We start from the raw sequence: 60948 nt of genomic DNA on the forward strand, positions 1-60948 counted from the left end.
CCACCACCAGAGCAACTGTATTGCATACTCCTAGGAATTGGACTTTATGTAGCAGCTTTGGCGCCATTTGATATGTAATATCTATATCTTCAAAGGGGTCTTCCCTGGTGGGTCAGGCAGTAAAAAATCTGCCTATGATGTTGAAAACCTGGGTTTGATCCCCGGGTCAGGAAGATCCCCTGGAGAAGGGAATAGTTATCCACTTCAGTATTTTGCCTGGAAAATTCCATGGACAGAGGGTCCTGGCAGGTTACAGTCTATGAAGTCGCAAAGAGCTGGACACTACTGACCGACTAACTACTGCTCCCCTACTGGCAGCCTGACTCTATAATTTCCATCTCAACATCTCTCCTTCTGTCCTATCTTGCCACTCCTATGTCTTCAAATATGTATTCAACCTCTTAAATATATAATATTGTTTTGTTATGGTTTTTAAAATTGTTTCCCAGATTCCTACTTTATCATAAAAGGATGTAACTCAGGAACAGTCAGATGGAAGGGATGCACGGGGCACAGTTCAGGGCAGGGCGCTACGAATTCCATGCCTTCTGCAGGCATCCCACCCTCACAGCACCGTCCTGTGTCCTGCAGCCTAGAAGCTTCTGTTACGACTTTAAACGTACGTACATGGAGAGTGAGTGTTACTCGCTCAGTCGTGTCCAACACATTGCAACCCCATGGACTGTAGCCAGCCAGGCTCTCCTGTCCATGGGATTTTCCCAGGCAAGAATATTGGAGTGGGTTGCCATTTTCTTCTCCAGGGAATCTTCCCAACCCAGGTATCGAACCCAGGTCTCCTGCATTTCAAGCAGATTCTTTACCTCCTGAGCTACCAGAGAAGCCCTACATATACGGTGGAATGCTTTAAATCTAATGCTTTTTCCTGCTTTTTTCCCTCTCAGCAGTGTTCTTGGGATATATCCATATTGCTTACTCACGTGTACTTGCCTGCTCTTCACAGCTACCTATTCCATTTGTATGCACCCATGACATTTGATTTAATGCCCCTCTAGCCATGGCCACCTACTTCGGCTGCAGTCTCCTGCTACCACAGTGACATGCGTGCATGCCCAGTCACTTTCGTCATGTCTGACTCTTTGTGACCCTGTGAACTGTAGCCGTCAGACCCCTATGCCCATGAGATTCTCCAGGCAAGAATAGAGGACTGGGTTACCATGCCCTCCTCCAGGAGATTATCTCCGCCCAGGGATCGAACTCAAGTCTCTGCAGCTCCTGCACTGCAGGCAGATTCTTCCCACTGAGCCTTTGGGGAACCACTGGGGTGTAAATCTTTCGCTTATTGCCTTTCACTCTAGCCAACCGTCCCTGAAGCTTGGGTTCCATAAGCTGCATTTCCCAGACTCCCTTGCCAGCTGCCTTCTGGTTTTGTTCTTCCCAATGGAAGGTATTGGCAGAAGATCACACAAAGCGTGAGGAGGGGGACGGGGCCCCTCTGCTCACTTACAGCGCCTCCTGGCATTCTTCCACCAACAGCCGGCAGCTAGGGCCCCAGCCCAGTGCTCTTCTTGGAGGTGTAAGCAGCAGAAGCATCATGCGTCCTGGGACCGCTCTGAGTAGTAGCTGGCTACCTCTTAAGTGGTCCACGCACCTGTCTATGGCGCCTTGCTCTCGGAGGTCTCAGTACCAACCCCAGAGCCCTTCCTCAAAGCTGCTGTGTTGATGTCCTACCGCTTTTTCCTTTTGTCCCCCTAGTTCTAGAAATGGCAGCTGCTACCCCCCAGTTACCAATCTCTGAGTTACCCCAGTGTCTTCTGATCTCTTTTATCCTTCCTACACCTGTTTAATCAACTCCCTGTATTAAGTATCCCACTTGCAATGCTAGCAGAATTTTTATTTTCTTTTTTGGATTCTGACGGATTCATCATCTACCTCCTTGTGCAGTCCTTATAGAGAGAGGGGTGGGATCTTTGGTTTATAGGATGTTGTCATTGTTAGATCACTAAGTCGTTTCCAACTCTTTGTGATCCCATGGACTGCAGCACACTAGGCTTCCCTGTCCTTTACTATCTCCTGGAGTTTGGTGAAATTTATGTCCATTGAGTCAATGATGCTATCTAAGCATCTCATCCTCTGCTGCCCTAATTCTTCAAAAATACTTCTTCTTACCATCATGGCTTTCATACTTTTACTCCCTCAGTGCATGAGAGGCCCCAGCCTGTTGCAGTATTATCAATATTTGATACAATCCACTGTCCTAATTTGGGGGGCATAATATGTTATTTCATCTTTTTTTAAAGATTTTTTTTTTTTATGTGAACCATTTTTAAAGTCTTTATTCAATTTGTTACAGTATTGCTTCTGTTTTATGTTTTGGATTTGGTGTGGCAAAGTATGTGGAATCTTTTTTCCCTGACCAGGAATCGGACCTGCATTGAAAGGTGGAGTCTTACCCACTGAACCGCCAGGCAAGTCTGTCATCTTGGTTTTAATTTGTTTTTCCCAGACAATCTCTTTAACAAGTGGTGCTGGGAAAACTGGTCAACCACTTGTAAAAGAATGAAACTAGAACACTTTCTAACACCATACACAAAAATAAACTCAAAATGGATTAAAGATCTAAATGTAAGACCAGAAACTATAAAACTCCTAGAGGAGAACATAGGCAAAACACTCTCTGACATAGATCACAGCAGATCCTCTATGACCCACCTCCCAGAGTAATGGAAATAAAAGCAAAAATAAACAAATGGGACCTAATTGAAACTAAAATCTTCTGCACAACAAAGGAAACTATAAGCAAGGTAAAAAGACAGCCCTCAGATTGGGAGAAAATAATAGCAAATGAAACAAAAGACGAAGGATTAATCTCAAAAATATACAAGCAACTCCTCCAGCTCAATTCCAGAAAAATAAACAACCCAATCAAAAAGTAGGCCAAAGAACTAAACAGACATTTCTCCAAAGAAGACATACAGATGGCTAACAAACACATGAAAAGATGCTCAACATCACTCATTATCAGAGAAATGCAAATCAAAACCACAGTGAGGTATCATTGCCAGTCAGAATGGCTGCTATCCAAAAGTCTACAAGCAATAAATGCTGGAGAGGGTGTGGAGAAAAGGGAACCCTCTTACACTGTTGGTGGGAATGCAAACTAGTACAGCCACTATGGAGAACAGTGTGGAGATTTCTTAAAAAACTGGAAATAGAACTGCCAGATGACCCAGCAATCCCACTCCTGGGCATACACACCGAGGAAACCAGATGTGAAAGAGACACGTGTACCCCAATGTTCATTGCAGCACTGTTTATAATAGCCAGGACATGGAAGCAACCTAGATGCCCATCAGCAGACGAATGGATAAGGAAGCTGTGGTACATATACATGGTGGACTATTACTCAGCCGTTAAAAAGAATACATTTGAATTGGTTCTAATGAGGAGGAAGAAACTGGAGCCTATTATACAGAGTGAAGAAAGCCAGAAAGAAAAACACCAATACAGTATAATAACGCATATATATGGAATTTAGAAAGATGGTAACGATAACCCTATATGCGAGACAGCAAAAGAGACACAGATGTATTGAACAGTCTTTTGGACTCTGTGGGAGAGGGTGAGAGTGGGATGATATGGGAGAATGGCATTGAAACATGTGAATTATCATATGTGAAATGAATCGCCAGTCCAGGTTTGATGCATGATACAGGATGCTCGGGGCTGGTGCACTGGGATGACCCAGAGGGACGGGATGGGGAGGGAGGTGGGAGTGGGGTTCAGGATGGGGAACACATGTGCACCCATGGCGGATTCAAGTCAATGTATGGTAAAACCAATACAATGTTGTAAAGTAAAATTAATTAATTAATTAAAAATGAAAAAAAATTGTTTTTCCCTTGATTCTTGGAGCATTATAGTTTTCTTCATAAATTTGTCACTCATGCAGACTTCATATTCTTGCCAGTATATCTCCTTTACTTACTTTTTTCAGTTGTGTTCTCTATGTTTTAACTGCTGACTTACAGAAGTTTGCTGTAGAATGTAAATATTATACCTTTGTCAATTTTAGACTTTACAAATGTTTATCCCAGTCTATTATCTGCCTGTTCACTTTGTCCAATGTAGTTCTCTGAACAGAAATCTTTAATTTTATATTGCCAAATCCAGTGGCCTTTTGCTGCTTAATTTTTGCTTTTAAATCGGGTTGATTTGGATCTAATTTCTATGTCCCCTATTAGAGTTAACTTTTTTTTTCTATAACGGTCTTTTGCAGTTATTGTCAGGTTCTTTCCTAGTTTCTTTCTTGCTATTCTGGATGCTTTATTTTACATTATATTTTCTAGTTAGTTGCTCTTGAAAGAAAGAAGCGTACTTGATATCTGTCCTTTTGATCTTTGCTCTATTTACTATTGCTGGAAAATAAGCCACTTGAAACTTAGTGGCATAAGACAACCAGTTTATTCTGCTCGTGGATTGTGTGGGTCAAGAATTTTGACAGAGAACAGGTGGTATGGTTTATCTCTGCCTCACAAAATCTGGAACCTCAGCTGAGAAGACTTCATGGCTGCTGGTGACTTGATGGACAGCTGCTACTGCTGCTAAGTCGCTTCAATCATATCCGACTCTGTGCGATCCCACAGACGGCAGCCCACCAGGCTCCGCCGTCCCTGGGATTCTCCAGGCAAGAGCACTGGAGTGGGTTGCCATTGCCTTCTCCAGACAGACAGCTGAGGCTGGAATTATCTGGACCTGCATTCTAGCACTCGATACCAGCATTGACTGAAACCTCAGCTGATCTTTCATTCAGAAGAGCTACAGGGGGCCACTCTATTTGGTCTCTTCCTATGGGCTAGTTTGGGCTTCCTCACAATATGGTGTCTGAGATCTTCAGAAGCCAAGAAGGTAGTGGTCAGGCTTTTTATGACCACTAAGTTTTGGAGGTCCCATTGCGTCATTTCCACCATATTCTATAAGCCAAGGCAGCCCCGAGGCCCACCCAGGATAAGAGAAGAGGACATCGATCCCCCCATTTGATGGGAGGACTGTTGGAACATTTTCAGGCATATTTTGAAACTATCAAAGTCTGCCCTTTGGCCTCAGTATTATTATTTACAGTTATTCCCATTTTTCTGACATACAAAATACACTCGGCACTTTCCAAGGCCTTCCCAAAGTCTCATGCCTTTAGGAATCAGGCTCAGAGCCCATCTAAACCAGAACCAGGTGCACTTAAGATTCTCAGGGGTAGTTCCCTGAAAGCAGATCCCTGAGTACTGTTTTTATTGATCTGAGGAGTGTATTAGTAACGATTCAGAGACTTGGGGCACTTTCTCCGGATATGGAAGAATTTGGTACCTTCAAACGGACCCTAGGGGCAATGATAATGATGCTCATGTGTGTGTGCTCAGTTTTGTCTGACTCTGCAATTCCCTGGACTGTAGTTCTCCAGGCTCCTCTGTCCATGGGCTTTTCCAGGCAGGAGTACTGGAGCGGATTGCCATTTCCTCCTCCAGGGAGCTTCCCGACCCGGGGATCAAACCTGCATATAATATATACCTAGGGGGCAAACTCACTGCAACTGTGGCCTCTAGTGGCCTGAAGCCTAGTTGCCCACCCTGAGCAAAGTTGAAATGCCTGAGCTTCTAGGAGAAACAATAGAGGGAGGGATGAAAAGGCTGTGAGAGGTGAATATGCTGGAATGGATATATTTAGTGAGGCCAGAAGAACACCAGAGAACACACCGTTCACCTAGGCAATTCAGAATGTGCTGGCCAGCGAGGAACAGCAGCATCGCTAGGAGGTCCAGTGATGGCTCTGTTCTGTAGGCCAATACCTGGTCACCGAGCAGGATTCCTTCATAAGAGTAGAGGCCAGGTGATGGCATTCAGTCACTGGAAGCCAGGTAAGAGAGGCAGTCAAGAGCATTTGACTCTCAGAGTTGCAGGGATGGCCAATTGAAGATGGTGTCCCAAGGGGCAAAATAGTTACCCAACAAAAGGTTTGCTTAACATCTGTAGTAAAAAGAAAGCAGAATGGAGAAGTGAGAAGATGGGGATAGTCTTGCAGATAAAAATTCATGATCCTTTGCTCAGTCTCCTACCTGAGCCAGTTTTCAGATCTGCAACCCTTTGAAGGGGTGTCTAGATCTTTAGGAAGAAATACCCTGCTACACCATGGCAAGCCTGTCCCATATAGATTCCTTGGGTCCACCCTCAAAGCAGCCTTCAGCCGTGTAGTTGATTAAAACATTTGTTCAGAACTGTAACATCTGTAACTAACATGTTTTTCTGTAACATCTTACAGAAAAACCCAAATGAAGTTTTTGGCCAACCCAATACCTGAGGGGCTATACACTGTGGAAATGAAATATATTCAGACTTTTTAAGATCTGCAGGACATGGAGTCTGGGTTGACATTGATGCCCAGAAACCTGAAGCATCATCACCCTGTTAGTGTGGGGGCAAATGGGGGTAGTTCATAAATGAAGATCTGGTAGTTAATAAATGAAGTCTAAATGAATTCTCCTGTCCCTGGATGTATTGCTGTGACTGACACGCCTGGCAGTCAGAAGCCCAGGCTCTATTGGGTCTCTGGCCTGGGGGGTAAAACTAGCAGGGAAGGCCACGTGGAAATCTCTGCAATGCCCCACAAACCTCCCTGCAGCCAAGAGAACAGGTCAGAACCAATGCTGCATTCAGGGGTGGGGTGGGGGGCACTGAGGGTTAGTGATACCATTAAAGATCTAAAGGATTCCAGGATGGTGATTCCTACCATATCTCAGTTTAAGTCACCGCTATCACCCCTGCAGAAACTGGAAGGATTCTGGGAAGTGACTGTAGACTGCTCCATACCCCACTAAGTCACTTCTCCAATCGCAGCTGCTATGCCAGCTTGGTGTCTCCACTTAGGTAGGTTAATATGGCCGTAGGAACATGCTATGCAGTTATTTGCTTGTAAAACTTGTTTCTGTCTATCGCATTCAGGAAAGAGAATCAGAAACACATACATTAACATGGAAAGGAGAACAATATAGAGTTTTGCCCCCAAGACTATGTGAACTCTCCCATCCTTAGTCATCATATAATCTGGTGTGATCTGGACCATTTGGACCTCTTTACAGAGCATCATATCGATCCATTATGTCAGTGACATCATGCTGATGGAGCAAAATGAACAAGATGTGACTAGCACACTGGAGGCTTTGCTATGACCCATATGCTCTGGAGGATGGAAATAAACCCCATGAAGATGGAGAGGCCTGCCATTTGGGGAGAATCTGTAGGAGATCCAGTGGTCAGGGATATTCTGTGTTATCCCTCTAAACTAAACTGCTGTATAACTGCAAAGAAGGAGTCACAGCACTTACTAGGCTTCTTTGGGTTCCAGGGCACCATATTGCACACCTAGGTGTACTTTAATCTATGAACTAGGGGACGCAGAATGCTGCCATATTTTAGTAGGATCAGGAGAAGGACAGGGCTCTGCAGGGCGGCCATCTGACCCAGCAGACATCATATGATGGAGTTATCACTGATGAGAAAGAGATACAGGGTGTAATTTATGACAAGCCCAAGAGGGAGAATCTCAGTGCAGCCTCCAGGGATCTGTGCAGTTACATCAGTCATGTCCAACCCTTTGCGACCCCACAGATTGTAGCCTGCCAGACTGCTCTGTCCATACATATACACCTTTTGAAAAATGGGTCTTAGAGTGCTACTGAGCCATGGTAGATAGCTGGAATGTTTGAGCATGGAACACCAAAGTGATTATGCATCCCAGACCATACAACATGAACTGGAGCCTATTGAACCTGCCAAATTGGAAAGTCTGAGAATCCAGCAGCAATTTATTACAAAATGGGAATGTACATCCAAGCTTGAGCATCAGCAGGCCCAGAGGGCACAGAAAGCTGCATGAGCAGGGAGCCCAGATCCCCAGGATATCTGTTTCACTAGCATCCTGCCCCCAGCATACACCTCTGATTGTGTCAGGGGAAAGAGAAGGAGTCCCGTATGAAAGAGGAGGAAAATGCCCAAGTTTAGTTTACAGATGGATTGGTTCAGCATGTGCACATCAAAAATGGTATGGCAACTGTATTACATTTCCACTTCAGAATGGCCCTCAGAGACAGTTACGAAGGGAACGTCTTCTCCATGGGTATTACATGGTGTACCTGGACATATTCACTTTGTATGAAAGGAAAAATAGCCTGAGATGGAATATAGATGAACTATGGGAAGTGGAAAATGGCTTGTCTGGTTAGTTAGAGATCAAGAAGGAAAAAGATTGAAAGCTTGGAGTTCAATCTTCAAAGCAGGAAATTCTTGGATAGAGGAATGGGATAAGTATATGGAATTGCATGGAAGGTATGTGCATACCAAGTAGATAAAATGAGTTGGCCTGTTTATGCTAGCTAGCCTTTATCAGTGTTTACTACGTTGCTGCAAAGTGCATACACAAAGTAACCACAGCTGCCGGCTGAAATAAGAATCATGCTTGTACCCAATAGCGTAGACACCACTAACCAAGGCTAATCTAGCTGACTCTGTCCAACCACATTCACTCTCCACTGTCCAACCTACCAACAGCAGAGACTAATGCTGGCCCCTGGATATGGCGTGTTCTTTAAGCAGACAAACTGGTCAGTTGGTAGCAAGCTGACTTCACTGGGGTTCTCCCATCTTGGAAGCTCCACCTGTTCCCTCTCACAGGAATACACACTTATTCCTGGTGGGATTTGATTTCTTGCTCACAGAGAAGCACCACTATCTGGGAATTTATGGAATGATTGATCTATAGATATGGAATTCCACTTAGCATGATATCCATCCAGGAAACTCATTTTATCATGAATAGTGGAGCAAGACAGTGGGCGTACAACTAATACCTTGGCCACCTGATTCGAACAGCTGACTCATTGGAAAAGACCCTGATGCTGGGACAGACTGAAGGCAAAGGGAGAAGAGGGTGGAGAGGATGAGATGGTTGGATGGCATCACTGATTCAATGGACATGAACTTGGGCAAACTCTGGAAGATGATGAGGGACAGAGAGGCGTGGTGTGCTGCAGTCCATGGGGTCACAAAGAGTCAGACATGACTTAGTGACTGAACAACAACAGGACCATAGGATTGACTAGTCATATCATGTGTGATTTTTACCCACATCACCCAGAAGTTGCCAGGCTGTTAGAGTAATAAGCAGCCTGCTGAAGGGGCAGATGAAGCACTAGTTCAGAGGCAATGCCTTATAATGATATCACCCATCCATCAGGAAGCAATACATTTATTGGATCAGAAATCTCTCAGTGATGCTGTGTTCCCATCAGGAAGAGTCCATGGATCTGGAAACAAGGGATAGAAGTAGAATTGGCTCCGCTTCCTATTACCCCCAGTGATCTACTCAGGTATCCTGTGGATCCCTGCCTCCACAACTCTGAGCTCTGCAAGATAAGAAGCCCTTGCTCCCAAAGTGGGCAGGCTGTCACCAGGGGACACAGCGAGGGTCTCACTGAAGTTCAGGCTACAGCTTCCCCCTGAGCCCTTTGGGATTCTCGCGTTCAGGGACCAGCAAACAAAAAGAGGAATTATCATCTTGTCAAAAGTACTTGACCCTGAACACCATGAGGAGGAAGCCTTCTGATACCCAGTGGAGACAGGGAAGAATGTGTGGGTTTAGGTGACCCAGTGGGAGCACCTCTTGGTACTCTTCACCCACAAGAATGGAAACATGCAAGAAGCCTGGGAGGAGAAGCTTGTATTTCATACGGAGCCAGGTTCTTGGGGAAAACTAGCAAGTTCAATCTTGGTGGTAGCTGAGGGTGAAGGGAATTTAGAATGGAACAAGGAGGAGGGAAATAATGGGTACCAGTTGTGACCCTGAGTTAACTGCAGAGATGGGAGCTCTATTTTGTTACACAAACCTCCCTCTACCCGTGTTTCCCTCCAGGAAGTGAGGTCCATCAGAGCCCATGAGGAGCGGTCTCCATATATCATGGAGACATAGAACTGTGTGGCACAAGGGGTGGATGATGGCGGGCATGGAGATGTGGGGCTCAGCTCTCCTTTAAGAAGGGACTTGATGACCAGAAGGAGGAAGGTGATTTTCCTGACAGGTTCCAAACTGTTGGCTTCTTTGGGATTTCCCTCCTCATTTAAGTGGCATTCATTCTCTCTTCTCTGAGAAGACCCCAGTGAATGACTGCGCAAGGCAGTGGTACAAGAGGTCAGAGCACCCATGAAGTGGTCCCCAGCCAACAACAGAGATCTAGCCCTTTGCTCACACTCCTCCAACAGGGATCTGCTCTGGAACTTGCTGTTGGGCTGGCCGAGACATTGTCAGATCGTCAATGTGTCTGATAACCTCTCCTCTCAGTTCTGCCTCTTCCACTTTCCCTTCCAGGGCTGACTTTCCTGCAAAAAAAGGTCTGTACTGTTTTTTAAAATTAATTTTTATTGGAGTATATAGTTCCTTTCCAATGTTGTTATTTTCTACTATACGGCAAAATGAATCAGCTGGACATATACATATATCCCCTCTTTTTTTGCATTCCTCACTCCATCTCAGTCACTGCTCTCCAAAGAAGCCCACTTGCAACCCATGTTTTATTCATTTTTGTAACTGGATTACCTTGTATAGCTCCTGGAACAGAAGAGATGCCCAATAAATACTTGGCAAATAAGACTGAACTGTCTACTGTGGCCTTGGATAAACCATGTGCTTAGTCATGGTCAGGTGACATAGCAGATGCAAACAGAATTTCTTGTTTTCTTCTTTAAATTTTATCTTCCCGTTCATCAAACTTTTAGGGCCTTGAATGCAGCAAGGATGATGATGTTTTTGTTGGCTTCTTACTCATTAAAATGAGACAATCAAAATTCTTCCAAGTGTTTTGCAGTTTTCTGAGGCAGAAAATTTTCCATGCTGGGAAAGGGAGACAAATTTGTATTTCTATCACAAAGAATGTTCCCTAAGTTTCTTTTGAATGACTAAAAGATGTGTTCATCAGAGCCAGTCAAATTGCAGATGCTACCCGGAAGGGCAAGGCAGTTGAAACAGCCAGAGAAAACCACATAAAAGCGCTCAGTGCAACTCTGAAGCCACCCACATAGCCGTGGCTGAACCCTGAGTCAAGTCATAGAGGCAGGAACTAAACTCATGTGGTGGCTAAAAGTCTATTTGAAGAGCTTGGCCAAAGTATGTAGATTTTATGAGGCAGCCTTTAAGATGAGAAACAAAAAAGTGATTTAGATTAGCTGCCCACCCTGTGAATCAAATTTTCTGGGTCACTTTCTAGATGGCTTTGCAGTTATATACAGTGCCTTGAGCACTCATGTAAATAGCATGATATAAAATCTGTCAAATGAGTATAATTCCAATCGCATCTCTAGATAGTTAAAAGTTGTGTCTCTCCAGGTCAGAGTATTTAGAAGAACTTGGGCCAATTGTTCTGTCTCAGGAATAGAAGACAAAGAATGGAAGAAATGTCTCCGTAAATGTCCTTTGAGCTTGCCAGTGAGGAAGTGAGTGAGCCTGTTACCTTTGTATCGAAAGCCTGGCATACCCTCCACAGCCGTGTTTCCTTGGGGTCTTGACTTAGTTTATCTTGTAAACAGAATCGAAGTTTGAGCAAGCTTAGAGAACTACAGTCAATTCCCATGAAACCCCTTTGCTACTCAAAGTCCCACCGTCATTTGTGAGTAGAAATTTTGTGACTTGTAGCAAAAGCAGAGACATTACTTTGCCAACAAAGGTCCGTCTGGTCAAGGCTATGGTTTTTCCAGTGGTCGGGTATGGATGTGAGAGTTGGACTGTAAAGAAAGCTGAGTGCTGAAAAATTGATGCTTTTGAACTGTGGTGTTGGAGAAGGCTCTTGAGAGTCCCTTGGACTGCAAGGAGATCCAACCAGTCCATCCTGAAGGAGATCAGTCCTGGGTGTTCATTGGAAGGACTGATGTTGAAACTGAAACTCCAATACTTTGGCCACCTCATGCGAGGAGTTGACTTATTGGAAAAGACCCTGATGCTGGGAGGGGCTGGGGGCAGGAGGAGAAGGGGACGACAGAGGATGAGATGTCTGGATGGCATTACTGACTCGATGGGCATGGGTTTGAGTAAACTCCAGGAGTTGGTGATGGACAGGGAGGCCTGGCGTGCTGCGATTCATGGGGTCACAAAGAGTCGGACACGACTGAGCGACTGAACTGACTGGCTAACTGAGCATCATTTGAGTCACATATGATGCAAAGCCCCGTGAAGGCTTCCAGTAACTACACCTGCCTCTTAGCCTAGCTAGGATGCCAATCCTGAACTTCGTCTTCAGTTCAGTTTAGTCGCTAAGTCATGTCTGACTCTTTGTGACCCCGTGGACTGCAGCCAGGCTTCCCGGTTCATCATTGTCTCCTGGAGTTTACTCAAACTCATGTCCATTGAGTCGGTGATGCCATCCAACCATCTCATCCTCTGTCGTCCCCTTCTCCTGCCTTCAGTCTTTCCCAGCATCAGGACCTTTTACAATGAGTTGGCTCTTTGCATAAGGTAGCCAAAGTATTGGAGCTTCCTCTTGGCTGTCCAGTATTATAAGTTGTGCTGAAGGCTGTAGTGGTTTTGTGATTGAAAATAAATGCAGCTGAAATTACAGCTATGAACTTCTTTTTGCTCAAGATATGAAGTATGTATAGGCCCTTCATCATACCATTTTAAGAGACATGGAATCATTTGGTATTCTTTTACCACACAATTTATATTCACATTAAAAGACAGCAATTTTCCTTGTGTGGAATTTCCTCACCCTTTGTTTTGTCAAAGCATCAGAGATTCATTTAATAAAAGGGACCCTTAACATATAAAGCATGATTGACTTCATCCAAAGAGAATTTTTTCATGTATTCGTGTGGATGTTTATAGTTTGTTTATACTAAATACAAACACCCTAGTTTGTTGGCACATTAAACAACTGTGACCATATGTCTGACATAATTCTGGGGATAGAGAGTGAATTTTAAAAGTAAATTCAATTTCATGTGCTAAATACATCTCTCTTAAAATGAAAATGAATTGCCTTCAATGGAAGCTTCTAATACAAAGCATTTAAATGCAAATTGCTGGAGGAACCTTGCAAATCCCTTACCAATAATCTGCTGTGCTTCCAGTTTCTCCTTAATTGCTAGCCACTAAAGCAACTGTTTTGTTAAGGTCACATTGTCAGTATTAAAATATATGTATATAATAGACTATAGTTTTAATTGGCATTAGGTTTCCAAAGGTATTAATATGACCTAGCGGCAAAAATATTTTTTAAAGGAGGAGTGGTGATAAATAGTATTCATTGAAAATTTAGTATGCCAAACAATTTTGAGGCACATTATATAGTTTCCAGCAGCCACACAAAAGAGGGTAATGAGTCCAGTCACTAATCAGTTATCAAAATACATATTATTTTGTACTTCTTGGAAGCCAGCATCAATGTTTTTAATATTTTGTTGGTGCTAACAAGAAGTCTGCTTTTTCCTGATATCAATTAAAGAAAATCTCCATGAGCAGAGACACAAGTTCCCTCTTCTAAATAATTTAGTGAGCCTAATTGTACATGCTATGCCAAGAAATAAAGGGCACACAAGAGTGCTTTGGCACCTTTTGCCCCAAGTAAATGGCACTCTGGTTGGAACAGATGGTTGCTGAGTGATGATGGTTTGAGCAGATGATTACTGGTACATACTGTAATATGACTAAAGAAGGAATTTTGAAGATTTGAAGGTATTATTAGATGCCATGGCAAGAACACCTAAAAAGTTATAAGATATACCTGAAACTGTCTATATATGCATGAAAGGTGATGCTTCAATTACTGACTTACACATAACAAACTATTCCAAATGTCAGTGTTTTAAAACAACCATTTATTACTCGCAGGTCTCACGCTTCTGTGGGTCAAGAATTTAGCCAGGACACAGTGGGGACAGCTTGCCTCTGCTCCGCAGTGTCCGGGGAGTCAGCTGAGATGACTCAAAAGACTGCAACTGGAAGAGATGGGTAGGGGGCAGCCTAGGCGTCTCTCTCTCTTTCCCCTGATTTCTTTCTCTCTCTTAACCTGTCCCCACAGCCTCTCCATGAGGTTACTGAGTGTTAGCGTCAGGTCTGTCAGACTTCTTCCATGAAAATTGAGAGTCCAAGAGGACCAGACCAAAGCTTCTAGACTCCTAATGCCTAGACTGGCTCAGCATCTCTGCTCAGCCCAAGGTCAAGCGAGGGAAAGCAGATCACATCTCTCAAAGAGCAGAGTATCAAGGAATTTGTGGCCCTTTTTAGTCAACCACAGGTGAATAATGGAGACATTTGCAATTTGGGGGCATTAAAAAACTCATGAAGCACATCATAGTGATTTATCGACAGAATGACCCATCTAAGTTTGAAGAAATGCTTGAACCACCTGATCTAAGATAAAATAAATGTGTCTACCAATAGTCCTAGAGATATATCTTAAAGACCACATACTATACACCTAAATACAGTGAAATAAAGTAACAATCAGAACCATGCTAATCTATCAGCACTGAGACCTCTGACAGTGTGAAATCAGGGTGATTGGTTAAGGTTCATGAGCGCATCAGCCCACACAAACCTCTCCCACCTAAGATCATTTGGTGGCATGAGTGATCTACCTGTTCTGCCCACTTTTCAATTTGGTTCAACAAATGTGTATTGAGAAGCAGGTTTTATGCTAGGAAGTGAATAATTAGATGATATGATGCTGCCTTGGTGGGAATTACCATCTGGTGATAATTTTTCATCTTCCTTGCCCTCCTTGAAGCAGTCTCATGGCACACTGTCCCATTTCTCATTCAAATATATGTGTTGAGTGCTTAATCTGCACCAGTTATGTGAACCACTTGCAAATCCAAACAGAGATGCTATGGTTCCATGTGTCTTGTGTTAGTCTCCCAGGGTTCCCGTAACAACACACCACAAGCTGAGTAACTTCAACAGAAATGTAATGTCTTGCAGCTATGGAGGCCAGAATTTTCCAATCAAAGTGTTGGCAAGGTCAGTTCCTTCCGAGGGAGCATCTGCTCCATGCCTCTGTCCTAACTTCTCCTGGTTCACTGACCATCTTTGACTGTCATTGACTTGTAGATCTCGGCCTTTGTCTTAACAGGGCATGTTCCCTGGATGTGTGTCTCTGTCCACACTTCCCTTTATCATAAAAACAGTAGTCATATAGAATTAGGGCTGCACCCTACTTCTGCTTGGCCTGGTATTGACTATCGATAATTACCTCTGAAACAATCCTATTTCCACATAAGGTTACATTCTAAGGTGCTGCAGGTTAGAACTTCAGTGTGTGAATTTTGAGGAAGCACAGTTCAATCTACAACAGGTCCTTAGTGGTCGTATTTCTAGAGCAGTTCACTTTGCCCAACAAATAGAACAGCTTTACTTCTTTTTTTAATTTTATTTTTATCTTTAAATCATTTCTAATAGGCACAGTTAATTTAAATTCTGTGTTTGTTTCAGGTGTGTAGCAAAGTGATTCTGTTATACATATGCATTTGTCTTCATATATAGACATACATATGAATGTCTTCCTTTTCAGATTTCTTTTCCGTTATAGATTATTATAGGATATTGAACATAGCTCCTTGTGATACACAGTAGGTCCTTGTTTGTTATCTACTTTATATATAATCATGTGTAATACGTTAATCCCAAACTCCTCATTTATCCCCAGTCATTCCTGTTGGAAACCATAAATTTGTTTTCTATGTCTTGAGTCTATTTCTGTTTTATAAATATGCTCATTTATATCATGTTTTAGATTCCACATGTTAGTGGGATCATATAATATTTGTCTTTCTCTATCTGACTTACTTCACTTAGTATGATACTTTCTAGGTCCATCCATACTGCAAATGACATTATTTTATTCTTTTTTATGGCTGAGTAATATTTCATTGTGTATATGTACCACATCGTTTTTATCCATCTATCTGTCAAGGCACATTTCAGCAACTTCTGTCTAAAGAATGACAGTAAGAATGGACAGAGTGATTATAAATGTAAGCCAGCTCTCAAGAACTGAAAGCTTTGGTCTGAACATGTTCTGAACACGGTTAATTTAGGAGAAATATTGTATGCAGAAGAAAGTGGGACAGTTTCCTTGAGTGTCTGAAATTTATCCATTTAACAAATGTTTTGGTTTTGAGCACTGAGGATAGAGCCAAACTGAACAAGATGGACACAAATCTCCGAACTCATAAAGAGTATATTCTATTGGAGGCAGATAGGAAAAATTTGAAATAGACAAGTCATACAGTGCTTTAGTAGGTGTCAAGCATTATGAAGAAAAACAGAACAGGGTAAGAGGAATGGGGAATGGGGTTGGAGCAGGGGCTGAGATTTTTAATGGGGTGGTCAGGGAGACTGCACTTAGTAACAGTTAAACAAGGAGTTGAAGGCCAGACGGGGGCACGACATATGGGTGAAGGAGGGTTGCAGGCAAAGGAAAGAACTAGTGGGCTTGGAGTGTGGCTGATGCATTTAAGGAAAACAGAGGCCAGTGTGGCTGCAGAATAAGAGACAATGAAAGTAGAGTTGGTGAATAAGATAAAAGAGACATGGTCAGCCAATCATAAAAAGATTTGTAGGTTTTGTAAGGACTTCAGCTTTTCCCTAAGTAAAGAAAGAAGTCGTGGAAGGTCCTGAGCAGAGGACTAATGTGATCTGTGTGCATGCACACTCAGTCACTCAATCATGTCTGACACTTCGAGACCCCATGGACTGTAGCCTACAAGGCTCCTCTGTCCATGGAATATTCCAGGCAAGAATACTGGAGCAGGTTGTAATTTCCTCCTCCAGGGGATCTTCCCAACCCAGGGATCAAACCTGGGTCTCCTGCTTCTCCTGCACTGGCAGGCAGATTCTGTACCAGTGAGCCACCTGGGAAGCCAGTGTGAGCTGATTTGGGTTTTATTAGCATCATTCTGGTTCTAAAGGTGAAGGAGCAAAGAGAAACTCAGGGAGAAGCGCTTGGAGGTCATTGCAGATAGTCCAAGTGAGAGATGTTGGTGTCTGGGGCCAGAGTGGTAGAAGTGGAGATCATGAGAAATATCTGGATTCTGAATATATTTTCAAACAAGGAAAGAAAGAAATGATAACCCCCAAATTTTGTCTTGTGTCAAATGGCAAATTCTCTTGACCTTTCATTGTTACCAATTAATTATTTTTATCTAGACAAGACAAAAAGTAGTGAATACTTAAATCCAGAAGTGAAAAAGCCAGGTAATAAGTTGCTTTGATTTTGAAATATAAACGATTCTCTAGAAAGATGCAATCAGCTAAGTCCAAAATGTGAGCAATACCACAGGATGAAAAATCCAAGTTCTTCAATAAATAAATAATAGAGAAGAACAAACAGGGCTGGTGAACCCATAGATTAAAAGATACTTAAGAGACATATCAATCATATGCAATGTGTAGACCCTGTTTGGATCCAACTGTAAAACAGAAAAAAATATTTGAGACAGAGAAATGGAAACGTTGCTTTCTTTGAAGAGTTCAGTTGAGTTCAGTCGCTCAGTCATGTCAGACTCTTTGCGACCCCATGAACTGCAGCACACCAGGCCTCCCTGTTCATCACCAGCTCCCGGAGTCTACCCAAACCCATGTCCATTGAGTCGGTGATTCCATCCAACCATCTCATCCTCTGTTGTCCCCTTCTCCTCCTGCCCTCAATCTTTCCCAGCATCAGGGTCTCTTCCAATGAGTCAGCTCTTCACATGAGGTGGCCAAAGTATTGGAGTTTCAGCTTCAACATCAGTCCTTCCAATGAACACCCAGGACTGATCTCCTTTAGGATGGACTGGTTGGATCTCCTTGCAGTCCAAGGGACTCTCAAGAGCCTTCTCCATCACCACAGTTCAAAAGCATCAATTCTTCAGTGCTCAGCTTTCTTTATAGTCCAACTCTCACATCCCTAAGTGACTACTGGAAAAACCATAGCCTTGACTAGACAGACCTTTGTTGGCAAAATAATGTTTCTGCTTTTTAATATGCTGTCTAGGTTGGTCATAACTTTCCTTCCAAGGAGTAAGCGTCTTTGATGAGTAGTCATTTGATAATTATTGTGAGGAATTATTAAGGAATTATTGTGAATTGGTGGGATACAAAATTAGTATTACAGTTAGCTTTTTAAGAAAGAGTTCTTATTTTGATGGATATATAGCAAAATATTTATAGATACAATATGTCTGAGATTCACTTCATTGTAATCCAGTGGAGGAATAAGAAATGATCATAAATGGAGGATGACTATTCATTTTACTGTTCTCTTGACTCTAATATGTTAGGAGTTTTGCATAATAAAGAATAAACACATACATAAATAAATATACAAGTATATCAATACAATCTAATGACAATACATTAAAATTGATGATATTAGTTGTCTTAAGAGGGTGGTTGAGAACAGGAATATCAGGGATTCTGCCCTGCTTCTTCCTCTTTTGTATCTTTCAGTATCAAGAAAGATACATGTTATTAATAAGGAGAACATTTCAAAAAAATGTGTTGTCTATTCATAACTAGAAGAAAAGTTATTAAACTGTCTTGGCAGATATGCAGAGGAAGCGACTTGTACAGAAGACAAGCTACTGATTATTTTCTACTGGAGTCTCCCCGTTCTGATCTCCTGCGGGCCTCAGATTGTCTCATGACTGCTCATTCTGAGGCAATGCTTAATTCAGCAAAATATAAACCAATATTAGAATGACTCAGAGAATAGTACCCCTGAGCATTAGTGCATATATCATTCTGAAGCAAGTTTTTCCATGCGAGTTTCACTGAATCTGCAAACTGCTATTAACCTCTGATTTAGGATGGTGGCCTATTTTCCTAACCTAACTGATAGGTTTATATCCTGGTACTGAGTGAGCAGGTTAGATTTCATCATGTGACCACCATGTGTATTGTGGGAGTAACTTTTATTAATGAAATGAGCGTATCTTATCTTACCCGAATGACAAACATTTTATTTTATTTAGAATTTCATGTCATTTCAGTCTAGCTCCAGTAACTTTGCAGCACACTTCCTATACAGTAATCAGAAAGTCATCTGAACTTCTAACACTCAGAGACCAAGTTCAAGGATGTAGAGTGTTAGTTGCTCGATCTTGTTTGACTCTTTGTGACCCCATGGACTGTGCTGTCCATGGAATTCTCCAGGCAAGAATACTGGAGTGGGTAGCTATTTCCTTCTCCAAGGTGATCTTGCCAACTCAGGGACTGAACCCAGGCCTCCCACATCGCAGGCAGATTCTTTACCATCTGAGCCACCAAGTACATCAATCCAAAAGGCCTTCTGTGAAGTTCTCCAAATGACTGAATTTTAACAAATAGTTTTCCTGGAAAGATACAACTAAATCACTCTCCACACCCTTTTTCAGGGTCTAAAATCAGCTGAACCTTTACAGCTTATATTTCTTGGTCTAGAAATCAAATCATGGATTAGACTAAGTTGAGTAGACTGATTCACATGAAAACTATTGTTGGTTTTTGGACTTTTTACGCAAACATTGGTCAGCATCAAGGTTGCTGTCCCTGTAGTTTTAGAGCTGAAAACCTGTTATTTTCTGCTTCAAGGAAATAAGACCTAAAAAGCAAAGTGAGTTGATGCCATACTTCGCTATTAGGGTCAGTGTGTGTGTGTGTGTGTGTGTGTGTGTGTGTGTGTGTGCGCGCCTGGTAGAATATTAGCATTTAGCCTGGTGAAGAGATTATTAGGGTCTTACTTCCTAAAGATGAACTAACTGCGTGACCGTGTTAATTACTAAAGCAAGTGTAATGGCCAACGCCCATATGAAGATCAAGGACTCTGCTCCCACTATCTTTGTAAACTCTGGCTATGCTGCTTACACGTCTCAGACACTTCTTCGTGTATAAAATGAGGGGGTTTGATCAGACAGCCTTTAAATGCACTTCCAGCTTTTAGATTCTGTAATTTGAAGCACAGGAGAGTCTATTAATTTAGGATCTCTTAGTTTTACCCCATCTTCAATTTATCTCAGTTCAGTTCAGTCGCTCAGTCGTGTCTGACTCTTTGCGACCCCATGAATCGCACCACACCAGGCCTCCCTGTCCATCACCAACTCCCGGAGTTTACTCAAACTCCTGTCCATTGAGTCAGTGATGCCATCCAGCCATCTCAATTTATTTATAAAACTCTAATTTAGTAAAGGACAGTTTGAAACACAACTGTCCAGTGGATGTCCATTTTCCTTCTTCCTCACCAAAAGAAGTCGGATTTAATGTATGACAACATTGCATCCAGCTAAAATACTGGGTTTTCAGATGCCATTCTTGATGGGGAGAGGACAAGATGGAAGCAGGAGTTGCTCGGCGAGGCTTCCAGCAAAGCTCTTTCAAAGTGGGTAGACTTCCCCAACAGCTGTCTTTCATTCGGTGGCCTTTCTTTCCTTCCTGCCTGCAACTTGAGCATGACATTAGGTGTGGAGCAGCCATCATGTGAAAACAAGGCAACAGGCACAGCTGAGCAGAAAAGTGTATGAAGCCTGGGCCCCTCTGTTGGTTTCCTAGGGCTCCCATAACAAAGAACCTCAGACTAAGTGGCTTAAAACAACGGAAACTTGTTCTCTCACTGCTCTGAAAGTTAGAAGTCTGAAATCAAGATTTCAACAGGGCCATGCTGCCTTCAGAGCCCCTAGGGGAGGATCCTTCCTTGCCTCTTTTACCTTCCGGTGGCCCCAGGTGCTCCTTAGCTTATAACAGCATCAGTTCCCTCTGGGCCTTCATCTTCATATGCCCATCTTCCCCTGTGCCTCTACCTACGTATTCCTCTCCTTGTAAGAGTACCAGCCACACTGGATAGAGTCCATCTTAATGACCTCAACCTGCCAACATCTGCAAAGACTCCAAATAAGGTCACAGTCACAAATGAGGACTTCAGCATCTTTAGGGAGACATAATTCAACCCACACCAGTCCCAGTGGCATTCTGGAGCTGTTTTACCAGCTCTGAATTTTCTCCTTCTGAACTCATGATATGAGGAAAATAAAGTCCCGAGGTGTCTAAGCCTCCATGTATTCAGAGATTTTTGTATTCACAACAAAACTCATTCCCTAACTTACACAGTTATTTCTAAGTGAGGGCTCTGGCGATTAAAAAATTATCTGTCTTGTGGAGCCTACCTTTTCAGAGCACAGTTACAAAAAACTTTTTGTAAGTTTTTTAAAGACAGAGACCATTATTGTCTTATTTGGGAGTGGAGCAATGGGTGGGAACCTGTGCCTGGCTAAGATTTTTCTAGTCATAATTTAAATATTGAATCTGTTTTCAAAACAGAGTATGCCAGATATTGAAAAGGTCAATAGCCATGTATTCCGCAGCCAAATTTGGCCCTAACCTTACCCTCGACTCACACTCATGTCAGATATGTCTTCATTAGTCACCACTACATACCTCAACGAAGGAAACTATAAAGGCAGCTTCTATGCTTCAATTACCAGAAGCACAGTTTACTTGTCCAACACAATCAGGTTCACTTTTATGGGACTGTATTTCTGCCAGGTGTGGTGCTGAGAAACACAGACGCCAGAAAGAACTTTGAGCAGCCAACTCTGAAATTTGTCTTCATTTTGAGAGTGTTGCCACAAGTTCTCAGGCCATTTTCGTGGCATCCATACCCAGAACCTAACTATGATTCATTCAATTTATTTATGGGCTCCTGCAGTGGGGACAAGCAATTATTCCCATCATCTCTGTTAGTCAGAGAGCCTTGAATTGTTCACTTTACTACTCAGCAGGCCTAGTAATGGCTGATGTCAGAGTAAACACATACTCCTCATCACTTCTAGAAGGGCAAAGTTGATGTCAGGACTTCTCATCCTTCCATCCTTTCTCCAAGAAATATTGATTGAGTGCCTATCTGGTGCCAGACTGATGCCAGGCACTGAAGATTAAACAGATTAGCTATAGCCCCTACTTTCAAGGAGCCTACCGTTTAGTTGGGCTTCCCATGTGGTGCCCCGTTGGTAAAGAACCTGCCTATCAATGCAGGAGATGTTAGAGACTCAGCTTTGATCCCTGGGTTGGGAAGATCCCCTGGAGGAAGGCATGGCAACCCACTCCAGTATTCTTGCCTGGAGAATCCCATGAACAGAGGAGCCTAGTGAGCTACAGCCCACAACAGTCACAAAGAGTCAGACACACAACTGGAGCAACTTAGCAGGCATGCACAATTTAGGTAGAAAGATTGATAAGTCAGCTGGCAACCACAAGATACCCAAAATATTGATACATGCTGAGAGGTTTAAGCACAGAATGCTTAACATTCTGTGTTAAGCAGAAAAGGCAGCAGACTCTTTTTGGGCAGTCAAGCCCAAAAAGTTCTTAGTAAACTGGTTATCAGAAGTTAGGCCTGAGGGTACTCTGGGAGTTAGTCAGGTGAAACAGAGAAGGGTATACTAAGGCCCCAAAGCAGAAGAATGCACAACGTGTTTTGAGAGCTGCACAGAGTTTGTAAAGGGGGAGCGTGAGGCCGAGAAATGTCAATACAGACAAACAAAGTGTGGTCTACACTCTGAAGACATTGGGGAGCCACTGGAACCACCAGGCAGTTACTTGATCAGTTTTGTGTTTTAGAAACTATCTTTCTAGAGACTTCCCTGGTGGTTTAGTAGCTAAGACTCTGTCAGCTCCCTGTGCCAGGGGCCCAGGTTCAACCTGTGGTCAGATAACTGGATCCCACATGTTGCAAGTATTAATAAGAATTTTCACAGTGACACTGAAGACTCTGCATGCCGCAGTGAAGACTGACGATCTTACATGCTGCAACTAAGACCCAGAACAGCGATGTATATATTTTTTTAAAAAGCAAATCTCACTGTGGCAGAATGCATTAGAACAAAGCAGGACCAGACATGAAGAAAGCAGTAGAAGTCTATCGTGGTACGCTATGGGAGGGAAAGGTAGAGAAAAAGGAACGGGAAGACACACTTAGGAGTCAAGTCGACAGCACCCGGTGAATGAGCAGATTTAGCAGTCACCCGAGGATGACTCTAAAATTTACGCTTTGGTTAGCTGATGTGTGATGTGAGAAGGTGTTCTTATAGGTTAAACACTAGGAAACATGATAAAAATTGTGAATTCTCTGATGTTCCAAATCCATCTTCAAATCCATACTCTTATTTAATAAATATCAATTCTGACCCTAATCACATTTCTGTTATAGGAACTTACTGACTTTTTTAACATGTGAAAAGAAAATTTACTGTAGACATTAGATATTGATGGGGATGAAATAAAAATATGTGGAGTATAAAATTTGTAAGGCATAAATCAGTCACTCTCAGTTATTTTCATCTCACAATTTCCTTGAGTCTTTATTTCTCTTTCTTAATTCAACTGCAGTGAATGATCCATATAATCGTCATATGGCTAATATAAGGTATTGTGATATTTCTTTTCTGTAGGAAATGAAAAAGTGATATTTTGGAGCCAAAAGGAGCTTCCGAGATAATGAAATATGGATTCTTTAGGTTGGAATTGTTGTATAACAACATTAAAATATTTTGAAGTAATAAAAGCTCAGAATGCCATCATGTTAATGACAGTAGGTGCAATGTGAGAAGACATGGTTGATGACTGTTACAAGTGGGGGCTTGTGTGGATAAAATGAGGCAGTATTTGTAAATCATCAAGCACAGTTCTCATCGACTGATAACTACAACAACAAAAGATTATCAACCAAAATCCATTCTCTACCTTGTTCAAGGTACAAGGCTGCCCTCCGCATTTGCATTTCCCAAACTTCTTTGCAGTTAGGTCTAGCCACATAACAATATTCACCACAGGAACCAGAGCAGCAATAATGAGGGCTGTTTCTAAGCCTGGACCCTATGACAATGCAGAAATGCCTCCACACTGCCTCTTTTCTTTGAGCTGAACAGGGGCATGACTGCAACCCAGCCAATGACGGCACTACCCTAGGGAATGGTATGGGAATAAGGCAAAGTGGCCTGTGTCCCCACAAGGCCACACATAGGTGTTTGCATTCTTGCCCTGGACTGATGTGAAGAAAACTAAACCAGTGTATTACCAGGTGTCTCTCCTACAGCAGGTTTGTCTGTCCCAGATAATACAGCTTCTTTCTTTTTCTTTTCTTTCCCAACACAACTCTTTCATTTCTGTAATATTATCTTCCATGGGTATCAATATTTTTGATAGCTGCCATCACAGTGAAGGTGTTATTTTGCACTCTGTTATTTTCATTTCCCATATCACAACCATGGTTATTTTAAAACAGAAAATAAAATCACTCAGGATGTACAAGGCAAAAAAAAAAAAATTGTGTTTTTTTTTTTTTTTGAGATTCTCTTTTTATGTGACTGTTGTATCCACAGTATATAGTGACTACAGAAGATTGAAGGTAGTGACGTTGTCATGATAGTGACATAGGTCACTCCCAACTTTATTCCCCTCACAATAAGTACCAACCTAGCAACTATCCATAGACAGGACACCCCTGTGAAAATCCCAGACCCCAGGGGCAAGGCTGAAGCACCCCGGACCATAGAGTCAGGGAAGGGCCACTTATCAAGTAAGAGGAGGGGCTACACCAACTGCATCGATTGTCTCCCAGGTCAGCCCAGTGATGCACGGAGACGGTCCCCTGGGGCCTCTGGCTTCTCCAGTCGGTCAAGGGAGCCCAGAGGGAACGTCCAGCTTCCCCAGCAATTGCAGGATGCTTCCCAGGAAGCCGACTCAAGCCTCGGGTCTCAGAGATCACTGACAGATCTGCAGGCTTGACCCCTTGAGGATCAGATAGAGATATAGAAGCAGAGACCACCTTCCTGCTTGCAGTGGCTGCTGGCAGAAGCTCCAGCCAGTGGATCTGCCCATCTGCAGGGCTGAGCTGGTAGCCGTGTCTGGCCAGGGAGCTCATTTGATTAGGGTTTCCAGTCAAGGGGCTGTACTGGCCTTGGCGCCTGTCATGCTGCCCAGCCCAGGCAGAGAAGCAAAGGTGCAGTCCTGCTTAACTGCTGAGCACAGCCTCCTGTCCCTGCCGTCCAGGGAGCCTGGTCAGAGAACCTGGGCAGTCGCGGAGCCCAGCCTACAGCCCCATGAGAGCAGGGAGCCTGGCCGGCACACTGGTGACGTTATTGAGCATGCGTCTGACTCCCCATAACCTGGGGGGCTCCACAGAGACCCTGGGCGATCCACAGTACCACTGAGCTACAGAGCCTGCCTATAGCCCTGCTGTCGTAATTTAAACATTTCACCATTACAAAAAAATCCACTGAACAGAAAAGACAGTAATGCAGTAAATGAGAAAAAATGCTATATGTTATATACGAAAACAAGTAACAAAATAACAGAAGTAACCTACCAAGTGTGAGTGGTAAAGAAATACAAAAATTTTAACAGGCCTGTAACAAGTAAGGAGATTGAATCAGTAATTGAACACCCCCCAGTGAAGAAAAGCACAGGACCAAATGGCTTCACAGGTGAATTCTACCAAACATTTAAAGAAGATTTAAATTCAGGCCGCCTTAAACTGTTCCCAAAATCTGAAGAGGAAGGGAACACTCCCAAACTTATTTACAAGGCCAGCATTACCCTGATGCCAAAGCCAGATAAGGACACAGCAAGAAAGGAGAACTGCAGGCCAATAACTCTAATGACTGCAGATGTGAAAATTCTCAACAAAACCCTAGCAACCCTAAGGTTGCTAAAAAACCCTAGCAAATTGAATTCAACAACACATCAAAAGGCTCATATACCACGATGCTTCAATTCTTTCTTTAGTGTCATTCCTTCAAATGTGGCTATTTGGCTCCCTTCCCCACCACCAAGAAACCATACATCTATGGTCAGCTAATATTTGACAGGGGAGCCCAAAATACTCAAACTGAGGTCTCCTACTTTGCAGGTGAATTCTTTACCAGCTGAGCTACCAGGGAAGCCCCAAAGTGAAAGTGAAAGTCACTCAGTCACGTCTGACTCTTTGTGACCCATGACTATACAGTCCATGGAATTCTCCAGGCCAGAATACTGGAGTGGGTAGCCTTTTCCTGCTCCAGGGAATCTTCCCAACCCAGGGATTGAACCCAGGTCTCCTGCATTGCAGGCAGATTCTTTATCAGTTGAGCCACCAAGGAAGCCCAATATTTGACAAGAGAGCCAAAATACTCAATAGGTAAAAGATAGTCTCTTCAGTAAATGGTGCTGGGAAAATTGGATAATACACACAAAAGAATAAAACTGGGATCCACCTTACATCATTCATAAAAATTAACTCAAAATGTATTAAAGACTTAAATGTAAGATCTGAAACCATAAAACTTCTAGAAGAGCTCCTTCACACTAGTTTTGGCTTGATTTTTTGGATATAACATCAAAAGTACTGACAACAAAAACAAAATTAAATAGGTAGAACTATATCAAAATAAGAGCTTCTGCACAAAAAAGAAGTAATCAATAAAATGAAAAGCCTACTGGATGGGAGAAAATATTTGTGAATCATATATCTGATAAGGGATTAATATCCAAAATACATAAAGAACTCACAATTCAATACATTAAAAAATGGACAGATGATCTGACCAGGTATTTTTCCAAAGAATACATACAGGTGGCCAGCAGGAACATGAAAAGATGTTTGATGTTACTAATTATCAGGGAAATTCAAATTAAAACCACAATGAGATATCGCCTCATACCTGTTAGAATGACTGTTATCCAAATGACAAGAGATAACATTTGTTGTTGAGGATGTGGAAAAAGGAATGTTTGTACATGGTTGGGGGAATGTAAATTGGTACAGCCACTATGGAGAACATTATGGAGGTTCCCCAAACTATTAAAAATAGACCTACCATATGATCCAGCAACTCCACTTCTGGGTATCTACCCAAAGAGAATGAAAACACTAACTCAAAAAGATACATGCATCCCCATGTTCATTTCAACATTGTTTACAATAGCCAAGGTATGGAAACAAGTGTATGTTGATGGATGGATGGATGGATAAAGAAAATGTGGCTTACATATTTCATTGTGTGTCTGTGTATATACACACACACAATGGAATATTACTCAGCTATAAAAAGAGTGAAATTGTGCCGTTTGCAACAACATGGATGGACTTTGAGGACATTATGCTAAGTGAAGTAAGTGAGACAAAGATAGATACTGTACTATCTCAGTTACATGTAGAATCTAAAGAAAAAAAAAACAGCTCATAGATACAGAGAACAGATTACTGGTTGCTAGAGGTGGAAGTGGAGGTGGGTAGTGGGTAGGTGAAGGGAATCAAAAGGTACAAATGTCCGGTTATAAGTCATGGGGATATAATGTTTAGCATGGTGGCTGTAGTTGATCATACTGCCTTGCATACTTAAACACCACTAACAGAGTAAATCTTAAAACTTCTCATCAGAAGAAAAAAAATGTTGTAACCATGTAGGCAACAGATGCTAACTAAACTTGTGATCACTTTTCAATAGATACAAATATAAGATCATTATGTTGTACACTTGAAATTCATACAGTGTTATGTCAATTATGAGAAAGTGAAAGTCACTGAGCTGTGTCTGACTCTTTGAGACCCCATGGACCGTAGCCTGCTAGGTTCCTCTGTCCCTAGAATTTTCCAAGCCAGAATACTGGAGTGGGTAGCCATTCCCTTCTCCAGGGGATCTTCCCACCCAGGGATTGAACCCAGGTTTCCCGCACTGTGGGCGGATTCTTGATCATGTCAGCCACCAGTGAAGCCCAAGAATACTGGAATGGGTAGCCTGTCCCTTCTGCAGCAGGTCTTCCCCACCCAGGGATCAAACTGGGGTCTCTTGCATTGCAGGCAGGCAGATTCTTTAACAGCTGAGCTACCTATACCCCAATTAAAAGTGAATAATGGATACATAAATTTCCAGTTATAAGATAAATAGCTTCTGGGGATGTAATGTATTTTATGTATATTTGATAACACTGTACCATGTGTATGAAAGTTGCCGAGACAGTAGATCATAGAAATTCTCAACACATACACAAATCATAATTACATGAGATGATAGATGTGTTAATTAACCTTATTGTGGTCCATTTTCAATATATACACATATCAAATCATCACATTTTATAGCTTTAAGTCTCATGATGTTATATGTCAGGTATATCTTAATAAACTGAAAAAATTTCATAAACAAAAGGCTGGAGTTGCAGATTGTTTGTCGAGTACAAATTTTTAAAGTATCAATTACTCAGTATTTGACCCTTTTGCTTGGATCACTAGAAAACCTGGCTCCCCTCTGACCCAACAATTACTCTTTTCCTAAAGCAGCCTAACTTCCTAAGGGGAAGTTGAGATCATTTTAAAACCATCAGGAATTTTGCTGAAGTGCAAACACCCTGGTGTTATTTTTCCCTTCATGGAAGAACAATATGTACCTATGATTTTCTGACAACTGAAAAATTTGTGATTTTGCTTCCTTGAGAAGCTAACAAGAGATTCACTCAAGTTAATATTATTTCAAAATAGTAAACCTTGTTAAAATATTATAGATAAAATGGAAACTTAAAGGTGCAGATAGGATTAGACCTGAACTTGACTGGTTCCTGCAGAAAAGGAAATCAACTCAGCAAACCACTTTCAAACCAAGTTAGAAGCATTTATTAAGCACCTACAGTATGCAGAGCACTGTCTCAAGTACTTTCCTCCTTCATGAACAGATCATTGTCTCTGCCATTGCAATCTCATGGGAACACAGATATAAGTAATAAAAATCCATGGTATAATGGAACAAATTCTATAATACTTGTATAAGCAAAGTGCATTTGGGCCATCTTGGGAGGAGGAATTGATTCAATAACTGTTGAGGAAGAGAGTGGGAGGTGAGGAAGAGGAGGAAAGGATCTATTAATATAATAGCAGAGAATAAAATCAGTATTTCCCTTCCCCCGCCATTCCCATTTCTCAACCTCAGAGTCGCCTTCCCCTAGACTCTTTCAGAGAAAGGATGTTTGCCTCACATTTGCTCCTGAGTCACCCTCTGCAGCTGCTTCTGTGAGTCACTTGCTGCTTCCCATGGCCCCCAGCTCTGCTTTGATTCTCATCCTGGTTCCCACCTGAATGATCTAGGATTCCTTTTCCCGTGAGATGACGATGGTTTCCATGGAAGGATATAAGATCACACTTCCTTTTGTGGCTCTTCTTTTTAATTCCCCATAACACCAATGTAGAACTTGTGCATATCTCATAGACTTAATTAAGTGGTTGGCAAGAACTAGCATGCTCAGTTGCAAAGTCGTGTCTGACTCTTTGCAACCCCATGGACTGCAGCCCGCCAGGCTCCTTTGTCCATGGAATTCTCCAGGCAAGAGTCCTGGAGTGGGTTGCCATTTCCTCCTCCAGGGGATCTTCCCCACCCAGGGATCGAACACATGTCTCTTGCATCTCCTGCATCGGCAAGCAGATTCTTTACCACTGTGCCACCTGGGAAGAATCCAGTGAAAACTAGGGAGGTTTATAATACAGGAGGACAAAAAATAAATGGGAAGACAAATTATCATATTCTCACAGCCCAAGGGGAAAAATTGTAAGTCCTCTGTAAGTGTCCTCTTGTGAAAATATCTTAGTTCCTAACTTTGCTCCATTGCTTAAACTTCAGTCTCCTCTTGCTGCTTCTAAGAATAGCTCCTAGTTCTTTAGTCTTCCAAAGTCAAATCTTTACTGCTATCTCACCCCATCCTTTGCCCTTGAACCCCACTTGGATAACTCAAGGACACAATAGCCATAGCAATCCACTCTTTTAATTGGGAGACTTCAAGGGCAGCCAAGATGAGCTTTGCACTACAGGTCCAATCACTCATTTGAAGTCTCCATGCCAGGCTAATGTGAACCTCTGCACCCTCATCATTCTTGCAGTTTCCCAGGGGATAACTGTGGGATTAAACATGTCCCATGTTCCTTTTCTAGTAGAAACAATACTTTTCAAAAATAGTGCCCTCTAAATTTATGTTAAAGATGACAAACTTTTTCTAAATGTGAGGCTATCTGTCTATATGTATTCCCCTGATCACAATGGAAATAGCACTTTGCAGTTTTCCAAGAAGTTTTTATTTCTTTTTCTTACCTTCAGGTAATTTCCAGAAGCATACCTGTACTTCAGAAATAAAACCTACCATAGTACTTCACCAAGCAACAAGATCATCCATCCTGATGGCCAACATTAGCTACAGCAAGATGAAGAGGAAGCTTTCAGAGTTCTTTCTTTGGGCTGGATTGGCTTCATGGGTAGTCCTTTCCCTCTAAAGGAACTCTGTTAGAGTCAAGGAGACAGTGGGGTGGTGGCAAATGGTGCAAACTGGTATAGGTGCCTGGGCTTCCCACGCGGCTCTAGTGGTAAAGAGCCTGCCTGCCAACGCAGGAAACATAAGACATGTGGGTTTGGTCCCTGAGCAGGGAAGATCCCCTGGAGGAGGGCATGGCAACCCACTCCAGTATTCTTGCCTGGAGAATCCCATGGACAAAGAAACCTGGAAGGCTACAATCCATAGGGTCGCAAAGAGTCAGACAGGACTTAGCATACACTGGACTATAGCTGCCTGGAGCACAGTGACCCCACACCCTTCTTTAGGGTAACAGAATCTACCCCCTTAATCTCAGGAGTGGACCTGCAACCAGTCTGAGCCAATCATGGTTCTTATTTTCAGCCGAAAGAATTCATCCAAGGATTGGAAACATGATTTAAACCCAGCCAATCACAGTCCTGCCCCAGAATTTTTTTAACCTAGTGTTGGATAAGAGAAGCCCCTTTTCCTTAAGACATGATGAAAGCCCAGGACTGGCTAAAACTTTGTTTCCCATCACAGAGAAAGAGCCTACTTTCTACAGTGAAACAGAATAAAATCAATATGCTCAGGGCAGCAGAATGAGATCCAGAAGGACCTCAGACAGTGTCTTGAGTGCCTGGTTCCAGTCCCTGAGGTCTTCAGAACCGCTATAGATACTAAGAATCATGCCTCAACTCTCTGAGTTATTGCAGTATTCTTTTTTTTTTTAAAGCATGTTCAGTGTTCTTTCAATTTTGTTCACGTTTTACTTAAATTGGGTTGAATTGAGTTCAAATTGCAAGCAAAATGTTCCTGAGATTGTACCCTGTCCAGACCAAATCAAATCTCTAAAGGTAGGAGTTAAGATAGGAAAAGTCACTCTTCCAGTGAACATGAGAAAATCCTACATATGAAATCAGAAAGTCCTTCTCTGACTCATAGCATTATTCTACAGAGAGCCCAATGCAATCCTTTGGTAAAAGATTTCTGACCATGCTAGCATAATATCACAGGTCCTGTATATCCTAATCAACCAGTTGTTAAATAGAGCTCTATGGGAGGCCCAGGCCAGTGCTGCTGGGCTCATCCCCTCCCAAGTACGGAAGCAATTTAATTTGTGCTTGTCTTGAGGATATAACTGCAAAACAACCACACATGTGGTGTCTAGTAATTATTCAGCAACCCTTTCCTCAATGGGGCAAAGGTGATGTGGCATACTGAGAGCTCTGCTTGGAATCTATTTTAGCCAAGAGATAAAGCTTGCTGAAGGCTTTTTCTCTTTTATAACTGTTCTTGGGTGTCCAAACTGTGTTTACGGGGATGGTTTCCCACTCATCTTGATACAGGGTACTTTCAATGCTGCTTCCGCTCTGAAGGAGCATCCTTCTGTAAGCCTTGCTTTTCCTCCTGTAGGCTGGCAGAGGACAGCCGAGCAGCCAATACAGAAACCACTGTGTGTGTGTGGCTGAAGATGTGATGGTGATTGTGTGTGATCCTGGGCATTTCACACTCATGAAATAGGAACTGGGGCTCTGTGCCAGGCACTTCTTCTTGTGTCTCCTCTTCTCCTCCGGAGAGGGATGAAGGAGAACCTTTGTGAGAGGCATGTTCTTGTTGGGAGATCGTCACCACCAGAAAGGTCTTCTTATAACTGTATAAAAAGTAGGATAGAGGGTTTTTCTGTTTGTTACTTTGGCTGCATCGCACAGCATGTGGGATGTTAGTCCTGCAACCAAGGATCAAACCCATGTCCCCAGCGGGGGGAAGCACAGAGCCTTGGACCACCCAGAAGGACCCTAGGATCAAGTTTTAGAGTAGGGTGCTTGATGAGAAGTTTTGTAGGTCTCTAACTGGGGCTCCCTGATATCTGAGAGGACAGCCATGGTGATATAGCATGCCATTGCCACTACACCAGGCCTGTCTCCTATGAAGACCTGGGGAGACTCAAGGGACCACATTCAACTAATATCTCCCAGCCTGATCCTTCCGAGGCTTTCCTGTTGGTGGGTTTTTTTTTTGGGGGGGGGGGGGGCGGGGGGAGGGATATCACAATAGCATATAACTTCTGTAAGGTTCATGTGTCAATTGACAAAGTCTCTGACCCTGTGAGGAACTACTTTAAAGTTACAGGAATTAGGAAATACTGGGAAATGTAGAATTTGGTACAGCTTTTACCAATAGCTAAAGCAGAGCACAAGCTGGAATCAAGATTGCTGGGAGGAATATCAATAACCTCAGATATGCAGATGACACCACCCTTATGGCAGAAAGTGAAGAATAACTAAAGAGCCTCTTGATGAAAGTGAAAGAGCAGAGTGAAACAGTTGGCTTAAAGCTCAACATTCAGAAAACTAAGATCATGGCATCCGGTCCCATCATTTCATGGCAAATAGATGGGGAAACAATGGAAACAGTGACAGACTTTATTTTCTTGGGCGCCAAATCACTGCAGATGGTGACTGCAGCCATGAAATTAAAAGATGCTTGCTCCTTGGAAGAAAAGCTATGACAAACCTAGGCAACATATTAAAAAGCAGAGACATTACTTTGTCAACAAATGTCCATCTAGTCAAAGCTATGGTTTTTCCAGTGGTCATGTATGGATGTGAGAGTTGGACTATAAAGAAAGCTGAGCACAGAAGAATTGATGCTTTTGAACTGTGGTGTTGGAGAAGACTCTTGAGAGTCCCTTGGGCTGCAAGAAGATCCAAGCAGTCCATCCTAAAGGAAATCAGTCCTGAATATTCATTGGAAGGACAGATGCTGAAGCTGAAACTCCAATATTTTGGCCACCTGACTCATTTGAAAAGACCCTGACGCTGGAAAAGATTGAAATTGGGAGGAGAAGGGGACGACAGAGGATGAGATGGTTGGATGGTGTCACCGACTCGATGAATAAGAGTGTGAGTAAACTCTGGGAGTTGGTGGCATGCTGCAGTCCATGGGGTTGCAAATAGTCAGACACGACGGAGCAACTGAACTGAAATGAACTGAAAACAGAGCTGTGTAACTTCTAGAGACTCAGTCCAAGACCCAAGTTGTTATTTTAAAAAATGAGAAACTTCAGTGTCTAAATTTTATATCTTAACTACAGCCATAGGCTTCAAAAGCACAATGACTTCTTACCGTGTAACCCAGATGTTAGATGCATTTTATTTTGCTTCTTAAGATGATTCAAACTCCTATTTCATATTTTTTCCAAAGCCCAGTGCCCAACCCCAAATTTCTGAACATTCCTGGGGGACTGTCACTCTCATTGTTGTTTCTAACTCTGAATCCTGCTTCTGCTGATTAGTGTAACTGACAGATTATCTTGCCATGTGGCACACACTTTCCCTATTCTGCACCCCATAAACCCAAATGGGGAGCTCAGTCTGTTTCCACAGACACAGGCTCACACATACACTGCATCCTCACAAGGCATTTATGTACAGAGCAGAATTCACTAAAGATTTGGGATGGTAAAGGTAGGGTCTACATCATAGAAATAAAAGGATCATAAAACAGAACACTGCATAGTCTACGTCTTACAAGATTTTAAGATACATCCCTGTATTTCTCCACCCGTCGCTCTCCCATGTTCCCTGTCTGTCCCGTTTTATCCACCTGTAGGTGTTTATTGTAGAGAACTATAGCTAGGACTGTTCTTTCCTTGTCTCCAGGTACCCAGGCTCTCAGAAAGAACAGTCCTAGCTATAGCCCTAAAGCAGATTCTCACCCCACTGTTAAGGTTTTTCCCTATAGAATACACAGAATGAATTAAATTTTGAAGCTGGATGATTCTAAGGGACTCTCGCTCTTTCATGCACTAAGTTTCATGGGTTTTTACATTGGAACCATGAAAGCTCTCAACTTACTCCCCATCTCTTGTGTCTGAGAGCCTTGTGTTACCCAGTTCTTTGCTGCAGGTAAGTCCTGCTAAACAATAATATTGTTACTATACTCTTAGAAATTCGTCCGTAAGAACACTTGGATTTTTGATAATGCATAATACATTAATTGAATCTCAAATTAATTTTCAAAAGACACATTCCCGAGAATGGAAAGGAAGTTAGATTCCTTCCTGCAGCAGAACTTGGGGGACTGAAGAATCTAAATGACATCAGGAAACAGCTGGTCTCCAGATAGATGTGTTTGTCCTCTAAAGTGATTAATAACCACATCGTTTGGAATGTCAAAATGGCTGTTTTCCTAATTCTGCAAGGTCATTCAAGTCAAAGTAATTGTTCCTTTTCTATAGGCGGTGGTATAGGGAGCAGGCATCACCCCTTGCCTGGAGAGGATGGGTAATGAATATGACAGAATGATCTATGGGTTTAAATTCTTCCTTTGAGTCTAGAAATATGATCACATGGGTTGCTCCTAGGCCTAGAAGGCTAGAGTTTTAATACTGTGGCCTAAACACCCAGTTACCTCAAGCAATTCAAGAATAGAAGAATAACGTGTAGTTGGCCATATTTTCCTCAGAGCTGTGGAGGCAATGTCAATCAACTCCCCTGGACTTGGGAGCTCAACTGTGTCTCTCAGCTGTCTCTGATCTCTAACGCCTCCCGCCCCCGAATCTGCTGCGACTGAGCTCACAGACTCAGCATAAACAGTCTCCCCAACATCTTACTGCGCTCCAGCCCCAGCAGTCTCTGGGTGGGTCCCCCACACCCACGGCGTGAGTCTTGGTACTGCTGCTTCTCTGTCTGGAGAGCCTGTCCTCCTTATTCCCCCGTGACCTCCCTTCACCATTTCATCCACTCAGAAAGGCTTTCTCTGATCACCTTATCTAAAACAGCTTTCCATTCACGCTTTACCCCTCTTGCCTGCCTTATCTTTATAGAACTTACCTGATATTATGACATCTGTCTCCTCACTTAGAAAGTCCCTGAGGTCAAAGAGTTCACCACTGTATCTCCTATACCAGAACAGTAGGTCTTGTGCAGTCTGTTGAATTAAAGAAAATACGAATGGATAAGTGATAGACATGGAAGAAACTCTGTAGCTTAGTGGTTTTAGAGCATGGACATGTGAGACAGGAAATTCAGGTTCAAGTTCTAGCTTCTCTGTTTACAGGCTGTCTGAACTTCACCAAGTCACTGGACCCATCTCACAGGATGCTTATACAGATGAAATAAGGAACTAAATGTAAATGCTTAAGTGGGATAAGCATCATTGTTTTCCTTTTTGCTTTGTAGTTGAGGAACCAGAGGTAGACTGCAGAAGATCTGGGCATCTGGTCTTGGGGATACCCTGTGCAAAGAAGGAAACAAATCTCTTATTCCCTCATAAAGCCTTTCTCAACAGGAATCAAAACCCTTAAAAACATGCACTTTGACTCAGCAGTTTTATTTCTGCAGATTTATCCTAAGGAAATGGTCCCCTCTGTGTACATAGATTTAGTGACATAGATCTTTACCATGGTCTTCTTTATAATAGCATTTTTGGGCTCCCCTGGTGGCTCAGTGGGTAAAGAATCTGCCTGCAATGTGGGAAACTTGGGTTCAATCCCTGGGTTGGGAAGATCCCCTGGAGAAGGACATGGCAACCCATTCTAGTATAATAACAAGAATTAGAAGTGTGCTAAGTGCCCAATAGGGAATTGATTTAATAAATTATGGTATAGCCATATGATGTAATATTACATGGCCATTTAGAATGTGATTGTAGAAAAATAGGTAATAACATAAGAAAATGCTTACATGTACTCAAATGAAAAAGACTGACATACACAAAAAGGACTGGGTGATTGGAATCAGAATGAATTGTATTTTCTCTGTTCTTTTGTGAATTTCTCACATTTTCTTCAGTAAATAGATCTTATTTTTATAATCAGTCTTTTATATACAAATAATAATAGCTTGTTATTATTAATAGCTTTTAATAATAATAATATTATTAATATATTATTAATTGTATTTAATATAATTATACAATATAATTATTAATATAATAATAATATTTTATTATTAATAATAGCTTGTCTCTTCACAGCAAAGTGTTACTACATACAGGGTAAAACTATGATAGATGCCTAAACTTGAGGGAGTTTCCCAAGTCCTGATGGAATAAAATTCTTATCTCTTGTTCCAAATGTCATGATTTTAAGTGAGCAATCTCCCTAAAGCCGTGGGCATACAGCAGATTCCAGAGTATTCCAGCCTCATGACTGTTAGGACCAACTGTGTGTGTTCCGAACATCCACATTACTCTGTATTAGCACATTTAACTGATGACCTTAGCTATGTTGCATTTTTAAAAAACCAAAATTGACTTACAGCATTACTCATTAGATTTAAATACTCGGGTGATTCATCATTTACAGTAAATCTATTAGATAAATTACACTGCAAAATTCACCATCGTCAGTGTGGCAGGCCTGCCTGGAAATTAAGAATGGGAAGGGAAATTGAAGGAGAGAGATTCCTATCCATGATTTGAAATTTAAACTTAGATAGCTATGGCAGGCATCCATGCCTCAGCCAAAGGGGAGAAGGCCCCTGTCACATGTCTAATATATTCTCCTCTAATAATAGCCTAGGATCTCTTTTGGAACAGGTTAATGCCTTGCTTCATAAGGAAAAATCTTGTATGTTAAAATACTTTCAGGAGTATTTCCTTACCGCTTGACATTTTTTTCACAGTATAATTGGACTGCATATGTGATACATGCAACAATAGTTAGGTTTCTGTCGGTTAAATATAGTCCCAAACCAACAGCATGTTCGGCTGGGGTCTCTTGCTCACCAGATGTTATTCCACTAATAGTGAGTGAGCTCATCCTTGGTGTGGAAGGCTATTCATTTGGGAGAGAATGAGTGAGACAATCACTGCATCACTGTTTCCTGTACATTATTCTCCCCTGCAGCTAACAAGGAAAATATGCTTCTGTGTTGGTTGTAAGCTAAGTCCTGTTATTGCTTTCTCAGATCTACATAAAATGAATCTCAGGCAAACACTAGTCCAAATTAATATGGACCTGATCATTGACATTGGGGGGTTAGACTTGGGTATGGGCTTTGTCTCATCATGACTTTGAGGGTGTGATTATTAGATCTTGACTCCCGGGGGTACTATCCTCTCCTTACACTTTTGCAAGGGTAGTTATCTCATTTCCCTTAGTTGGCCATTTGGGAGGCAGAGACTGCTGCTTCTAGAATCATGAAGACTTTAGAATAATAGGGTAAACTTTTAAAATAAGGCTTATGAGATCATGTCTTTTTTTGTTTGTATGACTCATGTGGTGCTACCTATCTGATCACAAGTCCAGGTTCAGGGTAAAATTAACTTATAGATAAATAGCAAAAGAGTGTATATGTATATACACCTATATACATATATAAGACACATACACATATTTGTATATATATATGTTTTATAAAAAACAAAAACAATCTTTATGTGGAAGCTATTTTCAGAAAGCACATATTTATCAGTGAAGAACCTTCACCCATTACTAAATTTTATTGTAGCCTTTCTTTAAATACAGTAACAGCAGCAAGCAATATTACTAAATTTCATGAGAAAGCTTTAACTTCTGCAAAGGGCCTAAACCAATCCTGTTTTTCTAGTGTCTTATTTATCTTTAGAGAACATGATTACAAAGAAAAGTGAAACATCTAATAGTAAACCATTTGGCGAAGCTTTCTTTCCCTTTTCTTAAATTTCTTTTTTTAAATTATTTTTTATTGAAGTATAATTGACATACATCATTATATCAGTTTCAGATATATCTGTATATATTGCAAATCATTTTACAATATATACAAGTATCAAATCATTTATCTTGCGATACATGTTAGACAGTAAGTCTAATTAACCTGTCATCATGCATAGTTGTAGGATTCCTTTTCTTAAGATGAGAACTTTTAAGATCTGTTCTCAACTTTCATATGTGCAATCAATACAGTGCTGTTACCTACAGCCACCATGCTGTACATTACATCCCTAGGACTTGTTTATTTTATAACTGGAAGTTTGTACCTTTTGACTCCTTTCACCCATTTCACTTATCCCCATCCCACTTCTGGCAACCATCAATCTGTTCTCTGTGTCTATGAACTTGATGTTTTGTTGTTATTGTTGTTTTTAAACTCCATGTATCAGTAAGATCACATGGTATTTGTCTTTCTCTGTCTGACTTATGTCTTTAGCATTGTGCCCTCAAGATATATCTATATTATCACAAATGGCACAATTTCATTCTCTTTGTGGCTAAATCATGCTCCATTGTGTGTGTGTGTGTGTGTGTGTGTGTGTGTGTGTGTGTGTGTGTACATACCATGGCTTCTGTATCCATTCACCTGTCAACAGACACTCAGGTCCTTTCCACGTTTGCTGTTGTGAATAAGGCTACTGTGAGTATGGGAGATGCATGTATTGTTTTGAGTTACGGTTTTCATTTTCCCTGATAAATATCTGGTAGTGGAATTGCTGGATCATGTGGTGGCAGTTCTACTTTTAATATTTTGAGGAACCTCCATACTGTTTTCCATAGTGGCTATACCAATTTACATTCCCCTCCACAGCACACAAAAGTTCCCTTTTCTCTACATCCTTGTCAGCATCTGTTGTCTCTTTTCATTTGGATAAAAGCTGTTCTTACAGGTGTGAAGTGATATTGCACTGTGGTTTTGATTTGCATTTCCCTGATGACTAGTGATGCTAAGCATCTTTTCACATTCTTACTGACCATCTGTATGTCTTCTTTGGAAAAATGTCTGCCCAGATCCTCTGCCCATTTTTATTAGGATTGTTTGTTTTGCTATTGAGTTTAATGAGGCCTTATATATTTTGGATATTGTCATATATATGATTTGCAAATATTTCCTCTCATTTTAATAGGTTGTCAATGAAACCATTTTGAATTGGGCACCCAGCAGTGTCTGCTCACTTTCTCTCATGCCCTCTTGAGCTGCCTAATCTTTTTGGCACCTAAATGTCACATCAGAAAGGAAGTTAGATGCCTGGGGAAATACTTGGCCAATGATAAAACCTCTTATATTTTTAACTTTTATTGCATTCTTTCCTATATTGATCTCTACCCCACATCTGTTCCTTCCTATGGCACATTTGTACAGAGAGACCTGAACTGAAAATTAGGATTTCTGGAGCAGTTCCCAACTCCACACTTTCTGTGTCCTGACCTCTTCCCAGGTTTTGAAACCTTCATTTCTATAATTGGAATAATAATATCATTAGTGGCAAAAAAAAAATCCTAGAATGCATGGCATACACATGTTGAGTACATTCGAATAGTTTGGGACGTGCCACTGGATGCAGGGTTGAGTGTGGCTTTTGTCTGGACCCTAGGCACATTTGCCTTCGTGGCTCTTTCCTTTATAAAAAGACATGTATAAGATATATTTTATGATTGCATTGATATAATGATAAATATATTAACATTTTAGGTTGAACTATTTTCCTTGACCTAAGAGTTTATTTTTCTTCTGACATTAAAGGAATGAAAAGATTTTCATGGGCTCTAAAATTATCGTAGAACCCTCAGTACTGTGCCTGTTTGCTAAGTTAGCCCTGCTTACATCGCAGAATCTCCACTGATGTATCAGATTCTCCATCTTTGACCGCTTTTGTTGTTCCTTTCTTTTCTCTTTTTCTTTACTGCTGATATTTTCAGCGGATATAGGTTGTCTCTTTCCCTTCTCTCCATAGGTTCACCAAATCTGGCGAGCCAAGGCATACAAGCCGACAGAGTTCAAAGAACTGAGTAGACGAGCAGCAATGATGTATTTATTGTACAGTGCAGGGAATTATAGCCATTCTTGTAATAACTATTAATGTCATATAGTCTGTAGAAATACTGAATCATTATGCTATACACATTAAATTAATATAATATAAATCAACTGTATGACAATTAAAATTTTTTTATTTAAAAAAAAATCTGTTTTAAGGGAATGCCTCTGTGGCTGAAACCCAAAGAGGGTGGAGGGAGGGATTTCTTTGAAAATTAAAATTAAAATTTTGGTTTCCTCTCTGGCAGTAGTGCAACATCTAGAGTCCGGCTGTTTGAGTTCAGCAAATCCTGACTCTGCCCCTCTCTAGCTGTGTGACCCCGGCCACCTTCTTAACCTCTCTAAGTTACAATTCCCTTAACAGAAACATGGACTAGTATGATTATTGTCAGGGTTTAGTGAACTGCTGCTATACAGAAAGCTGTTAGTCCAGTTCCTGGCTTATAGGAAGTAACCAATAAATTTTGTGTGTGTGCTGAGTCGCTCAGCGTGTCTGATTCCTTGCAGCCCCATGGACTGTAGCCCACCAGGCTCCTCTGTCCATGGATTCTGGAGGTGGGTAGCTAGTCCCTTCTCCAGGGGATCTTTCGGACCCAGGGATCAAACCTGGGTCTCCTGCATTGCAGGCAGATTCTTTACCATCTGAGCCTCCAGGGAAGCCCAATAATGTTTCAGTTCAGTTCAATAGCTCAGTCATGTCCAACACTTTGTGACCCCATGAACCCCAGCACGCCAGGCCTCCCTGTCCATCACCAACTCCCGGAGTCCACCCAAGCCCATGTCCATTGAGTCGGTGATGCCGTCTAACCATCTTATCCTCTGTCATCCCCTTCTCCTCCTGCCCTCAATCTTTCCCAGCATCAGGGTCTTTTCAAATGAGTCAGCTCCTTGCATCAGGTGGCCAAAGAATTGGAGTTTCAGCTTCAACATCAGTCCTTCCAATGAACACCCAGGACTGGTCTCCTTTAGGATGGATTGGTTAGATCTCCTTGCAGTCCAAGGGACTCTCAAGAGTCTTCTCCAACACCACAGTTCAAAAGCATCAATTCTTCAGTGCTCAGCTTTCTTTATAGTCCAACTCTCACATCCATACATGACTACTGGAAAAACCATAGCCTTGACTAGATGGATTTTGTTGACAAAGTAATGTCTCTGCTTTTTAATATGCTGTTTAGGTTGGTCATAACTTTCCTTCCAAGGAGTAAGTGTCTTTAAATTTCATGGCTGCAGTCACCATCTGCAGTGATTTTGGAGCCCCCCAAAATAAAGTCAGCCACTATTTCCACTGTTTCCCCATCTATTTGCCATGAAGTGATGGGACCAGATGCCATGATCTTAGTTTTCTGAATGTTGAGCTTTAAGCCAACTTAGTCACTCTCCTCTTTCACTTTCATCAAGAAGTTCTTTAGTTCTTCTTCATTTTCTGCCATAAGGGTGGTGTCATCTGCATATCTGAGGTTATTGATATTTCTCCCAGCAATCTTGATTCCAGCTTGTGCTTCCTCCAGCCCTGTGTTTCTCAGGACGTACTCTGCATATAAGTTAAATAAGCAGGGTGACAATATACAGCCTTGACATACTCCTTTTCCTGTTTGGAACCAGTCTGTTGTTCCATGTCCAGTTCTAACTGTTGCTACCTGACCTGCATATAGGTTTCTCAAGAGACATGTCAGGTGGTCTGGTATTCCCATCTCTTTCAGAATTTTCCACAGTTTATTGTGATCCAGACAGTCAAAGGCTTTGGCATAGTCCATAAAGCAGAAATAGATGTTTTTCTGAAGCTCTCTTGCTTTTTCAATGATCCAGCAAATGTTGGCAATTTTCTCTATGGTTCCTCTGCCTTTGCTAAAAGCAGCTTGAACATCTGGAAGTTCACAGTTCACATACTGCTGAAGCCTGGCTTATAGACTTTTGAGCATTACTTTACTAGTGTGTGAGATGAGGGCAATTATGTGGTAGTTCGAGCATTTTGGAATGGGTGAATTTAACTCAGATGACCATTATATCTACTACTGAGGGCAGGAATCCCTTAGAAGAAATGGAGTAGCCATCATAGTTAACAGAAGAGTCCAAAATGCAGTACTTGGATGCAATCTCAAAAAAACAGAATGATCTCTGTTCATTTCCAAGGCAAACCATTCAATATCACGGTAATCTAAGTCTATGCCCCGACCAGTAAAGCTGAAGAAGCTGAATTTGAATGGTTCTATGAAGACCTACAAGACCTTTTAGAAATAACACCCAAAAAAGATGTCCTTTTCATTATAGGGGACTGGAATGCAAAAGTAGGAAGTCAAGAAACACCTGGAGTAACAGGCAAATTTGGCCTTGGAGTACAGAATGAAGCAGGGAAAAGGCTAAATAGAGTTTTGCCAAGAGAACGCACTGGTCATAGCAAATACCCTCTTCCAACAACACAAGAGAAGACTCTACACATGGACATCACCAGATGGTCAATACCGAAATCAGATTGATTATATTCTTTGCAGCCAAAAATGGAGAAGCTCTATACAGTCAGCAAAAACAAGACTGGGAGCTGACTGTGGCTCAGATCATGAACTCCTTATTACCAGATTCAGACTTAAATTGAAGAAAGTGGGGAAAACCACTAGATCATTCAGGTATGACCTAAATCAAATCCCTTATAATTATACAGTAGAAGTGAGAAATAGATTTAAGGGACTAGATCTGATAGACAGAGTGCCTGATGATCTATGGATGGAGGTTCGTGACATTGTACAGGAGACAGGGATCAAGACCATCCCCAAGAAAAAGAAATGCAAAAAAGAAAAATGGTTGTCTGAGGAGGCCTTACAAATAGCTGTATAAAGGAGACAGGCGAAAAGCAAAGGAGAAAAGGAAAGATAGATCCATTTGAATGCAGAGTTCCAAAGAATAGCCCGGAGAGATAAGAAAGCCTTCCTCAGTGATCATTGCAAAGAAATAGAGGAAAACAATAGAATAGGAAAGACTAGAGATCTCTTCAAGAAAATTAGAGATACCAAGGGAACATTTCATACAAAGATGGGCTTAATAAAGGACAGAAATGGTATGGACCTAACAGAAGCAGAGGATAATATTAAGAAGAGGTGCCAAGAATACACAGAAGAACTATACAAAAAAAGATATTCATGATCCAGATAATCACGATGGTGTGATCACTCACCTAGAGCCAGACATCCTAGAATGTGAAGTCAAGTGGGCCTTAGGAAGTATCACTACGAACAAAGCTAGTGGAGGTGATGGAATTCTAGTTGAGCTATTTCAAATCCTAAAAGATGATGCTGTGAAAGTGCTGCACTCAATATGCCAGCAAATTTGGAAAACTCAGCAGTGGCCACAGGACTGGAAAAGGTCAGTTTTCTTTCCAATCCCAAAGAAAGGCAATGCCAAAGAATGCTCAGTAATGTTTAGTTATTATCTAATAAATAGATCAATAAAATTAAAAAAAAAACTATTCTAGGAGAATAGAAGATGATTCAAGTTCAGTCCAGGCTACTATTCTCTACTGTCTCTGGAGGTGCTTGTAAGTGGGTCAGAACCACTTCTCGGTGGAGAGGTAGATATGCAGAGAGGTTACTGGAGTCATGCACACCACATTTTAAGAATAATTTTAATTAGACTGTGGGCTTTGGGTGATTTTTATCTTTCCTCTTGGTAATTTCTATCTTTCTTGCATGTTTTAAGTGAACATGATCTTTAATAGAAAGGATAAAAATGTGAAAGCTTAATTTTAATAAGGATCAACTACTATGTTTTTTCAGACTGGGTGCTGACCCAGCTTCTATTTATCCATTCTAGAACAGGTCCTTGGTCTTGAATGCACACCCTGCTAAATCCACACCCTGCGATAGTCCCTTTCCAGGCTAACTCTGAGTTGGCTGTATGACTTAACTCTTGCCCGTGGAATAATAGCAAGTAGAAATTTAAATAATTATTTTCTTTTTTTTTAAGATTCTTTTATGTGGATCATTTTTTAAAGTCTTTGTTGAATTCGTACAATATTGCTTCTATTTTATGTTTGGGGAATTAGCCACAAGGCGTATGGGGTCTGGACTTCCCTGGTGGCCCAGTGGTAAGGTATCCACCTGCCAATGCAGGAGACGAGGTTCGATCCTCTGGTCAGGAAGATCCCTTGAAGGAGGAAATGGCAGCCCACTCCAGTATTCTTGCCTGGGAAATCCCATGGACAGAGGAGCCTGGTGGGCTACAGTCCATGGGGTTGCAAAAAAGTCAGATGTGACTTAATGATTAATCAACAGCAGCAACATGTGGGATCTCAGCTCCCTGACCAGGCATCAAACTCACACCCCCTGCATTGGAAGATGAAGTCTTACCCACTGAACCACCAGGAAAGGCCCTGAATAACTGTTTTCTTGGGTCGATGTTTTGAGTTGGAGATTAGGACCCATCTTCCATGAGACTTTCATTTTCTCCCAGTCAACACAATCACCAAAGAGAGAGAAGTGCTGCTTGCATTTTTCTTAACACATTTCTCATTTGCTATCACCTGAAAGTGTAGAAGAACTTCTACAAGTGTCTCAGTAATTAAAAAGGAGGAGTTAATGTGCTAAGACACAATAAGTCAGATATTTTTCTCAGTGGGTGGCCTTGAGAATAGCTGATCTAGTCAGCCATATGGTCCTCGTTTTCTGTATCTCTTTCTATTTATGTTAACTCCAGAATTCTGCCACTGTAAGGCAGCTGAGTAAACTTTTGCCCGTGTTTCTGTCTTGTATTAAACAGAGGGCTTCGCCTGAAACATTTCCTGGGTGCTGTTTTCTTCATGGGAAAAAGAATTCCAGGATGAATTCCTTAGTAGAAAAATTACACATTCGCGTGATTATTTTCTTTTCACATGTTTCTCTGTCTCTCATTGTCTAAGTCCTTTTCCTTTTGTGTTCCATTCATTTAAGCCATCATCTTACTGTCTCTTTCTCCACCAAGAGAGAAAGCAGAAGGTCCTAAAAAATTTTAGCACATGAAGACCCAGATTCAGTGAATAAGCCAGCAACTACTGAGCACCCAGCGGGGGTCTCGTGTCCCACTAGACGTTCCAGGAAGCTACGAGCGCTTCCTGACAAAACAGACCGTCTGCTGCCTGGGTGTCCACACACTCGTGTCCCGGGGCGGGTGGGGGCCGTGCAGGACCGGAGAGCAGAGGCCCCGGCGGAAGGGCAGATGCTGCTCACCTCAGCCAGCTGCTGCCGCGTGGGAACGAAGGGCCCCGTCTTGCCAGCTCAGCTCATTTTTTCCCAAGATGCTAGGAATCAAGATTTCTTGCCTGAACTCGCTCCATTTAAAAAGTTGTCAACTAATTCAAAATTTTTGAAAACAATGTGTGGGCCAACAAATGTTGCAGGCCAAGTCAAATAAGTCTGCATGCCTGATTTGGCTCACCTTCTTGCTTTACATTAGAAACTCTCTCTGAATTTAAAAATGCTTACCACTCAGAATGATTCGGTGACATTTGTAATTATCTATGTACATTTTCTGAAGAAAAACCTTGAGTAAGGCTGCTTGAACGCAAATCCCAAACAACTGCCATTTTGATCATTTAGTACCACGGGGCAAAGTAACTTGTTGACGCAATTTTTCACGTCTAACTACTTGTTTTCATATCATGCAGATTCTGCCTAAATTATGTAGGAGTCAAGTCTTAACATCATAGTTTCTAAGATCAAATCTATATCAGTATTCCCCCCACCACACACATACAAAATACCATCCCGTAACAAAAATGACCCCTAGTGAGGGTTATTTTGGGTTCCTGGAGGATTATTATTGCTGGAAATAACAAGTGGTTGGCAAGGATGTGGAGAAATTGGAATCCTCGAACACTGTTGGTGGGAATGTAAAATGATGCAGCCGCTATGCAAACAGTACGATGATTCCTCAAAAAATTAAAAATAGAAGTATCATATGATCCAGCAATTCCACTTCTGAATATATATATACCCAGAAGAATTGAAAGCAGAGTCTCCAGGAGATATTTATACACCCATGTTCATAGCAGTGTTATTCACAATAGCCAAAAGACGGAAGTAGTGAAAGTGTCCATTGACAGATGGATAAAATGAGGTATTTTATCCTCATAGATAGAGGATAATAGTATAATAGAATAATACAATAGAAATATACAATAGAATAATATTCAGCATCAAAAAGGAAGGGAATTCTGGCACATGGCAAAAACATGAACTTTGGGGGCATAATGCTAAGTGAAATAAGCCAGTTGCAAAAAGGAAAATACTGTATGATTCCACTTATATAAGGTATCTGGAGTAGTCAAATTCATAGTAACAGAAAGTAGAATGGTGTTGCCAGGAGCTAGGAGGAGGCAGAAAGGGGTAGTTGTTGTTAAATGGGTGTATTAGGTTCTCCAGAGAAATAGAACCAATATGATGTTTATAACAAAGATCTATTTGAAGAAAGTGGCTCATGAGATTATGGAGGCTGGCAAGTCCAAAATCTGCAGGGTAGGCCATCAGGCTGGAGACCCAGGGAGAATCCAGTATTGCAGTTTAAATCTGAAGGCTGTCTTCTGAAGGTATTCCTACTTTCTTGAGGGAAGTCAATCTTGTTCTATGTAGCCCTTCAACTGTTTAGATGAGGCCCACCCACATTATGGAGAGCAGTCTGCTTGGGCAAAGTCTACCAATTTAAATGTAAATCTCATCCAAAAACACCCTAAAAGAAACATCCAGAATAATGTTTGATCACATAGTCAGGCTCTGTGCTTGGTCAGGTTGACACATAAAATACCGTCACGTAAAAGCTGACACATAAAATACTACACTATACCGGCACAATGTGTATAGAGTTCTGGTTTTGTAGCGTGAAAGATTCTGGAGATTGACTGCATACCAATGTGAATACACTTGCCACTACTGAATTTTAAACTTTAAGATGGAAAAAATAAATAAATAAACTTTAAGATGGTTAAGATGGTAAATTTTATGTTATGTATCTTTTACAACTGGGGGAAAAAATGTATATTAGATTTTTCCCTGGGGCCTGCAGCATCAATGGGATGGGCAAGGGTCAAGATCTTCATATTGTCAGGAAACTCTGCAGCCACCATCAGGACCAGAAGTGGCATGATAAATGTACAAGAAAGCCCATTGGGGCCAGCCCTGGAGATCAGCCCCTTTGGAGGCACTTCACATGCAAAGGGAATTTTGCTAGAAAATGTCAGAGTTGGAGCCAAACAGGTAAATTCTGGCTTTGGGAAGTATTTCTGGGGCCAACTGATCAAGAAGAGGAAGAAACTCAACAGTTCCTTACCCAGTGATGATTGCTTGAACTTTACTGCAGAAAACAGTGAAGTTTCCGTTGCTGGATTTGATTGCAAAACAGCAGGCTCTTGGTGACATTCCTGGAGTCCACTTTAAAGCGGTCAAAGTAGCCAGTGTCTCTCTTGGCCTTATGCAAAAGCAAAAAGAAAAGACTAAGATGAGAAGTTTTGATGATGCAAGCATGGTAGTAATAAACTTTCATATACCAAAAAAAGTATATTAAAGAGAGAAGTTTCCTTTCACTAAATATAAAAAGAAATGTTTTCATAAAGGACATTAGGGTACAATCTAGACTATATTTTACCATTAGGGTCTTATAAAAAAAAGTTCTTTGTATAGCAAACTTCTGTAAAAGTTGAGAGAGTAAAATTATTGTATCTCAGAAAGCTATTTCTGTGGGAAGCTAAGATTATATAGTCTAGTTATATTGCTTCCTGGGGAATATAATTTTCCTCAGGGAGAGAGCTTGGAGAACAAGAGAATTAGAAGCTAATACATCCTCCCTCTGATTGTTACTCTCAGATAACAAGCTTTTCAACTGAAGTGTTGGTAAAAGCTAAATAGCAGTCAGCTTATGACTGGTCGTATGATAAATGGCTATAATTTTAGTATTTTGGTCAATATTGCTATGTACGCAGGAGGTAGAATTTTTATTGAAATATAGTTGATATGCAGTGTTGTGTTAGTTTTAGGCATACTGCAAAATGATTCAGTTTATATAATCTGAATCTGCGATATATATACACACACATACACACACACTTTTCCAGATTGTTTTCCCTTATAGGTTATTACAAAATATTGAGTATAGGTCCCTGTGCTGTATAGTAGGTCTTTATGCTTATTCATAGCAGTGTGTATCTGTTAATCCCAAACTTCTAATTTAACCCTCCCCCCACCTCAGGAAGTACAATTTGATCCAGAGGACCACAAAACCTGTGCTTTCAATGCATTTCAAGTAAATTTTCTGAAATTTTATGTTCATACTTGGAAATTCTTCATAAGGTAAGTGAGGTATCATTAAATGACTCTCAGCACTCTTAACTTAGTGACTCAGATAATTTGTCCAAGTTTCTACATGCCAGAGAAAGTCTTTCAAGGTCAAGTTTCTAAAGCTCAAACCTAACTGATGTGAGAGAAAGCATCCTTTCTTTGGTCCCACTGTAACATAGATATTGGTTTATCCTAATAGCAACGTTATATGAGTAATAATAGCTTCAGTCCTAATGCTGATGTTCAAGGTATGATCACGGTAGTAAAATAACTACCAATTATAATTAAAAAGGCGTACACTACCATGTGTAAACTAGATGGCTAGTGGGAAACTGCTATCTAGCACAGGGATCTCAGCTCAGTCCTCTGTGATGACCTTTAGGGGTGGGATGGGGTAGGGGTGGGAGGAAGGCTCAAGAGGGCAGGGATGTATGTATACATACAGCTGACTCACATTATTATACAGCAGAAATGAACACAACATTGTAAATAAATTATACTTCAATTGTAAAAAGTTAAATTAAAAAATAATTAAAAAGGCAACATCAATTTTAGTTACTCAAAATTCCATAAGGAAAGATCAGTTCAGTTTTTTGTAATTTTTTCGGTATTTTGCTATATTTGGTATTAACCGTTTCTCTAAAGGCTTTTCCTACCTGCCCACCCCCACCCCCACCCCCCATGAAATAGAAGAGTTAAGCAAAGGAAATAGTAATTGCTGAGGCAAGAAGCGAGCTTTCCTTTTCCACAAGAAGGCAACCCCATGATAGGCCCTCCAGCCTCCAGTAATACTGCTGCCTCTTTGAGAAGCTCATTTAGGCCTAAGTGAGCAAGGCCGATGAGGTGATGACAGAGGTGCCGGCTAAAATGCTGAGCTCAGCCCACTGCAGTTTCAGAGTTTTGAGTCTCCTTGTTTTGAAAAGGAATTTATTATTTTCTTCCACTATTACCTCATTTTAAAAAATTCTTCTGCTTCCCTGGTGGTCCAGTGGCTAAGACTCTGCGCTCCCAATGCAGGGGTCCTGGGTTCCCTCTCTGGGAAACTAGATCCCCACATGCTGCAACTGAGACCTCATGCAGCTAAATAAATAAGCAAATAAATAAATATAAAATATAAAATAAACCTTAAAACAATTCTCCACTATGAACGCAAACTTAGCAAACCACTGAATCATAATACAACGGCATATACTGAAGAAACCTAATGTAATCTAGAGGGCTTAGGGAAAAGCCTTCCCTGGAGATAACATTTTCAAAGGTGGGCCTAAGTTTGAAGCTTGATTTAATTTAGAAGCAGAGAAATGTTCTAGGTATTGTACCTATTAGAATAGGTGGCTGTGAAAAAAGATCAGTTACTGTTCTTGGAAATTAAAAATGTGATTATCTAAATTTAAAGTATTACAACTATTTTTAATATTAAAAATAAGATTTTTCCCTTGACCGCTAGTTATGTTGAACATCTTTTCATGTTTTTTCTTTGACTATTTATAGCTCCCTTTCTTTGAACTACCTGTTTATATTCTTTGCTCATTTTTTCCTCTTGAGTCATTTGTGAGTTTTCTTATTGATTTGTGAGTGCTCTTTGTATACTGGCACTTTGCTTGATATATGTGAGCAGATGATTTCTCTCAGCCTGTCACTTGACATTTAACTTGTCTTAGTGTCTTTCAAATATCAGCAATTAACATTTTTATAGGGAGTAATTTGTAATTATTTTATTAAAAGTGTGTGGGGTTTTAACTTTTTATTTTGCATTGGAGTTGATTAACAATGTTGTGATAGTTTCAGGTATATAACAAAGTGATTCATTTTGGTGTAATGGATACATTTTCCATTTAGACTGTTACATAAATATTGAGCAGAGTTCCCTGTGCTATACAGTAGGTCCTTGTTGGTTATCTGTAAGCTTGTGGGTTTTAATTTTGCTTAGGAAAGTCTTCTCAAATGCAATACAGTAATAGAACTTCTTCTGGTATAATTATACATATCAAAATCATCTAATCTCTCCACAAACATTTTACAGTTTCCTTTTTCTGTAAAATGGAGATGATATCTTCCTTACAGTGTTTTGTGTGAATGAATAGACACTTGTGAAATATCTGGCATACACAGGCACTCAATAGATTTATTGAGGAGATAAGAAAATTGAGAGCAGTGAAATAAGGGGACCGGCCAAGGTCAAATACAAACAAAAATACAACCTCCCAAGTCCCTGACTCAAGGCAGCTAGACTAAGTGGCCTCTCCTTAGCCTCTGTACGGACAGGTAGAGTTGACTTTCCTTTTCCGTGGCTGTATGTTAAACAAGTACGCAGACCCCTGAGAACAGCTTCCCATCCCCTGAGGGAGATGGTCATGTGTTTGGGATTTGATGTGTTCCTTCCCTTCTTTCCTATCTCCTGTTGACCTGCCACAGGGTGTATCTGTTCCTCACCTCGTCACACCCATGCCTTGCCCTCGCTTTGAATCCATCAGTCCACGCCCAAGTCCCTGAAGCCTGGGATGCCGATGGATGTGTCACCAGCCTGGGGTCCAGGATTGCCATGCCCCATGGGGAGGAAGGCGCGCTTCAGACTGCCCCCCCATTCTCTGATTCCTAGTGTCTCATCTCATTGTGTTTCATGCACGTTACTTCCACGGCCTCCCTGCCTCTCAGCCTTCCTACCCCCCACTCCTGCCCTCCGCACTCGCAGACTCCACTCTGCTGCCTTCACGTTACTTCTAAAGCAGAATCTGATCATGTCACCTTTTACTGAAAACACTTCAGTGCTGTTCCATGCGCTTATTATTTTGTCGTAGGCAAATATTTTCCTTCTTTGGATCTCTTTCTCCACTTGAAGAATAGGCTTAATAAGGGTTAGCTACAGCTTTTAGTAGACAACACAGGGACTTCCCTGCCAGTCCAATGGTTAAGAATCTCTTTCTCCAGTGCAGGGGCCATGTATCTGATCCTTGGTGTCGGGGAAATAAGATGCCACATGCCACAGGGAGACTCAGCCCATGTGCCACAATGAGAGGGGCCTACACACGGCCACAAAGACCCCGTGCACTGCAGTGAAGACCCAGCCCAGCCAAAGACAGTATGTCAAATATATTATAAATATTATGTACTACATATATAAAATAGAGCTATCTCAGCCTGACCTATAAATCCTCTGTGAGGATCTGCAGCTTCACCCGTGGCCATCTCCTGTCTTGCATTTCTTGGTCCAGTCATCCTCGTCCCCTTTCCACTCCTAGAATGCAGCCCTCACTTATGTTCTGTAATCTGCACTCACCGTTCCCGCTGTTTGGAAGAACACTTCTCACCCTGCTCCTGGGGCCTGGCTATCCACCTTCAGTGTCTAGTCTTTATTTACCATGCAAAGTTCAGCTTCCTCCTGAAATATGTTTCTGGCATATACTGTCCTCTCAACGAATATGTGTTGAATGAAGAACTACTGAACACTGAGGAGGGATTGATGCTGTCTGTTAATAACTGTATGTATAGTATCTCATTCGGTGTTCACAGACTTCCTGTGAGGTCAATACCATCAATCCCATCATCGTGGATGTTCAGAGCAAGCCTAGGAAATGTGGAGTAACTTGTCTGAGTTTATGCAGTTATACAGTTATCAGTGGCAAAACTGATATCCCAATCCAAGTCTGTCTGACTCCAAAGGCCAAGTTTAGAGTGAAATAGAGCAGGACATGAAGGAAGAAGTAATCAATCTTCACAGAAAGCTCTCAAGAACACGGTTTTCTCATGTAAAGTGTGCATAGATTTGGAGAAGCAGAGCAGAATCTTTAAAGCCTGGCTTTTTCACCAATAGCTAAGAAGGTACCAAGGTCCCACAGAGCAGTGGGTTCTCTTGTCCAGCAAGGAGATACGGCAACTATTCCAGACAACCTGCCCCCAAGGACCACCCCGTCCCACAGTGTCTCTAGCATGAGAAATCAGGAATTCAAAGTTTCTTTCCAGACAATCAGATCTCTTTCCTTCTATGCCATAAAGCACAGTCCATGATATTTCTTAAAAAGAAATGTCTCTTTTTAAATAAAGTTTTCCATCTTGATGTGTAGGTTTACAAATAATTCATATTATTAGAGTAGAAACAGTTCAAATATAAAGGGTAAGCCACTTCAGCATCCATTTTCAGAACTTGGGACTGTCAAATTTGTAGTCATAGCACATTAAAGGACATTATTTTGGTCTTAGACATGGTCAAAAGTTATAGGTGCTGGAATAAAAGGGCTTCCCTGGTAGCTCAGCGGGTAAAGAATCCACCTGCAGTGCAAGAGACCTCAGTTTGATTCCTGGGTCGGGAAGATCTGCTGGAGAAGGGATAGGCTATCCACTCCAGTATTCTTGGCCTTCCTTGATGGCTCAGGGCTGGCAAAGAATCTGCCTACAATGCAGGAGACCTGGCTTTGATCCCTGGGTTGGGAAGATCCCCTAGAGAAGGGAAAGGCTGCCCACTCCAGTATTCTGGCCTGGAGAATTCCATGGACTGTATAGTCCATGGGATTGCAAAGAGTCAGACACGACTGAGTGACTTTTATTTTCACTTTTCACAGGAATAAAAACATGAGACAAAGATAGGTCTCTATCTTTTCAAGAGATATGAGTGCCTTTATGCTCTGCTCATCATTAAGAAAATACTTTGTAAATAGTCACATGTTTGTGCTACTGTTAAGTTTTCTGGGAGCTTTTTCAAGTGATTTGTTAATGGTATCTATCAAGTGGTTTGTCCTTAAACAATGGTGACTTCAAATAGGAAGGAAGATAACTTCCTCTGAAGATGGATGTAATGATGAATGGAGGGTAAAGAGAAGGTTAGGAGTGACAATTAGATATGTAGTGATTGTGGAGTAGTTTCAAACAGTAGGACTGAGAATGAGACACTCAAAACTAATGGGTAGATATGCTATGAAGTGAAAAAGGCAGGGGACAGAGCAATGAACAGAATATATTACAATCTGTGGAGCATATGTAAGATTTGCTGCTGCTGTCAAGTCGCTTCAGTCATGACCCTATGACCCGTAACCCTCCAGGCTTCTCTGTCCACGGGACTCTCCAAGCAAGAATACTGAAAGGGTTTGCCATGTCCTTCTCCAAGGGATCTTCCTGACCCAGGGGTCAAACCCACAACTCTTATGTCTTCTGCATTGGCAGGCAAGTTCTTTACCACTAGTGCCACCTGCAAAGCCCATGTGTGATATAAATGTCTCTAGAAAGACTCACGAGAAACTGGTTAGAATGATTGCCTCTGTGTATAAGAAAAACATTCTCTGACACAAGTCATAGCAATGTTTTCTTCAGCCAGTCTCCCAAGGCAATAGAAATAAAAACAAAAATAAACACATGGGACCTACACAAACTTACAAGTTCTGCACAGCAAAGAAAACCAACAAAAATTGAAAAGACAGCCTATGAAATGGGAGAAAATATTTGCAAATGATGCAATAGACAAGGGCTCCATCTCCAAAATATACATACAACTCAACAAAAAACCAAAATACTATAATTCAAAATTTAGCAGAAGACCTTCATAGACATTTCTCCAAAGAAAACATGCAAATGGCCAGTAGACACATAAAATGCTGCTCAACATCACTAATTATTAAATGTATATCAAAGCTATAATGAGGTACTACCTAAAACCAGTCAGAATGGCCATTATTAAAATAACAAATATCATCTACAAATAAATGCTGGAGAAGATGTTGAGAAAAGAGAACCCCCCTACATGTTGATGGGAATATAAGTTGCTACAGCCACTATGGAGAACAGTATGGAGGTTCCTCAGAAAACTGAAAACAGAATGACTATATGATTCAGCAAACCCACTCCTGGGATTATACCTGGTCAAAACTCTAATTCAAAAAAGTACATGCACCCCTATGTTCATAGAGTACTATTCCCAATAGTCTGAATGTGAAAACAACCTAGATGTCCATCAGCAGATGAATGGATAAAGGAGATGCGGTTTGTATATGAAAGTGTTCGTCACTCAGTCGTGTCCGACTCTTTGCCACCGTATGGGCTGTAACCTGCCAGGCTCCTCTGACCATGGGGTTTCCCAGGCAAGAATACTGGAGTGGGCTGCCATTCCATTCTCCAGGGAATCTTCCTGAGCCAGGGACCAAATCCAAGTCTCCTGCATTGCAGGCAGGTTCTTTACAAACTGAGTGTTCCGTTTTATATGGGATTCAGTTCTTTCTTGAGGAGTCTTACACACAGCGGAATACTACTCAGCCATAAAAAGAATGAAATAATGCCATTTGCAGCAACATGGATGCAACTAAGATGATCATACTAAGTGAAGTAAGTCAGAAAGAAAAAATATATATATCATATAATATCACTTATATGTGATCTAAAATATGGCACAAAAAATAAAAATAAAACATGGCACAAATGAACCTGTCTGTGAAACAGAAAAAGAGAGAGCAGACTTGTGGCTGCCGAGGGAAGGGGAAGGGGAAAGGGCTGGAGGGGGAGTTTGGAGTTGATAGACGCCAATGTATTACATTTAGAATGGATAAACAGCAGTGTCCTAAGATATAGCACAGGGACAATGTTTAAATCAACTACACTTCAGTTTAAAAAATTAAACAAGCAAACAAAACCCCAAACCAAAACAAACAAGAATGATTGCTTCTGAGAAATGGGAAGTACTAAGTTGTTCAGTGGGGAGATCAAAGGTGAAGAATAGACTTTTCTGCTATACTCTCTTCTCTTTCTCCGTGTGTGTGTGTGTGTGTGTGTGTGTGTGTGTGTGTGTGTGTGTGTTAACCACGTGCACATATTTTCATTTCAAAACACACCAAACACAAGGTTGCCCAGAATTGCAAGACTCAGGTGTCTGGGGCACACTCAAGCTCAGCTAGGCTACCTTGTATGCAGTCTCTCTTTAGCAGGCAGGAAATAGATGTACAACTTTCAGAAAATTAAGGTCTACACAGCTCTACTATGCCCTGCCTAGAGAGACCTGAGGGCCAGAATGAGAGGTAAGGAAACAGTGATGGGAAAACTGAAAGAGAGATGGGCGTGGTGGTTTGGAAATCAAGAATTTAGCCCCACCTGAGGGCCAGCTCCCAAGGTCAGTATTTAAGTCTCTGTCCCATTCAGGTCTTTCTCAAGGAGGCATTTCAGCCCATTCTCCGCTTGTCTCTTAATTACTCTGACAGCCAATCTACTGATCATTTGGCTTGCCATGTGTCTTGCCCACAGAGAAAACAGGTCCCAGTCAGCAGAGGGAAAATTGACTAAGGTGTGATTCTGATCCACGTTGCAGTTCTATTTCTTCTTGTATTTAAATACATTAAAACATGAAGTCATTTGTACAGAGACAAGATAATAGTTTTGAAAGAGTTTTCATTTGTTTCCTAGCATTTCCTTCTATTAAGACAGCTAGAGAATTCTCTTGTGTTTCAGTGGTTAAGACCCAGGTCTTTCACGGCCGGGGGTCCAGGTTCAATCCCCGGGCGGGGCAAGCTGAGTAGCACAGACCGAAAAAAAAAAAAAAAACACACAGAAAGCAGCTGAACCATTAGAAATTCATCAGCTCAGGGAAGATATGTGATAGCAGGAAACAGGAAAAAGATGGCAACTCTTTTAGGTTTGTGTTTCAAAAGCTAGTTCCTTAGAATAAAAAAAAACGATGAAGGCAAGGTTTGAGAGCAGTGAAGAACAGGCCTTCTCTGACCACCTTTCTTACTAACTGAAAAAGGATTCACCGTGGGTATGTACTCAATCACTTCAGTCGTGTCTAACTCTTTGCGACCCTATGGACTGTAGCCTGCCAGGCTCCTCTGTCCATGGGATTCTCTAGCAAGAATACTGGAGTGGGTTGCCAGTTCCTCTTCCAGGGGATCTTCCCAACCCAGGGAACCTGTGTCTCTTACACCTCCTGCGTTGGCAGGTGGGTTCTTTACCACTAGCGCCTCCTGGGAATCCCGCCCGCCCGCCCGCCACCACCCCCCCCACCAAAAAAAAAAAAGGATTCACTGCATCTGGTGAAAGAACAGAACTAAAGGGGAAATGATGAGTTTGACAGCAGTGTGACCCGAGATAGGTGGTTGTCTGCTCCCTGGTTCTCCAGGTTGGGCCCTGGGACGTGAGCCAGGGCCAAACCCTCAGCTGGGATTATGGAATCCAAAATCAAAAGAGACCTGAGGCCAAGAAACTGGCAGAATCCTGGGGAGGTACCATAATATCAGAGGTTAAATAGTTCTGTGATCTATGCAGGCAGATAGCCTCAGTGTCTAAGCTATCGTGATAGGGCAGCTACAGATTGAGTCTCATGCATCCAAAGGAAGCAAAGGATTAGTTGAGAGGAACTCACTAGATTTGATGGGTTGAAGAGATGAAAACAAAAGTTGTCTCCATGACAACCTGCATGGACCATTCAGGGAAGAGACTCCTCTCTGACCCCCGTCAGTGGAGACTGGATTTCTTTCAACCATAATGGCTGCCACCAATGCTTTTGAACCATATGATCCATATAACCAATAAAATTACATAGGCCAGATCAAGTCAGTACTCAGGTAAAACTCCATGTAAGGGAGGAGGCAAGAGTCCAAACTAGCAGAGATTAAGAGTCTGCCATCCTTACGGAATGGTGACTCAGAATAGAAATTTAACTAAGTTACTTAAGAATAAAGTTGGCACGTGTTTTGTGCACCTAAATTTTTGGCCTTAGAGCCATACTCTTTTTTCCATTGGAAAAGACCCTGATGCTGGGAAAGACTGAAGGCAGAAGTAGTAGAGAGCAACAGAGGATGAGACGGTTGGATGGTATCACCGATTCAATGGACATGAACTTGGGCAAACTCTGGGAGACGGTGAGGACCAGGGAGGCCTGGCATGCCCCAGTCCAGCACTTGGTGACTGAACAACAACAAGAGTCACACCCACCATACACATTGTACCTCAGCCTCCTGTGAGTTTGAGAAGTTGATCCAGAGCTACTTACATGCTGTGTGCTGTTGGAATGTCAAGTTTCCCATCAGTCGAATGGAACAAACATCTTAATGTCCATTGTATGAGCTTAATATGAGACTTCAGTGTGATAATGTATGTGATAACATATATAAGGGGCCAGGCCCAATGTAGATGTTCCAAAAATACTAGTATTTCCATCATCTCAATACTATCACTTCCATCGACATCCACAGAATATTACAATTTCCAAGTTTATAGCTGGTTAGACATTAATTGTGCTTTAGTTTGCCTGCTTCATGATGGCATCTTAATCTCATCAGTAAAATGTCCTCAGATCACATGGATTACTTCTGGGAAGGGTTCCCATGGGCAGTTAGTCCCACCCACAGTGTGTGATTTCCAGTAAGCTTCAATCAAAGGGAGTGTCCCCTCCCTGACCTGAACATGCTGTCATCTCCCAGGCCTTTCGCCACGATCAGCGCAAAGTCCTTCTCTTGGCATTCTAGTTTCCTGTCCCTCATACATAAGATAAGCCACGGCCTGCTGGTTCAGGTCCAAGAAAGATGAGCTGCACCATTGCTCAACATCTTTTCCTGGAGCCAGGTAAGGAAGAGGGAAGAACATCAGTGCAGGCCCTCCATAGACATTATTTTAATAATCCAGGCTTTCTATCATCATCATTTCATTGACAAAAAACTAAGGTCCAGAGAGACTAGGTGATTTCCCTGCTAACCAAGAATGAGTAAGTGATAGAACAGAACCTGAAGCTAAATATGGAAGGCTCCAAAGTTCGTGCTCATTCCATCACATAACCAGCCATGGAAGGAAGGACATGAAGGACAACTATGATTTGTATGAGAATGATGGTTGATTGGAGTATGTGGCCAGCAATTAGAGATATCTGCAGCCGTTGCTAAAACACATGTATGTATTTGTTGATGTTGTTTTGTCACTCAGTCGTGTCCGACTCTTTTTGTGACTCCATGGACTGTAGCCCACTAGGCGTCTCTGTCCATGAGATTCTCCAGGCAAGAATACCAGGATGTGTTGCCATGCCCTCCTCCAGTGGGTCTTCCTGACCCAGGGATCGAACCCATTATCTCTTGCATCTCCTCCTTTGCAGGTGGATTCTTTACTGCAGAGTCACCAGGGAAGCCTATATGTGCTTAGATAGTAGCACTTAAACTGAGGGAAAGAGAAAGAGAGAGAGAGAGAGAGCATTCAAACATCTTTCGTTAGAACTAAAGTTAGAACTTGGGTTGACCTATCTCTGTAGTAGCAACAGTAATGGTAACAATGCTTCATATATGTACAGTACTCAGCTCTTCTAAGTACGTTTACATCCATCTGACTCTTAGAACATTCCTGGTAAGACATGCAGGAAAAGCCTTGCTATGCCCCTGAGAAATAAAAGAGGCATGAACCTGTTGCATCTTCCCTAGCAATCTCGGAAGCACAGAGCTGAAGTATGTGTGGGTACTCCAGGTGATGACTGAAGATGTGGGGAGGTGTGACCTCTTTTTTGTTGGTGGAGTAGAGAATAAGATGTGCCAGTCAGGGCCTCAGCAGGAAGCAGATGACATGGTTCAATTGCTCAGGGTGCAGGGAAACCGCAGACAAGGGACAGTTCTCTAGTTTGCATCACTGAGGACCCACACCCACATAAGACTGAAAGGCAAGAGGAGGATGTGGTTATTAAATAGGAAGAGAGAATACTCTGTGCAGAGAGACCAGTTGACCAGAGCTCTGGCCTTCAGCCAAGGGGCCCAGCCAGCCTGCAGTGACCCCACAAGGAGGGGTCCAGGAAATTATATACCTTGATTTTAATCCACCCCCCGCTTACCTCTGATCACCTGCTGGTACTTCCTGTTGGCCAAATCCAACTGGAAGTCAGAGATAAGGATACCGACTGATGTGGTCAAAACAGTTCGGCCTCAAGAGGCACAGAACAAGGAGCAAAGGGGTAGAGTGAATCTGGAGGAGTAAGTGGAAGATAGCCTGTACATGAAGTTTCCTGCTAAGGGTAAGGGGCCACACTAGAACTGCATATCAGTAAGACGTCAGCTTACCTGAGATGATGAAACAATAAAGAGGAATTACTGGACAGGTGACAGGCTCAATCAGAAGGCTGGCTATCTGTGAGGGTGTAAGATCTGACCTTCTCAGTGTGACGATTGTGTACTCAGGCTGCCTTGCCACGTGGCAGCAAAATCACTGCAGCAGTTCCTGGCACTGCTTCTGCACACCATGTTTGCTGGAGAAACAGAGGGCCCATGTTTCAAAATTTCCAGTAAAAGTCCTGAAACTTATTCTGATTGGACTATCTTAGGTCATATAATCAATTGTGAGCCAAACGTTATGGCTGGAATGTGGAATGTATCAACCTGCTTCGCTTAGGTTAAGTGCTTCATCCCTAGATACAGGAAGGGAATGGCTTCCCATAAACCACAAAGATTCTGGAAAAAAAATTAGAATTTTGTGGGATGTTTGGAGGGGCCACTAAGAACTGCCACTGTGAAAAAAGAGAGATGCCAACTGAGTCTAAAGAATGTTTTAGTCCAAACTGTAATTAATCAACAAAAGCCTAACATGGACCAAATGGACAGCAGTTGGGGGGAAGGGAGGCAGTGGTATTTATTTCATTCAATGAAACACAATGAGTCCATCAACTGTTGGTGTGGTGGCTCACTGATTTTCTTTGGAACTTGAATTCCCTTCTCATGATTATTACCTCATGGTCAAAAAACGGCTGCTGTACTTCCAGGCATCTGATACATGTTCAATGCAGAAAAAAGAAAGGAGGAAAAGATGGTCTAAAGGAAAAAATAGTTGTCCTCGAGAGCATTTCCTATTTGCAGAGGGAAACCCTTTACTTCAGTGGCCAAAACTTTGCTATGTGGCCACCTCTTAGCAGCAAAGGAGTCTGGGAAATAGAGGACTCTTGTTTTCTAGCTCCAGTTATAGATGAAGATAAGGGAGTCCAGGATTGGGAATTATTTTGGAGAACTCATCCATGATTTCTGCCACTGGAATGATTGCCTAACAGCACTGAAGACCCGGTTGAGGCTGGAAATCATAAATCTGTGGTGGAGTCAACCAGCAAAGAATCACTCACTTGGCAGGAAAATTGGTTAACTGGAAAAAACGACACGTTATACCAAATTTCACTGATTCTGCTAGCTTGGAAGAACTACAAGCCAACTTTTCCTAGCAAACAGAGTAGTAAAGCCAACCACATAGACAGTTCAGGAAAACTGCTGAGACAATGCTACTATCTCATTTCCAGAAAAACTAAGAACCTTTGTGAATAAATTTCTAAACTAAAGCCCATAGTCTGTGACATATACCAGCACTAATAGTGATTATCTTCCCAGAGAAGCTTATTCGTCTAGTTTTCAAGACTACTAACAAAGTTTTAGTAGTTTCTAGATAATCTCTAAAAATTGGTCCATATTCTGTTCAGTCCATCTTTAAAAGGAACTCCTTAGTGTCCAGGTTCTGAACGTTTCTGCATTGTCATCAAAACACAATTTTTTTCTTACATAAGCACCTAGAACAGGGCCATATATATGTGTGTGTTTAATTAAATTTTGTATGGTTGTGTAGTACAAATATCACATTGCTGTGCTCCTAGGATCCACAGTGACAGATCTGAAATATGTACAAATTCAACTCGAAGAGCC

General features: G+C 41.7%; 1 long non-coding RNA gene and 1 pseudogene across 1 annotated transcript; both read right to left on the minus strand.

Moving 5' to 3' along the window:
- Positions 1 to 5674: 5674 nt before the first annotated feature.
- LOC110140002 (uncharacterized) lies at positions 5675 to 59567 on the minus strand. Its single transcript, XR_002314638.2, has 4 exons — positions 59335 to 59567; positions 47334 to 47471; positions 6736 to 6934; positions 5675 to 5975 (listed from the first exon to the last, which is right to left on the minus strand). It is a non-coding gene; the product is annotated as an uncharacterized lncRNA (long non-coding RNA).
- Positions 31571 to 31940, minus strand: LOC110141404 (small ribosomal subunit protein eS27-like; annotated as a pseudogene).
- Positions 59568 to 60948: the final 1381 nt, after the last annotated feature.

The sequence above is a fragment of the Odocoileus virginianus genome, chromosome 12 (assembly GCF_023699985.2).
Source record: "Odocoileus virginianus isolate 20LAN1187 ecotype Illinois chromosome 12, Ovbor_1.2, whole genome shotgun sequence".
In the NCBI taxonomy this organism is placed as follows: Eukaryota; Metazoa; Chordata; class Mammalia; order Artiodactyla; family Cervidae; genus Odocoileus; species Odocoileus virginianus.